At 34.9% G+C, this 72089-nt stretch overlaps 2 protein-coding genes across 2 annotated transcripts; one reads left to right on the top strand and one right to left on the bottom strand.

Moving 5' to 3' along the window:
• Positions 1-36836: 36836 nt before the first annotated feature.
• On the bottom strand, positions 36837-39824 carry LOC123317678. Its single transcript, XM_044904286.1, has 9 exons — positions 39534-39824; positions 39081-39280; positions 38898-39023; positions 38762-38836; positions 38323-38457; positions 37662-37888; positions 37412-37571; positions 37135-37251; positions 36837-36871 (listed from the first exon to the last, which is right to left on the bottom strand). The coding sequence occupies exons 2-9, from the start codon at positions 39277-39279 to the stop codon at positions 36837-36839; spliced, it is 1074 nt and encodes a 357-aa protein (XP_044760221.1). The 5' UTR covers position 39280; positions 39534-39824.
• An 8362-nt stretch (positions 39825-48186) lies between these two features.
• On the top strand, positions 48187-49826 carry LOC123316373. The gene is made up of 2 exons (XM_044902415.1): positions 48187-48262; positions 48336-49826. Exon 2 carries the CDS (start codon positions 48459-48461, stop codon positions 49629-49631), a length of 1173 nt encoding a protein of 390 aa, XP_044758350.1. The 5' UTR covers positions 48187-48262; positions 48336-48458; the 3' UTR covers positions 49632-49826.
• Positions 49827-72089: the final 22263 nt, after the last annotated feature.

The following is a 72089-nucleotide window of genomic DNA, read 5'->3' as shown; positions in this document are numbered from 1 at the left end:
TTAGTGAACCTGTTCTTCGGTATTCACAGAAAAACTCGCCTGATATCGGTTCAGTTGACGGGGAGTGTACATCAGGTGAGGCTCCTCCACGAAACCTGGTTTTGAGGGTGGCCGGGTGTACTGGCTCATCTGCCACTGGACCAGTTCAAAAACTTTTCCCTTACGGAGAAGTTCATCATACGTCTTGGTCTCCTGGAAGGCCAAGGCCTGTTGTAAGGGCGGGATCAACCTCTGTCGGATAAGTCGGATCTGTTCCACTTCGGATGGTTTTGAATAGGTGAGTTTCTGGAATAAGTTCTGCATCCGGGTAACATATAGGAGCAACTTTTCTTCAGGTCCTTGTGTTCGTCTTTTTATTTCTTCCAATAGATTCTCCTCATAATTGACAGGCAGAAATGCTTCTTTCAGCTGGTTGCTAAAATCCTCCCAGTCCTCGAAATTACCTCTCCTGGGAATAAACCAATCCCTTGCATCTTTTCGTAGTAATTCATAGACTGATTCAAAAACTTGTTCCAGGGACACTTTACGGGATTCGGCCAGCCTCTCCACTTCTTCAAGAAATCCGGTCACACTTCCAGTGTCATCAAAAGAAATGTTCCACTTGTGTACCGGGATACTGTTGATCGGGACTCCGGTTCTGATCTGGCAGGTGTTGTGATGACTGGTCGGTCAGAACTTATCCAAGGTGCCGGTAAGTGTGGAAAAGACACCCTTCGTGTAGAATTAATCCATCTACCCTGTGTTGGACCGTCAGGTGTTGTTGTCCCACAGTCCTGTGACTGTGTGAGAGGTATCGCTGGTAACTGTCGCAGTAATGCTCTACATGTCTGTCTTGTCTCATTCATGACCTGTTCTAATGTTGGATTCCTTACAGGTGTACCAGTACGTGAGACATCCACTGCTACAGGAGGATCAACACCATCTCCCAAGTCGATCAGTGATGTTTCGACTCTTGACATCCTCTCCGGTTGGATCGGTGACACTCCAGGTGAACTGGGCACCTCCACATCTAAGAGAGACTTCTGATGTCGGTTAGATGTCTGCAGCTGTTCACGATTGCTCTTTTTACGTAGCTCCTCCAGTGTTTCCAATACCTTAGCAGTAGTTGCCTTCATTTGTCCAACTAGTTGTAACTGTGTTGTGTCTGCAGTAGCAATAAAGTCCAGCCTTCCTTGAATGTGTATTAATCTGGTATAAATCCGCGAAAATTCGTTAGCCGCATTCTCATGATTGAAGTTTTGAAGGAATTCCACCAAATCGGTGAGTTTATTTTGGCAAATCTCAATCTCCGAGGCGGGATTCAATGATGCTGGGGGTAATAGAGGTTCATTAGACTGAAGTACCTGTCGTAGTAGACTCCGTTTAGTCATCACAGTACCCGGTATCGATTGTCCGCTCAGTTGTAATTCGTATGTAAGTTCATCACTGAGTAACCGGTTCACATCCATGTTTGACATATTATTTTCAACTAAGTCCGATTCAGAACGCACCAATATTTCACACTCGGTATGTCTTTCACAGTCCGTTTAAGTTCCAAGTCCAACCCGGTAAGTCAATCGTTGGCTAACCTACTCACTCAAGTTCGAAGTGGGTATCGGTGTACCAAAAAAAAAAAAAAATGAAGTCTAAGTCCCGGCGCACCAAAAGCAATCTAAGTCTCGATGTATCACACTAAAAATTTTACAAGTCCAACGTTACCCGAAAAAAATTTCAATCAGTCCCACTAAAGTCCGAAAATTATTCGAGAAATACCGCACACACTCGCAAGTCGTTTCCTATAGTCCGGAAAATGTCCCGAAAATCGAATAGCACCATGACGCCCAGGTTAAATTCCAAACAGTTTTTCAAGTTCAATAGTCAGAAAATAAATCACAATAATCGAATTTCGGTTTTCAGAAAAATCAGAAATAATTGGTAAGTTTCAACAGTACTGGTCAAAAGAAAACATAAAACAGGTAGACAAGTTATCAACAGGGTAATAGGTGATAAAACCTATTAAATTTTACCAATTGTGACAATAAATTTTCAATGTCCGGAAATTCACTCACCTTCAATACGAAATTAAAACAGTTCAATTCAATAAATCGGAAATAATAAGAAATCGGAAATAATTTTCACTGATATAACGGCGCAATAACAGTTCAGTTTTCAATAGAATAATCACAAATTATTTTCAATAGGTTTCAACAATAGGAAAATTTTCTAAATATAGTCCAATTCAATTCACAGTATAACAGTTCAATACAGAGTGGCAGGTAATGAAACACAAATCAAGTTTATTTTTCACAGTTTTCCGTTCAAGAAATAGTTACTCACTGTTCGGAGGTTTTACTCACTGTTTCGGGAATTCACTCACTGTCCGGTTAAAGTTTCTCACCTCTGTTGTTTCCTACTAGATTTTGCACGGTCCCTGCTCGGGCGCTATTTTGTAACGTGGTTAACTCGGAGAAACCTAATCTCGAGCGCCAGACGAAGAAGTCAAAATCGGATTATGTAAAAGTTTATTCACACCTTCGGAAACTAATTAGATGTACAAGTGAGATATGTGTAGGTATGACCTATGAGTGATTCTATAAGCGAACATACATTCGGGAAATCCCATCCGGTCACGAGCACTTTATGAAATTTATACCGGGTGTAGTGAAAAATTAAAGGTTCAATAAAAATGCGCCAACCAGAACTGACGGAATGAATGTTAAGGACTCGCCATACGGTATCGGTATGTAGTTGTATTTCTCCGGAAATGAAACACAATAAGGGCGGATCTGTTCGAGACTTTTATTCGCTACCCCAAGGGCTATAACGCACCATGACTGATAGCGAAGAAAAGGTCTATTTTTAGCGCAACTACGGGATTTCACTGATTACGAGCGGTATCTCTTATTCTCTGCCCCAAGGGCTATAACGCGCCATGACTGACAGAAAAGAAGAGATTTCGGGTTCAACACTTATGACGCGGAACGCGGACAGGGGAGTTGACGGGACCTTCCCTTCAGTACCCCAAGGGCTTACGCGCCATGACTGATAGCGAAGGGAAAAGTCAGACTCGCGAAACAGGGTAAAGAACGATGAAATACAACAGAAAACGATACAGTACAGCAGTGTCAAAGTTAAAGGAGTAACGGCGTAGGTCTAACAAAGAAACTGAACGGTACAGACGGGGACCTACCTCCTTTGTTTCAAGCACTCGGAAACTCAAAGGATTTAAAAGAAAAAAACTAAAAAAATTAACTCTAAGTAGCACTGATGCAAACACAAAATGATTATTCTTCAACGGCGAAAGAAATACGGAAAATTAACTGAATTTAAAACAGAAGTCACCACGTTAGATAGCGAAAGATCGAAATACTGAAGCAAAGTGGAAGAACTGAAGTAAAAGTCAAAAAAGTGACCGTCGCGGGGGGAAAATTTGCTTTTATAGGCATATCCCCTCTCACGGTAAAAATCTGAAAATTTCAGAATGCGACAAGAATGAAAAACGTCGTCAGCTCCGGTTTATCGCATATCAACAGATGAAAAACGTCGAAATCTTCAGCGGCATGTAAGAAAAACAACGTGAAATACAGATGAGCGGTTTTTTACATTTACTCTGCCTATCGGAATGAACGTACGGAATATTCGAGAATTAAAATATTTTTAAAGACGGAAATTTAAAACGAAAGAAATGCACTAAGATGAACTCCAATTTTCCTCAGAAAACTGGACTTCATCACAAGCCAATTCAATAGGGAAAACGGATTAAAGCATTATTCTGAGATTCACAAGACCGTGTTCATTCTAAATTGAAAATTTTTGATACTCAATGGTGCATGAAACATTGATAAGAGGTTTGTCAGTAGTAAAAGACTTTTTCGAAAGGATATTCATGGTAATCTCAACTTCTAAGACGAAAAAGTCATGAGAACTTTTTGAAATCGTCAAAATCTAATTTTCTGCTAATAAATCGAAAACGAAGAATCGTAGGAGGCTACGGTTTTTACCATTCTTCGTTTCTCTGAAAAAGGGATAGGAAAAGTGTCACCAGTTTTTTCTAGCTTTTATAGTTCTTGAGATACCCTCAGTAGACAACGAATTTTGCCCACCCTGTACAGAGTGTTTTATTATGTGGAATACAAACTATAATTTTGACAGTCCGGAGCTGCAATATCCATAAGTCATTATAAAAAAGCATCAGTCATTGTCCAATAGGTACTCATTTCTTGAAAATTTCAATGCAATCCATGAAGACGTTCATAAGTTATGCCGATTGAAAGTTTTTGATGAAAAACCTTAAACATTCTGCATATTTTGAACGAACATAGTTAGGACATACTTTGAACATTGATGCAGGCAAAAAGTTCCACATCTGCACTAAAAGCCTGTACAATCATTGATGAAACACCCCGTATATATTCATCAGAATGAGATTGATCGTGTATTTTCTGATTTTTGTTGATGTGTTGTTGATCGTTTCATAATCTCCATTATCGACTTGTTCTTACATTTCTGTATTATTTTTCGCCTGTTTCAGCTCATTGAAGGAGAGAAAGATAGTTCCTACGATCAGTACATCGACATAAGTCACCTAATTTCCTTCAGGAAGAATATTCAGGCCAAAACTTGGTGTTGGCTGTCTTCATTGTCCTATAGGAAAAACTGATCTGCAATAACGATCGCAAAGGCAAAACCATTTCAGGGTCAGTTTTATTTCAGTCATATTCCATTCATGAAATAGAATTTTAATTTATTCCCAATTCCAATATATGATTCATTCTGACAAATCTGAAACTGTGGATGTAAACAGGAGAGGACGCGCATAAATACCAATCAAACATTTTCACAAACAATTCATTAATACTATGATATTGCGTTATAATTTTTCCGACGTTGTCATTCAACTGGAATGATCATCATCAATTCTCCTTCTATTTGTATGTTAATCTGCGAATTAAAACAAATTATGTTATGGATGGGTATTTCTCTTTGGAAATCAGAATTATGATTCAGTAAATGGAATCATTGCTGATTCTGAAGCTTAACTAGGCTAAAACTAAAATAACATATATTTCAGTTTTATTGCTGCTCAACCATTGGTGAATTTGTTATTTGTCACTTGATACGATTGAAAGAATGTTTTCGAAATCCTCAACTCGAAGCATTCTTATCAATCTTGTCAGAATTCCAAAATCAAATATGGTGACGCATTTCGTAATACCGATTTTCTAAAACATTGTCTTCTGGATGTATCCGGGATCAGAAAATTCTCATTTTGAGAATTATTGAATTCAGATAGCCGCCTACTATTACTTTTACATCATTTTACTATAGTAATTTGCGATCTCAACTACAATGATATAAAATGGATTTGATGAATCTATAAAAGATAAGAATGGTATTTCTTGGATTAGTTTAATGAAAGAATCCTATAAGAATCTGTCTGATCAGCTTGAATTCAAAACACAGCGTTACTTGTGCAAAAGTATATAAGACGAGATTTTGTAAAGTACAATAAATAAAGATTTGAAAACTGACTATGATAAAGCCCATTAACTCAACTCCTTTTTAGATAATCATTATATATGTTTGTAACGGGTAGAAAGCTAGCTTGCAGGTCGGATTGAACGTTTGTACTACTCTGTTGATGTACGAATTTTTAACAGTTTATAAAGCAAGTAAAATACGATTTTCACAATTATTTATTTTCCTGCCTTCTTTTGACAATCAATCAAAAAAATTACAACTATTTTCCCAGACTACTTTTTAAATACATAAAAATATCATTAATATCAAGTGATCAAATGAACGATGAAAATGCGTCATCGAAATGGCTTCAACATTCTCCACCAACCGGAATGAATGATTGTCTTAACCATCAGAATTTTCTTTGGTGGTCAGGACACAAAGCTTGCTTACTGGCCTAGTGAACTCCCCATTCTTTGTCAAAATGGAGACGACTCTTATTATGCCATCTCTACCATGATGCAACCTCAAAACTTTTCCTAACATCCAATCGTTTCTTGGTGCCTTTTCATTCACCACCAAAACGATATCTCCAACTTTGATGGGTTCAGGTTCGAAAAACCATTTCTCAATGAGCCATTCCAAAAATTTTCAGAACAGAATCAAGAAAAAAAATGCTACGAATTTTACAATATCACAGAAATGAACAACGTCGGCTATACCGAATGTTGGACATTGTTGTGTTATTTCAAATGGAACGCTCTATATATTTTTCTTAAATCGGATTGCTAAATGATTTTGAGGAATCCTTTGCACAGAAGCATCTATTTTATTATCGATTATGTTTAATTATTGGATTTTCCCGAAAATTTAAAGAGCTTGTACCATCTCCCTGGTTTAAATTTTTTAGTGATGTATCATAAAGAAAATTACCAATTATATCGAAAAAAGTAAGATTTAATGAAGAATTATTCAAAACAGATTTGCATTTTTCGATAGATCATACAGGATGTAAGGGAAAAATTAAACAAAATTGAAGTCTTTAGAAGGCCTCGAGTCAACATATTTTGAAATTGCAACCATGTTTTTGTCAAGACATGATGAATCTACAAAATGAAGTTAATAATATAGATACATACTCGGATACATATGATTGATATACAGATGATTGGTTGGTAAATTCCCGAAAGCTATGATGAACAGCGGACACTATGATGGACGCATGATGAAAGGAGAAAGACAAAAGTAATTTAAGTATTTTCGCATGCTGTTTTATTATTCAAAATAAATGATTCTTATAATCAACAAATCAGGTGCAATTGACATTTTTGTTTTGGTCTTCGAAATTAAACTTCTACTATCCAAAATAAATAGGTACATGGATAAAATATATCTATATACAGGATATCTGTAAACAAATGCGAAGGACTAAGGGAGATGATCCTTAACGAAAATAAGCGAGGGTAGTTCCTATGAATTTTTTTCCAAATCGACAGCCCTTCCAAAATACAGCCCTTGGAAGGCGATGAAGAGTTTACAGTTTTTAATTTTTTTTACAGGTTCTAAAAAACACTGAGTCATAAAACTATACATATTATGAAGCACTGAGTAGATTTTTACCAGTTTCAACTTCGGCAAGCTCGTAGTTTAGGCGGTAAATTGCTATCGATTTTTTCAATGTGTCTCTCCCTTGAATTCAAAAATTGCTGTGAAAATGTTGAAATTTGAGTTATTATGCTATTGTCATAGAAGTATACGAAACTAGCAGGTCGGGGGATCCAAGATTTCGGGCCGATTCACCTTAAAAAAACATAATAAAATGAATTTCGTGAATACCTACCGAGGCTGGAGACCACTATTCTCCGCTATAAAAAATTAGTATTATTCCAATAATATACCGACTTAATGAATGCTACGTTGCTATTACTATAAGGCCCGGTTGTTCAGTTCAGGATGAGGCCGAGATTTAAGATGATCCTAGATTGATCTGACAGAACTGAACTGAAATGTCAAAATCAATCTAGGATAAACTTTAATCCCGAACTATACAACTGCTATACATGTAGAGTTTCGGATTTTGCGAGAATCTACTACTTTTTCTTCAAATTAACAACTACGCTGAAGGAAATGTGATTGACTGTTAGCGACACGGAATATCAACCATCTAAATTCTGTAGTCCATACACATTTTTTTGAACTCTCATCATACTATATAGCAGTCTGATACTGAAATCCGTCATTTGACAAGATGAGTTGTCAGTTCATAGACTGACCAACATTTTCGAAAGTTATTGATCTATTAATTAAATCGTTCTATAATTGGTCCTAAATTGACAGTCGTATTGTGAACAACGATATGCAGCGGATTATCTAAACACGAAATAAATTCTGAAATGTTTCGGATCATGAGGTTAATAGAATAAATATCTTGTTCGTATCATTTGTTGAACTTCATAATTCTAAATATTCTTCAATGAATGAAAATATAATACCAACACACATAATTTTTTGATTTATTCGTCACCAAATCATTAAATGAATTGTTTCTCGAAAAGTTTCGAGTCTTGGGGCAAATAGAATATTGAATTATTTACATCATTATTTGCCGAACTTCAAAGTTCTGAATGAATTAAAATCTAAACTTGACAATATACGAGACAGTTTTCGCAAGAGTTTCAATGAAATCTGAAAATTTTCATCATTCTGGAGCATTCTGGACATCAATAATTCTCGAATCATCTATGGCATAAATTCAATTTTATCCAATATAACACGCAAAACTAAATGTTACTCGAACTCATCTTGAGCAATTCGTTCCTAAAAAGCTCGAAACAGGTAGAAAAGTTTGAACCCTTCGTATCAGCATTAACACGTGTTTTGCAGTAAACAGATGCCGATTTCATTTTCAACGGGCAATGAAACCAGGGTCGGGGGGATGAACCAGAGTCTCTGGATGAACGTTTCTCACAACAAGAAGAATTTGAATTTTCATATGAGGGTGAGGGCATTTGTTTCAAAATTTTCAGAGTACAAGGAGTATACAGGGTGTTTCACGAGTAAACAGACAAATGAAAACCGTGAATAGAGGGCATTGCGCTGAGTTCAAAATCACCCCATATACAGGGTGTCCCAAAACAAGTGAATCAAACGTCACACCACGATAGAGTAAACCAAATATTATCGAATGACACCAATACTAGTTCAACGAAAACGTACCGTTTCCAAAATAATCAGAATTTTATTAAAATACCTAAAGTTTCCGATTTTCGAACTATTTTTCTTAATAACAGGGCCAGTTTGTGAAGAAGGATATCGATTTTAAATCATATTGAACTAAGACTACTGTTTTATCTCCCCTCATTGAAATTATTTTAAGTAGTTAATCGATAACCATAACCTAGGTCTCGACCTGTTGATGTTAATTGAAACAATTGTTTTTTCTACATGATTTTTAATACTCAGATTGAACAGGGGTGATAATATGGGAGAAAAACGCTATCCTTAATCACAAATTTGCCTTGTGATTGAAAAAATAGTTCGAAGATCGGCAACATTAGGTTAGGTTTTCTCAGAAACCGTACATTTTCGCTCAACTAATGTTGGTGTCATTCGATAGTATTTGATCTACTCTATCGTAGTGTGACGTTTGTTTCAATAGTTTTGGGGCACCCTATATATTGGTTTCTTCAGTGTTTTTTGAAATTTCTCGAATTTCCGTTCGGCTATAAAAAAATTCTCTATCAAGTCGACTGAAAATTTATATTTAGCCTTGAGTTGTTAATTTCATTGAAACAGAGCATTTAAATTCGAAAAAAATCAGGACCGGGCTCAGTGGGTCTTTACTTAACTTCAAACTCATAAAAACACCGTGTATGTAGTTTTTTAATCATAATTTAAACTTTTTTGTTATTTGCATTATTACTGTCTCAAAATGAATTGATTTTTGGGTTGCCCCACCTGTTGATCATGTTCTAGAAGTAATTGTTTTGGTCAGACGCCTCTAAGGAATAGAGCACTTCATGAAAAATAGAAATTCTTGATTGATTTTTTTTTCAAAGAAATGAAATGAATGTGTTCAACAATTATACCATATTCGGTCTTCAAAATAGTCATTCACAATGATAAAATGTTTCAAAATTGATAATGCACAAATATGGATGAAAAAACTACGCTATTTTGAAACTAAATATTAAAACTTGATCTTCAGAATTAATCTATTTTTCTATCGACAACTAGTTGTATGAATAAAAACAAAGAAAGAAATCGGATGTCAGTTGTAATAAGACCAATCATTAGATTTCCATAGATCCAATAATGACTATAACGGAATCAGTGAAGAATTCGCAAGTGCATTTATCATACCTATTCGAAGTGCCAATCATTACCTTCACTAAAAGACCAAATGAGGTAAAAATCAATTCGGAAAATTACTTCAGGTCCACGTTGTCCATAAAAAGCGATTCATTCGGAAGATATCAAGTTATAATTATCATTTTCATGATAGCGTAGTTTTTTATTGCTATTTTTGTTCATTATCAATAATAAAGCCTATTATCACTGTGAATGATTTATCTGAATAACCAGATATGCTAAAATATCAAAAACGAAAAAATTCAGTTGAACATTTCCAATTCCATTTTTAGATTTCCACATCTGATTGGCGATCATATTCATACCATTAATTATTGTGAAGTAAAAACCAATATGAAGCGCTGTTTTTTCTAGAGGCATCTCACCACCAAACAATTATTCATTAAAAATTATCCACTGATAAAGCATACCAAAATTTCATTGATTTTGAGAAAATCTATGCAGATACCTGAAAAATTCAAAATTATGACGAAAAAAACTACAAACAGAGTGTTTTGCATGAGTTTAAGTTTGAATATAGCCTCAATGAGTCCGGTCCTGTGTTCGTCAACTTTTAATGTTCTGTTTTATTGAGGATATTGAGGATTTAAGCGGATAATGAGTTTTTAGCCGAATACAACTTCATTATTTGGAGTTATAGCTAAACGAACTCAGCTCAATGCCCTCTATTCACGGTTTTCGTTTGTCCGTTTACTTGTGAAACACCCTGTGTACTGAAAAATCGCAAAAGACTCCCCGAGCATTTAAGAAATGCCATTAAATCAAGGAGTTTCTTTTGATCCGCTATGATGAAAAATGTCAATATCCAGTTATTATTATTATTTATATAATAATATCTCGAAAACCAAGGGACTTTTACCAAACGTAAAATATATTTATCTGAACCGCCATAGAGTCCTCTACCCGCAGGATCCATATTATCCATTCATTACGCCACACCCTGTACAATTATTATCATTATATCAATGTATTGAAAATAAACAGACATGAATACGAGCCAGTTGTTTTGTGAGGTGAAGCTCCTCTTGCTTCAAACTTCTTTTAATTATTTTGACTACCATTCACGCAAGGTGATTTTTGTTGAAGAATTCAACATTCTTGTAATTATCCGTTCATTTTTTCAAGAGATACCCATTCCCTACCACCTTTGATTATTCAACTCAATGCTAACACTGCATCAAATGCATTTCATCTTCGGGTTGATTTTTTTGCATTCTACAAGTGATGTAACGTCTTCAACCTCCAGCCAAAGAAGATAAACAACAGAAACTCTCCTCAAGCTACTGATCACTTGTATTTTCCATATAAATAAATAGATTTGGAATGTCTTCAATCAGTTTGTATAAATGTCAATTATGTTCGTTACATATTTTCGACTTAATATTTTCCGAAGTGATTTGACATTGTGATGAAATACGTAATTACTGAGTCTCACGTAGAACGGACTACGTAGCACTGAATTAAAACTCAAGAATGTTTTGACAAGCGTCTTAACCCAATATTTTTGTACCATACAGAGTGAAAAGTATCCAATTTCCATGGCCAATCCAGTGCTAAAACGAAAGTGAATGAAATATAGAAGCTGAAAGTAAAACGTATATCTTTACTGATTCATTCGGGAAAAACATTTATATGGAGTTCCTAATGTCGTGAATATAATGCCCAAAAATTAGACTACTATTTCATACCAGAACAAATTCGGTAAAATTGTCTTTTAAATTAATCTTATATGTTACGAAAAATTTCATTTTCGTGCATCATTCATTTTGGGACCTATATGGTATTAAACTCCCCTATCGGACGAAGTATCGTAGACATAAGCATATTTATTCAAAACTGTCCAAATTCATTTACACCGAGATCACGAACCTTATCAATCAATTATCAGCGTATGAAGTTTATTAATATTAGTATCGTTCTCGAACTATTTACAGGTTTCAATATGTGTGAATGAATCGGAAGAGCAGCTGTATTCTATATATGAGTAGAATTCGAGCTATCTTACTTTCTGTCCTCCTAAAATCTGGCAACGTTGCGGGAGGTGAGAGCGCACTACTAATAAGAAATATATGCGGAGGTAGTAAGGTCTGATTCGTTTGAAGAAAAATTTTTCGATAAAAATCTTTTCCCCTCTTTAGGTACCCCTGTTATTTACCTTCCCCTCTACATATATAAGCAAAAATTATTCCAATTATATAACTCCTTCACCCGGAGGTAACAACGCACTACGGGTTCATATATATATATATATATATATATATATATATATATATATATATATATATATATATATATATATATATATATATATATATATATATATATATATATATATATATATATATATATATATATATATATATATATATATATATATATATATATATATATATATATATATATATATATATATATATATATATATATATATATATATATATATATATATATATATATATATATATATATATATATATATATATATATATATATATATATATATATATATATATATATATATATATATATATATATATATATATATATCTTCTTCTTCCACATATCATAGGCCTTAGGCCTGTGTTTTCCAACTCTCAGTTCTCTTGAGACATTGATGACCACGAATCCATCCATCTCTTTGGGGGTCTTCCTAAGGGGCGTCGTGTCCGTGGTGTACCATCCCTAGCGATTTTTGCTAGTCTTCCCGTAGTCATCCTGTCCACGTGATCATTCCAAATATATATATATATATATATATTTGAATTTAAATTATAAGAGTCTTTTAAATTATAATTGTAGAATTTTAAGGGTAAAACGACTCGTTTTTTTGGGAGGGATCTTAAGTGAAACTCTTCATTCTTCGCCAAGCTTTCGAATTCAATTTAATTCTTCTTAAGATCCCTCCCAAAAAAACGAGTCGTTTTACCCTTAAAATTCTACAATTATATATATATATATATAGTTATAAAGTGTTAATACCACCTCCGAAATAGTAACTCGTTTAACGCTCTCACCTCATATATATCGCTGTCACCTCCGAAATCGGAGGTGACAACGTTTTGCCTTGTTTTTTAGCTTGTTAGATTCAGGAGGCTTCAGGGATCAACATATCAAAAAATCGTTTTGAGGTCACAACGCACCCCCTTTATGTACTGAACAATCTTTTAGTTCGAGTGTATATCACTGGCGCTAGTGTGCTGAGCTGTATATCGAAGAATTGCTGTGGGGGACTCTTTGCTCGTTAGCACCTCCGAAAATGGCAACGTTGTATTTTAAAAGCAGATGTAGACAGGCGGAATATAAGTATACGGATGAATTAACTGTAGAGAGGCGCAGCGCGCTATCTCCTCCATAATTGCAATCCAGGCGGCATATCTCAACGATTTATTATCGCATTTATCTGTAGGGGAAAGAATCACGTGAAAGAAAACCAATCTTGGCTCTCTCGAATGGAATTATGACTGTTTATATTCCATCGTGTGTATCTATGCATCCGTTGAACTTCTTTCATCTCAAGCTAAATATTCAGATGTAAATGGTGATGAATATTCAAGGACAATGAGCCATTCCGAAAATTTTCATTTCAGAATCAAGAGAAAAAATGCTACAAATTTTACAATATCACAGAAATGAACAACGTCGGCTAAACCGAATGTTGGACATTGTTGTGTTATTTCAAATGAAACGCTCTATATATTTTTTTTAAATCGGATTGCTCAATGATTTTGAGGAATCCTTTGCTCAGAAACATCTGTTTTATTATCGATTATGTTTAATTATTGGATTTTCCCGAAAATTTGAATAGCCTGTACCATCTCTTTGGTTTAAAATACTGGAACTAACAATCTGCACTCAACTAGTAGAATACCTTCTAAAAGAAAAGATCCTTTTACCCACACAACATGGTTATGTAAGAGGTAGATCAACTCAGACAGCAGTGTTTGAGTTCATTTCAGGAATCCTTAATGCCTTGGAGGATTCTAATATAACAGTGGGTCTAATGCTGGATCTATCAAAGGCATTCGATACTCTGTCCCACGACCTTATTCTCCATAAACTTTCTGCATATGGCATAAACAAGCTTGACTGGTTTCAATCATATTTAGCAAACCGCAGGCAGAGAGTGGTGATCTCTCAGAACGGAAAAACAACAGTTTCGGAAGAAGAACTCACAGAGTTCCGCAGGGTAGCATATTGGGCCCTATCATTTTTATCATTTTTCTAAATGACCTAAGTACCATATTCGATGAAACCATGGTTAGGACAGTGAATTATGCAGATGACACAAACTGAGTTTACCATTTTACACTCAACTCTAACTCTAAATCGTGCTAGCCAGTGGTTTGAAACAAACGGTTTGTGCATGAATTCTGAAAAAACAAGTGCCATCCTATTCAGGACAGCTCATTCCGGTCCCCAAGTGCCTACCAGCATTTCACTGTCTAACTCCACATTAGAACTGACTAAATCTTGTCGCTTCCTAGGCCTCACTATTGAGGTAACCCTTGATTGGGGAGAGCACATTTCCAACCTTTGCAATCAACTGGGTACCATCTGCTACACTTTGGGAGTCCTCAATAAATATCTGGACATAACCTCACTAAGAACAATATACCAGGCAGTGTTTAGGTATGGCATCATGTTCTATGGTAGTTCATACAACCTACATAGAGTGCTGAAAATGAAGAAGAGAGCCTTCAGAATGATCTGGAGGATGAGGAGGACGGAATCATGCAGGGGAGTCTTCAGAAGGAATGGTCTTTTGACTGCTCCTGCTGTACACATCCAAGAAAGCCTGATATTTACATTCAAGAACTAGCACTACTTCGAAGAGAAAACAGTAAGTAATTACAATACGAGGACAACTGCACTAAAATATCCAAGACACAGATTAAGCCTCACTGAAAAGGGACCTGAATATAGATATATTCGTTATTACAATAAGATAGCTCACAAACTAAGAGTAGAATGGACTCTACAACAGTTCAAGAAATTCATCTTCAAACTCCTACTTGAAATCGAACCCTACAGTGAGGAAGAATTTATGGAACACAGACTATAAAGCAGAAAATGACCCTGTTTCACTTCAAGTGTTTAATGTCATGTGTACACTTTACCTGATATAAAGCACAATATTTATTTTTTTATTTATTTATTTATTCAAATTTTTTAGTGATGTATCATAAAGAAAACTACAAATTATATCGAAACAAGTAAGAATTTATGAAGAATTATCCAAAACAGATTTGCATTTTTCGATAGATCATACAGGATGTAAGGGAAAAAATAAACAAAATTGAAGTCTTTTGAAGGCCTCGAGTCAACATATTTTGAAATTGCAACCATATTTTTGTCAAGACATGATGAATCTACAAAATGAAGGTAATAATATAGATACATACTCGGATACATATGATTGATTGGTAATTTCCAAAAGCTATGATGAACAGCGGACACTATGATGGACGCATGATGATAGGAGAAAGACAAAATTTAATTTAAGTATTTTCGCATGAAGTTTTATTATTCAAAATAAATGATGATTCTTATAATGAACAAATCAGGTGCAATTAAAATTTTTGTTTTGGTCCTCGAAAATAACACATATTGATTAAACTTCTACTATCCAAAATGAATAGGTACATAGATAAAATGTATCTATATACAGGATATCTGTAAACAAATGCGAAGGACTAAGGGAGATGATTCCTTAATGAAAATAAGCGGGGCTAGTTCCTATAAATTTTTTTCCAAATAGACAGCTCTTCCAAGATGCAGCCTTGGAAGGCGATGACGAGTCTACAGTTTTTAATTTTTTTTTACAGGTTCTGAAAAACACTGAGTCATAAAACTATACATATTATGAAGCACTGAGTAGATTGGTACCAGTTTCAACTTCGGCAAGCTCGCAGTTTAGGCGGTAACTTGCTATCGATTTTTTTAATGTGTCTCTCCCTTAAATTCAAAAATTTCTGTGAAAATGTTGAAATTTGAGTTATTATGCTATTGTCATAGAAGTATACGAAACTATCAGGTCGGGGGATCCAAGATTTCGGGCCGATTCACATGAAAAAAAAAAAACATAATAAAATGAATTTCGTGAATACCGAGGCTGAAAACCACTATTCTCCGCTATGAAAATTTAATATTATTCCAATAATATACCGAGTTAATTAATGCTACGTTGCTATTACTATAAGGCCCGGTTGTTCAGTTCAGGATAAGGCCGAGATTTAAGATGATCCTAGATTAACCTGACAGAACTGAACTGAAGTGTCAAAATCAATTTAGGATAAACTTTAATCCCGAACTGAACAACTGGGCCTATTCATGTAGAGTTTCGGATTTTGCGAGAATCTACTGCTTTTTCTTCAAAACAACAACTGCGCTGAAGGAAATGTGATTGACTGTTATCTATATCATTTACATCATTATTTGGCGAACTTCAAAGTTCTGAATGAATTAAAATCTAAACTTGAAAATATACGAGATAATTTTCGCAAGAATTTCAATGAAATCTGAAAATTTTCATCATTCTGGAGCATTCTGGACATCAATAATTCTCGAATCATCCATGCAATAAATTCAATTTTATCCAATATAACACGCAAAACGAAATGTTATTCGAACTCGGCATCTTGAGCAATTCGTTCCTAAAATGCCCGAATCAGGTAGAAAATTTTGAACCCTTATATCAGCGTTAACACGTGTTTTGCAGTAAACAGATATCGATTTCGTTTTCAACGGGCCATGTAACTAGGGTCGGCGTTGGGTGAAAGGATGAACGGTTCTTACAACAAGAAGAATTTGTATTTTCATATGACGGTGAGGGCATTCGTTTTAAAATTTTCAGAGTACAAGAAGTATACAGGGTGTTTCACGAGTAAACAGACAAATGAAAACCGTGAATAGAGGGCATTGAGCTGAGTTCAGAATCATACCATATACAAGGTGTTCCAAAACTAGTGAATCAAACGTCACACCACGATAAAGTAAACCAAATATTATCGAATGACACCAACATTAGTTCGACGAAAATGTACCGTTTCCAAAATAATCAGAATTTTATTAAAATACATAAAGTTGCCGATTTTCGAACTATTTTTCTTAATAACAGGGCAAGTTTGTGAAAAAGGATATCGATTTTAAATTATATTGAAGTAATATTGTTGTTTCATCTCCCCTAATTGAAATTATTTTAAGTAGTTAATCGATAACCATAACCTAAGTAAATGTAAATCAAAACAATTGTTTTTTCTACATGATTTTTAATACTCAGAATAAACAGGGGTGATAATATGGGAGAAAAACGCTATCCTTAATAACAAATTGGCCTTGTGACTGAAAAAATAGTTCGAAAATCGGCAACATTAGGTTAGGTTTTTTTAGGAACGGTACATTTTCGCTCAACTAATGTTGGTGTCATTCGATAGTATTTGATCTACTCTATCGTGGTGTGACGTTTGATTCAATAGTTTTGGGGCACCCTATATATAGGTTTCTTCGGGGTTTTTTGAAATTTCTCGAATTTCCGTTTGGCTATAACTCCTGAAATTCTGATCAAGTCGACTGAAAATTTATAATTAGCCTTGAGTTGTTAATTTCATTGAAACAGAGCATAAAAATTCGACAAAAATCTGGACCGGGCTCAGTGAGGCTTTACTTAACTTCAAACTCATAAAAACACTGTGTATGTAGTTTTTTAATCATAATTTCAACTTTTTTGTTATCTGCATTATTATTGTCTCAAAATGAATTGATTTTTGGGTTGCCCCACCTGTTGATCATGTTCTAGAAATAATTGTTTTGGTCAGACGCCTCTAAGGAATAGAGCACTTCATGAAAATGTATTTAGAAATCCTTAATTGATTTTTTTTCGAAGAATATTCTGTTGAATGTGTTCAACAATTATACCATATTCGGTCTTCAAAATACTCTTTCACAAGGATAAAATGTTTCAAAATTGATAATATCCAAATATGGATGGAAAAACTACGCTATCTTGAAACTAAATATTAAAACTTGATCTTCAGAATTAATCTATTTTTCTATGGACAACTAGTTGTGTGAATGAAAACAAAGAAAGAAATCGCGGGGTGTCAGATCTGGAGATCTAGCAGTCCAATGTTGGGGTCCTACCCTTCAAATGAAATGACCTGAAATACTGATAAATACTTTTGCTGGTGCATGAATATCATCAATGTTTCAATAACAAATTGTAATAAGACCAGAACAATCCATAGATTTCCATAGATCCAATAATGACTATAACGGAATCAGTGAAGAATTCGAAAGTGCATTTATCATACTTATCCGAAGTGCCAATCATTACCTTCACTAAAAGACCAAATGAGGTGAAAACCAGTTCGGAAAATTACTTCAGTTCCACGTTGTCCATAAAAAGCGATTCATTCATAAGACATCGAATTATAATTATTATTTTCATGATCATGATAGCGTAGTTTTTTATTTCTATTTTTGTTCATTATCAATTATCAATAACAAAGCTTATTATCACTGTTAATGACTTATCTGAATGACCAGATATGCTATAAATATCAAAAACAAATGCAAGACATATATTGAGAACGAAAAAATTCAGTTGAACATTTCCAATTCCATTTTTAGATTTCCTCAGTTGATTGGCGATCATATTCATCCCATTAATTAATGTGAAGTAAAAGTCAATATGCAGCGCTGTTTTTTCCAGACTTTTCACGATCAAACAATTATTCATTAAAAATAATCTGAAAAGGCATACCAAAGTTTCATTGATTTTGAGAAAATCAATGGAGATACCTGAAAAATTCAAAATTATCACGAGAAAAACTACAAATAGAGTGTTTTGCATGAGTTTAAATTTGAATATATCCTCAATGAGTTCGGTCCTGTTTTCGTCAACTTTTAATGTTCTGTTTTATTGAAACTTAGAAGTTTAAGCGGATAATGAATTTTTAGCCGAATCCAACTAAAATATTTCGAGTTATAGCCGAACAAAAATTAGGGAAATTTGAATAAACTCCTCTCTATATCGGAAACGGAATGCCTAAGACACACATATGAGGTGTTTTTGAACTAAGCTCAATGCCCTCTATTCACGGTTTTCGTTTGTCCGTTTACTTGTGAAACACCCTGTGTACTGAAAAATTTCAAAAGACTCCTCGAGCAATTAAGAAATGCCATTAAATCAAGGAGTTTCTTTTGAACCGCTATGATGAAAAATGTCAATATCCAGTTATTATTATTATTTGGGGTGATTCATCGAAAATCCCCAATATCTCGAAAACCAAGGCACTTTTGCCAAACGTAAGATATATTTATTTGAACCGCCATACCGTCTGTTCCGATATTCCTGAACAGTACTGTCAGTATTTCAGAAACGATGCCTATTGGCCCAGTCGTTCGAGTTCTATTGTTATTCGATTACGGGCCAGTACTAGCAGCAATATCGGAACAGGCCCATAGAGTACTCTACCCGCAGGCTCCATATTATCCACTCATTACGCCACACCCTGTATAATTATTATTATTATATCAATGTATTGAAAATAAATAGACATGAATACTAGGCAGTTGTTTTGTTTGAAGGTTGCTGTTGCTTCAAACTTCTTTTAATTATTTTGACGCAAGATGATTTTTGTTGAGGAATTCAACATTCTCGTAATTATCCGTTCATTTCTTCAAGAGATACCCATTCCCTACCACCTATGAGTATTCAATTCAATGCTAACACTGCATCAAATGCATTTCATCTTCGGGTTGATTTTTTTGAATTCTACAACTGATGTAACGTCTTCAGCCAAAGAAAATAAACAACAGTAACTCTCCTCAAGCTACTGATTACTTCTATTTTCCATGTAAATAAATAGATTTGGTATGTCTTCAATCAGTTTGTATAAATGTCAATTATGTTCGTTACATATTTTCGACGCAATATTTTCCGAAGTGATTTGACATTGTGATGAAATACGTAATTACTGAGAGTCTCACGTAGAACGGACTACGTAGCACTGATTTAAAACTCAAAAATGTTTTGACAAGCGTCTTAACCCAACATTTTCGTACCATACAGAGTGAAAGGTATTCAATTTCCATGGCCAATCCTGTGCTAAAATGAAAGTGAATGAAGTATAGAAGCTGAAAGTAAAACGTATATCTTTGTTGATTCATTCGGGAAAAACATTTCAATGGAGTTCCTCATGTCGTGAATATAATGTCCAAAATTTCATACCAGAACAAATTCGGTAAAATTGTCTTTGGAATTAATCTTATATGTAACGAAAAATTTCATTGTCATGTATCATTCATTTTAGGACCTATACGGTATTAAACTCCCCTATCGGACGAAGTATCGTAGACATAGCATACTTATTCAAAACTGTTGATATTCATGAAGAAAAGATAATAATTTCTGTCCAAATTCATTTACTCCGAATCCTTATCAATCAATTATTAGCGTATGAAGTTTATTAATATCAGTATCGTTCTCGAACTCTTTACAGGTTTCAGTATGTGTGAATGAATCGGAAGAGCAGCTGTATTCTGTATATGAGTAGAATTCAAGCTGCCCTACTTTCTGTCCTCCTGAAATCTGGCAACGTTGCGGGAGGTGAGAGCGCACTACTAATAAGAAATATATGCGGAGGTAGTAAGGTCTGATTCGTTTAAAGAAAAATTTTTCAATGAAAATCTTTTCCCCTCTTTAGGTACCACTGTTATTTACCTTCCCCTCTACATATATAAGCAAAAATTATTCCAATTAAAAAACTCCTTCACCTGGAGGTCAGGTCGCCCAATGAACTTAACGGAGGTAACAACGAACTACGGGTTCATATATATATATATATATATATATATATATATATATATATATATATATATATATATATATATATATATATATATATATATATATATATATGAAAAGAAAATGTAAAGATAGCTGTATATAACCAGAAAACAGTAGGAAATTTGTACAAGAGACTAAAAGACCCAATACCAAATTTATTGAAAAGCAATGTTGTTTATGAAATTGAGTGTGAAAACTGTGAAGGAAAATATATCGGACAAACATCTCAGTGGTTGAAAAGCAGGCTAGCGTTACATAAATCAGATATAACAAAACATCATGAGAGATGTGCGTTAGCAACACATGCTTTCAATTCAAATCACGAAATTAATTTCCAGGATGTGAAAGTATTGAGGATAGAAAAAAATTACCAAAAAAGAATTATATTAGAAATGATAGAGATAAATAAACAAGGAAATGCCATCAATAAAAAAACAAACACAAACAAATTAAGTATCATATATAAGTACCTGTTAGAACAATCAGAAAGAAACTCCATATTTTTCGATGGTCCAGTCGATGGTTAGATGTCAGGTGTCATATAGAAATACTAAATTGACACAATAAGTAAATAATCAGAAAATATTTGTTCGGTAACTCGGTGATGTCCAGTAAAATTGTTTGAAGCTTTGGAGAACTCCTATATTATTTAACCTCATATTCAGTGAGTTTGGAAAGGAAACAAAAATGAATTGTGAAATTTATGTATATGTTTGTATTTCAGAAGCCCTGATGAAGAATAAAATAAATATTCGAAAGCTTGGCATAGAATGAAGAGTTTGACTTAAAAATTCTCCCATCAAATTAGTCGTTATACCCTTAACTAATAAACTGTATATATATATATATATATATATATATATATATATATATATATATATATATATATATATATATATATATATATATATATATATATATATATATATAGTTATAAAGTGTTAATACCACCTCCAAAATAGTAACTCGTTTAACGCTCTCACCTCATATATATCGCTGTCACCTCCGAAATCGGAGGTGACAACGTTTTGCCTTGTTTTTTAGCTTGTTAGATTCAGGAGGCTTCAGGGACCAACATATCAAAAAATCGTTTTGAGGTCACAACGCACCCCCTTTATGTACTGAACAATCTTTTAGTTCGAGTGTATATCACTGGCGCTAGTGTGCTGAGCTGTATATCGGAGAATTACTCTGAAAGACTCTTTGCTCGTTTGCACCTCCGAAAATGGCAACGTTGTACTGTGCAAGCAGATGTAGACAGGCGGAATATCAGTATACGGAGGAATTAAGTAATGAGAGGCGCAGGGCGTTTTCTCCTCCATTATTGCAAGCCAGGCGGCATATCTCAACGATTTTTTATCGCATTCCTTTGTAGGGGAAAGAATCACGTGAAAGAGAACCAATCTTGGCTCTCTCGAATGGGATTATGACTGTTTATATTTCATCGTGCGTATATCTATGCATCCGTTGAACTTCTTTCATCTCAAGCTTACACTATAATTCTGAATTTGGCGAACTATTTCATTACCTATCTGAAAACGAATCGATTTGAGTCTTGTCCATAATGATATTTCTTCTCTCTATGGAAATGATCCAAATAGATAATACTACCTATTAGTATAACGAATAATCAGTATTGTATCATTGCATATAATAAAATAACCTATTCAGAGAGAAACATTTTTTGGATAAGAAAATTCAGATGTTAATGGTGATGAATATTCAAGGACAATGAGCCAATCCGAAAATTTTTATTTCAGAATCAGGAGAAAAAAATGCTACAAATTTAACAATATCACAGAAATGAACAACGTCGGCTAAACCGAATGTTTGACATTGTGTTATTTCAAATGGAACGCTCTTTATATTTTTCTTGAATCAGATTTCTCAAAGATTTTGAGGAATCCTTTGCTCAGAAACATCTCTTTTATTATCGATTATGTTTAAATATTGGATTTTCCCAAAAATTTTAAGAGCTTGTAGCATCTCTCTGGTTTAAATATTTCAGTGATGTATCATAAAGAAAATTACCAATTATATCGAAACAAGTAAGATTTTATGAAGAATTCGCCAAAACAGATTTGCATTTTTCGATAGATCATACAGGGTGTAAGGGAAAAAATAAACAATATTGAAGTCTTTGGAAGGCCTCGAGTCAACATATTTGGAAATTTCAACCATATTTTTGTCAAGATATAATGAATCTTCAAAATGAAGTTAATAATATAGATACATACTCGGATACATATGATTGAGATACAGATGATTGATTAACTTCTACTATCTAAAATAAAAAGGTACAAAGATAAAATATAGCTATATACAGGATATCTGTAAACAAATGCGAAGGAATAAGGGAGATGATTCCTTAATGAAAATAAGCGGGGGTATTTCCTGTGAATTTTCCAAATCGACAGACCTTCCAAGATACAGCCTTTGGAAGGCGATGACGAGTTTACAGTTTTTAATTTTTTTAACAGGTTCTAAAAAACACTGAGTCATAAAACTATACATATTATGAAGCACTGAGTAGATTGTTACCAGTTTCAACTTCGGCAAGCTCGTAGTTTAGGCGGTAAATTGCTATCGATTTTTTCAATGTGTCTCTCCCTTAAATTCAAAAATTTCTGTGAAAATGTTGAAATTTGAGTTATTATGCTATTGTCATAGAAGTATACGAAACTAGCAGGTCGGGGGATCCAAGATTTCGGGCCGATTCACCTTAAAAAAACATAATAAAATGAATTTCGTGAATACCTACCGAGGCTGAAAACCACTATTCTCCGCTATAAAAAATTAGTATTATTCCAATAATATACCGACTTAATGAATGCTACGTTGCTATTACTATAAGGCCCGGTTGTTCAGTTCAGGATGAGGCAGAGATTTAAGATGATCCTAGATAATCTGACAGAACTGAACTGAAATGTCAAAATCAATCTAGGATAAACTTTAATCCCGAACTGAACAACTGCTATACATGTAGAGTTTCGGATTTTGCGAGAATCTACTGCTTTTTCTTCAAAACAACAACTGCGCTGAAGGAAATGTGATTGACTGTTATCTATATCATTTACATCATTATTTGCCGAAATTCAAAGTTCTGAATGAATTAAAATCTAAACTTGAAAATATACGAGATAATTTTCGCAAGAATTTCAATGAAATCTGAAAATTTTCATCATTCTGGAGCATTCTGGACATCAATAATTCTCGAATCATCCATGCAATAAATTCAATTTTATCCAATATAACACGCAAAACGAAATGTTATTCGAACTCGGCATTTTGAGCAATTCGTTCCTAAAAAGCCCGAATCAGGTAGAAAATTTTGAACCCTTCATATCAGCGAACACGTGTTTTGCAGTAAACAGATGCCGATTTCGTTTTCAACGGGCCATGTAACTAGGGTCGGCGTTGGGTGAAAGGATGAACGGTTCTTACAACAAGAAGAATTTGAATTTTCATATGACGGTGAGGGCATTCGTTTTAAAATTTTCAGAGTACAAGGAGTATACAGGGTGTTTCACGAGTAAACAGACAAATGAAAACCGTGAATAGAGGGCATTGAGCTGAGTTCAGAATCATACCATATACAAGGTGTTCCAAAACTAGTGAATCAAACGTCACACCACGATAGAGTAAACCAAATATTATCGAATGACACCAACATTAGTTCGACGAAAATGTACCGTTTCCAAAATAATCAGAATTTTATTAAAATACATGAAGTTGCCGATTTTCGAACTATTTTTCTTAATAACAGGGCCAGTTTGTGAAAAAGGATATCGATTTTAAATTATATTGAAGTAATATTATTGTTTCATCTCCCCTAATTGAAATTATTTTAAGTAGTTAATCGATAACCATAACCTAAGTAAATGTAAATTAAAACAATTGTTTTTTCTACATGATTTTTAATACTCAGAATAAACAGGGGTGATAATATGGGAGAAAAACGCTATCCTTAATAACAAATTGGCCTTGTGACTGAAAAAATAGTTCGAAAAACGGGAACTTTAGGTTAGGTTTTTTTAGAAACGGTACATTTTCGCTCAACTAATGTTGGTGTCATTCGATAGTATTTGATCTACTCTATCGTGGTGTGACGTTTGATTCAATAGTTTTGGGGCACCCTATATATAGGTTTCTTCGGGGTTTTTTGAAATTTCTCGAATTTCCGTTTGGCTATAACTCCTGAAATTCTGATCAAGTCGACTGAAAATTTATAATTAGCTTTGAGTTGTTATTTTCATTGAAACAGAGCATTAAAATTCGACAAAAATCTGGACCGGGCTCAGTGAGGCTTTACTTAACTTCAAACTCATAAAAACACCGTGTATGTAGTTTTTTAATCATAATTTCAACTTTTTTGTTATCTGCATTATTATTGTCTCAAATTGAATTGATTTTTGGGTTGCCCCACCTGTTGATCATGTTCTAGAAATAATTGTTTTGGTCAGACGCCTCTAAGGAATAGAGCACTTCATGAAAATGTATTTAGAAATCCTTAATTGATTTTTTTTCGAAGAATATTCTGTTGAATGTGTTCAACAATTATACCATATTCGGTCTTCAAAATACTCTTTCACAAGGATAAAATGTTTCAAAATTGATGATACCCAAATATGGATCGAAAAACTACGCTATCTTGAAACTAAAAATTAAAACTTGATCTTCAGAATGAATCTATTTTTCTATGGACAACTAGTTGTGTGAATAAAAACAAAGAAAGAAATCGCGGGGTGTCAGATCTGGAGATCTAGCAGTCCAATATTGTGGTCCTACCCTTCTAATAAAATGACCTGAAATACTGATAAATACTTTTGCTGGTGCATGAATATCATCAATGTTTCAATAACAAATTGTAATAAGACCAGAACAATCCATAGATTTCCATAGATCCAATAATGACTATAACGGAATCAGTAAAGAATTCGAAAGTGCATTTATCACACTTATTCGAAGTGCCAATCATTACCTTCACTAAAAGACCAAATGAGGTGAAAATCAGTTCGGAAAATTACTTCAGTTCCACGTTGTCCATAAAAAGCGATTCATTCGGAAGATATCGAATTATAATTATTATTTTCATGATCATGATAGGGTAGTTTTTTCTATTTTTGTTTATTATCAATAATAAAGCTTATTATCACTGTTAATCACTTATCTGAATAACCAGATATGCTATAAATATCAAAAACAAATGCAAGACATATATTGAGAACGAAAAAATTCAGTTGAACATTTCCAATTCCATTTTTAGATTTCCTCAGTTGATTGGCGATCATATTCATCCCATTAATTAATGTGAAGTAAAAGTCAATATGCAGCGCTGTTTTTTCCAGACATTTCACGATCAAACAATTATTCATTAGAAATAATCTGAAAAGGCATACCAAAGTTTCATTGATTTTGAGAAAATCAATGAAGATACCTGAAAAATTCAAAATTATGACGAGAAAAACTACAAACAGAGTGTTTTGCATGAGTTTAAATTTGAATATATCCTCAATGAGTCCGGTCCTGTGTTCGTCAACTTTTAATGTTCTGTTTTATTGAAACTTAGAAGTTTAAGCGGATAATGAATTTTTAGCCGAATCCAACTAAAATATTTGGAGTTATGGCCGAACAAAAATTAGGGAAATTTGAATAAACTCCTCTCTATATCGGAAACGGAATGCCTAAGACACACATATGAGGTGTTTTTGAACTGAGCTCAATGCCCTCTATTCACGGTTTTCGTTTGTCCGTTTACTTGTGAAACACCCTGTGTACTGAAAAATTTCAAAAGACTCCTCGAGCAATTAAGAAATGCCATTAAATCAAGGAGTTTCTTTTGAACCGCTATGATGAAAAATGTCAATATCCAGTTATTATTATTATTTGGAGTGATTCATCGAAAATCCCCAATATCTCGAAAACCAAGGCACTTTTGCCAAACGTAAAATATATTTATTTGAACCCTCATAGAGTACTCTACCCGCAGGCTCCATATTATCCATTCATTACGCCACACCCTGTATAATTATTATTATTATATCAATGTACTGAAAATAAACAGACATGAATACTAGGCAGTTGTTTTGTTTGAAGGTGAAGCTCCTGTTGCTTCAAACTTCTTTCAATTATTTTGACTACCATTCACGCAAGATGATTTTTGTTGAGGAATTCAACATTCTCGTAATTATCCGTTCATTTCTTCAAGAGATACCCATTCCCTACCACCTATGAGTATTCAATTCAATGCTAACACTGCATCAAATGCATTTCATCCTCGGGTTGATTTTTTTGAATTCTACAACTGATGTAAAATCTTCAGCCTTCAGCCAAAGAAAATAAACAACAGTAACTCTCCTCAAGCTACTGATTACTTCTATTTTCCATGTAAATAAATAGATTTGGTATGTCTTCAATCAGTTTGTATAAATGTCAATTATGTTCGTTACATATTTTCGACGCAATATTTTCCGAAGTGATTTGACATTGTGATGAAATACGTAATTACTGAGAGTCTCACGTAGAACGGACTACGTAGCATTTATTTAAAACTCAAAAATGTTTTGACAAGCGTCTTAACCCAACATTTTCGTACCATACAGAGTGAAAGGTATTCAATTTCCATGGCCAATCCTGTGCTAAAATGAAAGTGAATGAAGTATAGAAGCTTAAAGTAAAACGTATATCTTTGTTGATTCATTCGGGAAAAACATTTCAATGGAGTTCCTCATGTCGTGAATTTAATGCCCAAAATTTAGATAACTATTTCATACCAGAACAAATTCGGTAAAATTGTCTTTGGAATTAATCTCATATGTAACGAAAAATTTCATTGTCATGTATCATTCATTTTAGGACCTATACGGTATTAAACTCCCCTATCGGACGAAGTATCGTAGACATAGCATACTTATTCAAAACTGTTGATATTCATGAAGAAAAGATAATAATTTCTGTCCAAATTCATTTACTCCGAATCCTTATCAATCAATTATTAGCGTATGAAGTTTATTAATATCAGTATCGTTCTCGAACTATTTACAGGTTTCAGTATGTGTGAATGAATCGGAAGAGCAGCTGTATATGAGTAGAATTCAAGCTGCCCTACTTTCTGTCCTCCTGAAATCTGACAACGTTGCGGGAGGTGAGAGCGCACTACTAATAAGAAATATATGCGGAGGTAGTAAGGTCTGATTCGTTTAAAGAAAAATTTTTCAATGAAAATCTTTTCCCCTCCTTAGGTACCCCTGTTATTTACCTTCCCCTCTACATATATAAGCAAAAATTATTCCAATTAAAAATTTCCTTCACCCGGAGGTCAGGTCGCCCAATGAACTTAACGGAGGTAACGAAATGAAATCGGCATATGTTTACTGCAAAACACTCGTTAATGCTGATACGAAGGGTTCAAACTTTTCTACCTGATTCGATCTTTTTAGGAACGAATTGCTCAAGATGCCTAGTTTGAGTAACATTTCGTTTTGCGTGTTGTATTGGATAAAATTGAATTTATTTCATGGATGATTCGAGAATTATTGATGTCCAGAATGATGAAAATTTTCAGAGTTCATTGAAACTCTTGCGAAAATTATCTCGTATATTGTCAAGTTTAGATTTTAATTCATTCAGAACATTGAAGTTCGGCAAATAATGATCTAAATAATTCAATTTTCTATTTGCCTCAAGACTCATAACTTTTCGGGAAACGATTTATTTAATGATTTGATGACGAATAAATCAAAAAATTATGTGTGTTTATATTATATTTTCATTCATTGAAGAATATTTAGAATAAGAACAAGTTCAACAAATGATACGAACAAGATACTTATTCAATTAGCCTCATGATCCGAAACATTTCAGAATTTATTTCGTGTTTGGATAATTCGCTGCATATCGTTGTTCACAATACGACATACGACTGTCAATTTAGGACCAACTATAGAACGATTTAAATAGATCAATAGCTTTCGAAAATGTTGGTCAGTCTATAAACTGACAACTCATTTTGTCAAATGACGGATTTCAGTATCAGACTGCTACATAGTATAATGAGAGTTCAAAAAAATTTTTATACACTACAGAATTTAGATGGTTGATATTTTGTGTCGCTAACAGTCAATCACATTTCCTTCAGCGCAGTTGTTGTTTTGAAGAAAAAGTAGTAGATTCTCGCAAAATCCGAAACTCTACATGAATAAGCCCAGTTGTTCAGTTCGGGATTAAAGTTTATCCTAGATTGATTTTGACATTTCAGTTCATTTCTTTCAGGTTAATCTAGGATCATCTTGAATCTTGGCCTAATCCTAAACTGAACAACCGAGCCTTATAGTAATAGCAACGTAGCATTAATTAAGTCGGTATATTATTGGAATAATACTAATTTTTTATAGCGGAGAATAGTGGTTTTTAGCCTCGGTATTCACGAAATTCATTTCATTATGTTTTTTTAAGGTGAATCGGCCCGAAATCTTGGATCCCCCGACCTGATAGTTTCGTAAACTTCTATGACAATAGCATAATAACTGAAATTTCAACATTTTAACAGAAATTTTTGAATTTAAGGGAGAGACATTAAAAAAATCGATAGCAAGTTACCGCCTAAACTTATACGAGCTTGCCGAAGTTGAAACTGGTACCAATCTACTCAGTGCTTCATAATATGTATAGTTTTATGACTCAGTGTTTTTTAGAACCTGAATCTCCCTTTTTGTGCTCTATTCATAATATAAACATAAGAAATTTCAGTCTACCCGCTGGGCTAAATAAAAAATTGATATTTAACTACAAGTATGGAATTGATATAGAACGAAATACCTTCTGATGATCTCTTTGAACAAAAAAAAACTATTGTTGAAGGTTGATTTTTGGACTCAAAGAAATATAGGTACCATTATGGAGGCTCGAAAATGATACATCCAGTTGTCGTACAGAAAAGTACAATTTCTAGAGGCAGATATTTAGATCCAGATCGGAACATCCAAAAGATGTACAATTATGCATAATTCACGATGATCCAAAAATGTACGTTGAATGGACGTACACTAATGTACAATTTCTGATAGTATAAGATTCAGAAGATGTCCAATAAGGGAAGTACATATATGGATGTTTGTCCAACATCCCTTATTCAAAGTAAAATGGACATCCATAAAACGTCCATTTTTGAATGAATAGTAAATGTCCAGAAATGTACATCCTACGAATGTTGAGAAATGAATAATTATGGATACTCGAAAATGATACATCCAGTTGTCGTACAGAGAAGTACAACTTCTTGAAGCAGATATTTAGATCTCTAGATCCGAACATCCAGAAGATGTACAATCATGGATAATTCACGTCGACCCAAAAATGTACGTACAATGTCTGATAGTACTCACAATTAAGATCCAGATTTATATATCCAGAAGATGTCCAATAGGGGTAAATGGATGTTTGTCCAACATCCCTTATTAAAAAATGGACATCCATAAAACGTCCATTTATGAACGTAAAGTAAATATCCAGAAATGTACATCCATTGGACTTCCATATAAGGTCCGTGGACGTTTGTACTTCATTTGGATATAAAATGGACTTCCATTGGATGTCATGTGCTGTATGGGCACATCTACATAGACTAAGAAAGAATTGCACAAGGACTTGTCCCACTATATTGGTTATTTCGTTGATTATTTGAAATTTTGCAAAATGTGGTATCCTTCAGATAGAAATTAATTTGACAGTGACTCATTCACCATATAATCAAATTTAGTCGAAGGTGAAAGTACCGGAATTTAGGAAAATAAGAGTCCATCTTTTTTCCTAATATCTCCAAATGTTTCACTATCAAAGTCTGCAATTTTTTCTAGGGATCGGCAAGCATGACATACAGTATTTTGTTCCTATTTTGTTGATATTTTGCCTTTTTTTTTTTTTTTTGGTGTAGCAGGGGGAAAATCTGCAAACAGACGAACACACCCTCTCCTGAGGGGGAACAGTGTGGGGATTCTCACTCTCTGAGCTCGAGACCCACTAAAAACCCTTAACTGCTTCTTCATAGGTTCCGGGCATTTTGCCTATTAACAAGTTGACTCTTATGGTTTCTGGACTCTCACACGATCATAGTCGTGTTGATATTTGTATGCTGCCTATAGCTTTTATAGGTTAAGCTCTTCTTTGGTTGCATTTAAATCCTTAACTGATCTCTGGGTCTTCGGTGGTAGGTTCTTGACCTTCTAGCTTCTTCCGTTGGATCGTAGTCGACTAATCTTCGTAGTTCCTCATTTGTATGTTGTTTGGCTTTGTCGAATATCCTTTCCGCCTTTCTCTTCATAAATTCTGTAACAGGTTACCATTCCAAGTCCTTGTAGATTTGTTTGTTCCTAACAAACCAGGGTACGTCCATCGCCATTCTAAGGAGTTTATTCTCAGTGGCCTGTATTTTCTTTATGTGGGTCTTGGCTGCGAAGCCCCATGCCGCCGATCCATATGTGAGTTGTGGTCGCGCAATTGTTTTAATCATCGTCAACTTGATGTTCTTATTCATATGACTTCTTCTGCCTATGAGTGGATAAAGTTTACTCATTGCGGCTTTTGTTTTATCAACTGCACATTTGATGTGGTTTTTCCATGTAAGTCCTCTGTCAAGCGTCACTCCTAGGTATGTTGCTTCATTTTTCCATTCAACCTTTTCTCCATCAACTTCAAGGTTTTCTTCCATCCTCAATCTTCTCTTTTGCAGTAATATTGCTTGAGTCTTTCTTCCATTGATTTGTATTTTCCATTTGATGCACCATTTGAGTAATTCATCTATGGCTTCCTGCAGTCTCCGGTGTATGATCTCTGGGCGTCGATGTCTGAACGCTATTCCTGTGTCATCTGCGTACAAGGTGAGCATATTTCTAGCATTCTTCGGGATATCATAGACGTATATTACGTAAAGCAGAGGTCCAAGTACCGATCCTTGAGGCACTCCCGCTTCCAATTGTCTGGTTTGAGAGGTTGCTCCATCTATTTTCACATAAAAGTTTCTATTCCTCAGATAGTTCCTTGTAATCTTGCATAGCTTGGTCGAATATCCTGCTTTTTTCATCTTTTAGATTAGGCCTTCGTGCCATACTCTATCAAAAGCTCTCTCGATATCCATCAGAACCAATCCTGTGGCCTGTTTGGTCTGCATTCCTTCGGTGACGTATTCTATGAGCCGTAGTAATTGGAGTTCAGTCGAATGTTCTCGTCGAAATCCAAATTGTTCGGGTGGAATTATCTTCAACATTTCTGTTTCCTCATTCAGCCTTTTAGCGATAACCCTCTCGACGATTTTTCCTCGTGCTGATAGTAGGCTGATTGTTCTATAATTTTGAGGCAATTTCCGTTTCTTTCCAGGCTTGTTGAAAATCATTTGTGCAGTTTTCCATCTCTTTGGGTAGTATTCGGTCCTCATCACTCCGTTTGTTATATTCGTCAAGGCTGCTATTCCTTTTCTAGGCAATTTCTTCAACATATAATTCGTTATTCTATCTTCTCCCGGCGCTTTCCTGTTTTTCAATTTCATTATGATCTCTTTGATTTCTGTTGGTGAAGCCGGTTTTGGAATGATTTCGGTTTCCGGTGGTTCCATCATCAGTTCTTCGTTTGCCTCCACTTCTTCTTCTAGATCTTCATTGTCATCATCATTTCTGTAATTTATTCTGGCTTCTCTCTCAATTGAGTCGGCCGATGCTTCGGCTTTCTCAAGTCTCGTATATACCATTCCGTTTGCTCCATGCAGTGGAGGTATAACTGTCCGTTCTCGTCGTAAGCGTTTTTGCATTTTCCAAGCCGAGTGATCTATTGTATTCAGTTCCCTTAATCTCTGGTGCCATCTGTTATTACGCAGTTCTGTTAAAGCATTTTTCAATATCTGGCTATGCTTATTCAGTTTCTTCTTGTCTTCTTCTCTTTTTGTTGTTCTGTAGATTTTTCTGAGTCTTCTGTTCTTTTTTATAAGTTCCTTTATATCCCTTGGCGTATCTCCGTGTGAATGTTTCGGAATTGGTTTCCTTATTCTCTTGGTGCTTTCTTCATAGGCTTCTTTTATTTGATTTTCCAATTTTTCAACTGCTTCATCTAATTCATCCCGGGTGTTTATTTGGGGAATTTCCGTGATTTTCTCCTGAAGTAAATTCTTATATTTTTCCCAGTCTGTGCGATCCTTGGTTTGTGTCTCTTCTTCGTTTCTTGGGCCATGTCCCACTATGAATTCTATGGGATTGTGGTCTGAAGTTCCGTCTTCTATTGTATCAATGCTGATTTCTTCAGTGATGTCTTTCATCACGACAATGTCCAGTACATCGGGTAGTCCATTTACTCTTGGTATGTAGGTCGGTATATCAGGTCCTATTACAACTGCATTAAGTTTTTCAGCATAAATATTCAGTCTTCTCCCGTTGGTATTTCCCACTCTACTATTCCATTCCTGCGATTTGCAGTTAAGATCACCAATTATGATTTTAGGGTGTCTTCCTTCTAGTAGCATTCTTAGATCCTCTTCCAGCATGTCCTTATCCGGTGATTTATAAGTTGAAATAATCTTCACTTGTCCTCGATTAGTATTCACAATAATCGATATTGCTTCTACTTCTTGTCCATTGAATATTTGGTCGAAATGGTGATCCATATTCCTTCTAGCCAGTATAGCAACGCCACCTGTGCTGTTAGGTCTATCATTTCTGTAAATATCGTAATTGGGAAATGCTATCCGAACGTTGGGGTTAAGTCTCGTGTCTTGGAGAGCTATGACATCCGGTCTCTTCTCTTGAATCAGTTCTTCGAATTCTGATCTGCGGGCTCTCAATCCTTCGACGTTCCAAGAGACGATTATGAGATTGTTCTTTATCGTCGTGTCAGCCATTAAATATTCTTAATAATTTGCTGCATCTTCTTCTCAATCTCTTTCTCCAGATTCTGCATCATCGTGCTGAGGAGGTTTTTCGTGAACTTATCCAGTTCCTCAGTGATTCCAGAAATTCCTTTTCTGGTTTCGGCTTTTTTGACGGTTTTTGCCTTTTCCGTCTTTTTCTCTGGTTTCTTCGTCTCTTTGACTGGTTTGGTTGCAGTTTTCTGGGGTTTCTTCACTTCCGAAGAGTTTTGGGATGGCCTCGGTGTATTTTGTGTTGGCCTCGAGCTGGTCTGGTTCGATCTTGGCGATCTCTTGGTCTTTTTAGTGACCAATTTCCATTCGCTACATCCCTTGTAGCTGGCTGGATGTCCTTGCTCTCCACAGAGAACACAAGAGGCATTTCGCTCCTCGTTCTCCCTGGTAAGCGTACACTCCTTGGAGCTGTGATTACCGGAGCATTTTACGCACCTCCATGGAAAAGTGCACTTACTTTGGGCATGTTCATATCGCTGACAGCGATAACATTGTCCAGGCCCAGTCGTCCTTCTCTTAGGTTCAACAACACAGTTCATGTTGTAAAGCCTTCTCACCTCGAAGATACCCTTAGTCTGGGTTTTAACCAGCAATAAGGTCATCAGCTTTTTTGTTTTATTTGAGGTCATCCTTATGACCTCAGCATCGACGATCCCTTGATCCTTGAGGTCGTCAAGGATCGTCGGGATATCTGCATCCAGCGGTAGGTATCTCACTACCGCGTAGATTTTCTTTTCTTCCTCCCGTTGAAGAGTGTAAAACTCCTTATTTATTTTATGAAGGAAGTCCATCATCCTTCTATGATCATCGGCGGTTTGTGGGACGATTCTTATACCGTCCTTTACTGTCGTCGCTCTTTGGTATTTAATACCGTTTCGCATTAACGCGTTGGAAATTGACGTCCATTCGGACGTACCTCTCAGGGTGACAGGGGGGATTTTTTCTTTCCTCTCCTCCACTGGAGTGTTTTTCTGTGGAGCTGAGGCTGTACCTATCGTGGCGATGGGTGGAATTTTACCTTTTTTAGTTATCTCCGTTGCTTTTTTTGCGGTCTCTTCGTCTGAAGATGCACTTTCTTTACGCGCGCGTTTTGTGGGTGGCGCGTTTTTGCAACTTGAGTTGCAAAATTTTTCTTCTTTTCCGGTTCTGGAGCTACTTCCTGTTTGGAGGAATTTTTGGGGACTGCTACCGGCTTTGCAATTTCTGCAAATGTGGGAGATTTCTGTGCCGAAATGTGTTTTGCAATTTCCGCAAAACTAGGTGATTGAGGCGCTTTATTCTTATTAACTTCCTCTCTCAAGAGGCGTATCTCCCCGACCAACTGAGCTACGGTTTCAGTTAATTTATTTATTTGAGCCTTCAATTGCTCATTCTCTTCTTTGAGCCTTACAAGCTCCTCTGCTTCTCTATCGCTGAATTCTTCGGTGTCCGTAGCTTCCATGTAGGAGCTCTCATTGTCTGAGACCTCCGACATGGCTTTTTGTCCGTATTGAACTATATAAGGTATTTCTGTGTAATAATGAATATTGGAAATACTCACTAATATGTTACTTCTAAGCTATGTGGCTAAGTTATATATTTTCTATACTATGAGAAAAATAAATCGACTCACCAGTGATATCCGTGGAACCAGCGATCTTGGGGGTGATCTGGACTCGACACTGAACACACTGAATTTGAACGAATTTCCGCTCTATAACACATACACTAATAGAACTTACGAAAAACTTCGGAAGTTTCGTAGACGGAATCAAAAATTCCGTAGCTTCGCTAGTGTACACTTTCACTTCGACTTTCTCTTTTACAACACGAGAGATGACGTATCGCACTGCTTCGCTAGTGTACACTTTCACTTCGACTTTCTCTTTTACAACACGAAAGATGACGTATCGCACTGGTGTCATTCAACACATCTACCTGCTTCAACGTCTCGAGGTGAACTGTTTTTTTTTTGATATTTTGCCGACTTCCGACCGATCAAGTTACAGGCTGACAGCTTCTTCCAACCCGCTATCTGACAGGCGACCATTTTGGGGGTCACCGAGAAAGAGAAAGAAAGACACAACATTATACCTGTACCAGCCACCGTACCGATTTCCGCCGAGAGAGGGAGGTACTTGCCAGGCCTTCAGGTTTTTTATTTTGATTTAACCGTATTTACGGTTTGTTTCAACCGTATTTTCCTGGAGTATTTATCAACCACCCCACGGTGACCAGTCTGCTACCCAGTCAACCAGTTTCAGTCACAGGGAAGTTGTTGGGAATTACCACTTTGGAAATGCGACTTCACAATGTGGATTTAAAAAAGGTCCACCAGTACTTATTGGAGAGTGCTTAATGTTCGCAACATCGCATATCGCGGGTAATTACCCAGTACATCACATAGTAGATGTAAAAAAAGCGCCATAGACAGCAACATTGCGACTTCTCACGTTGGCAGTTTTTGGAACGAATATTCAACGGAATAAACTACCGAAGTGTATCCTCTATTGAAGTTATATTCATGTTCAATTCGTTACTTACCATTGTGGCAATTAATTTGCACTCTATATTTGTCTTCCATGCGACTCAAAATAATGTTGAATTTGCAATTTCTATGGAATTATTATACGAGATGCATATAGAATATCCTTTGACATCTTACAAACATTACAAATGTATTTTTTTCATTACCTATTCAGGTGAAAGGAATGTGAAAATAGGAAAATTCTGTGTGTATTTTGATTTTATAAGGTATCTTGACTGAAGTTGTAAAAGTATATGGTATTTTCAAGGTTTTCCTCAATGTAGAATATTCATCCTAAGGTGAAAATTTTAAATTGGAAAAAACTTCAAGAATACCATATATACTTTTTGAATGTCAATCTAGATACCTTTAAAGCCCATTCGCAACAGCCGAGAATTCTCTAGAAAATTTACTCGAGATTTCATGCGCCGTGAATTATGTACCGTTACATACGCACTTTCGGTAGAATTCTCTGTTTAGTTGCGTACAAAATAATCCCTGCCGTTCTCTTGCGAGAATTTTGTAGAGAATTCTCGGCTGTTGCAAACGGGCTTAAATCAACAAAATACAGAATGTTTCTATTTCTACATACCTTTCACCTGGTAAGGTAATGAAAATAAAATAAAATTTATGTTGTACTAACAACAATTCCACATACGAAATATATAAAATAAAATATAAAAAAACTCAAATTATGAGGATATATAAAATAAAATATAAAAAAACTCAAATAAAAACAAAACAAACACGAAAAAATCACACAAAATCTCAAGTCATATTCCACTTCCGGAGTGGGAGGATGGTCCAGCTGAAAGAGAAAAATCAGGGCATCAATGATCAAACAATATATATTATAGTGAATGTACGACTTTTAGCAGAGATTAGTTTACAGGGTACCATAAAATTTGGCGTATGATTCAAAGCTTAGGGAGAAACCTCAGTAAAAAACCCTCGTGAGTTATTATCATTAAAACTGTTTCCGTATACTTCCTTTATATTTTTAATTTCTGCCAATATGAAATCAATATCCAATTTACCCCCTTTTGAAAAAAATATGTAAGAATAACATACTTAAAATATTTTTCTTCGTATACTCCCTTTCTCTTCTCTGCCTAGCATGCCTCAACCAATCTTTTACATGCATTTCGAATTCTTTTCTGGTTATTGGAAAATGTTTTATCACTGAAGCTGAAACATTTAAACATCATTTTAACAGTGCTGAATAATCTTTCAAAAAAGAATAATGTCACCTCACTTAACTTTGTGTCAGTTTTCTGGTTTCTAAGAAAAACATTGGAAAATTGTTTTTGCCCTATTGAATTAAACGAATAAATAAATATTTACTCACTATATGCACATTCAAAAATCTTTAATTTCTGAAGTTCAAAATTGTGCTTGGCCCCTGTCCAACTACACAGCTCTGCAACCTCATTAGTTAATAATTTCTTCAACACTCTCTGAGTGAAGTCTCTTCCTGTTGTTCCTCCCATGGAGGTCATGATATATATCTGAAAAATGGTAAAAATTGTTTAAATTTTGTTAGACAGAGGGGAATTTCACCAAAAAAGATTTGAATCTATAATAATGCTTATGCTCACCAATGATTCGTTATGTTTTTTCTCCGCATAGACTAATGATTCCAAGTACTCCAACTCTTCTATATTTTTGCAAGGCAATTTACTCGTTATGAAGTTAACTGCCTCACTATTGAGTGAAATTTGGCCGTTTGCTCCTATTGTTTCTTTGAGTTCGTCGACTTTTAATGTCAACTCCGTTAAGAGCTTGATTATTACATCAGAATTATGGCAACAGTTGTGACAGTTTTCTGAAATTCATCATGATTTTTAACGATTATTATTTGTTTCATTCCATTTTGACAACTTTATTTATTTTGTTTTATAGACTATCAACAGATAGCTGCTTAATGAAATCCCTAAATTTAAAGTAACTTCAGAATGTAATCAGTAATCACCATATTCAACAAGATTGGAAAACTATTGATAATTCCCTCTCCATACCAACAAATATCATGGAATTTCCGAATCGACAGTCTTTCTAATTATTGCATTCTCAATTCTTATAAGAATTCAGTGAAATTTCTGTTTAAAAACCGTTAAAATCATCGAAATCTACAAAATGAAAATATTTCGATGCGCACTGCGTTGTTACGATCATTTTTAAACTCCTTGTATAATATTTGATGAATACAGGCCAAAAAGAATACACAGTTTTATAGAAAGTATATAAATTAAAACTCACCAACATTTTGTCTCCTACATTTCTCAGACATTTTTGATTCAGGAATCGCCCCAGAGGAATCAACATAATTGAGCCTGTAATCTGATATGTCAAGAACAGTGGGCTCTGTGTTGACAGTAGAAGATGACCGAGTATCTGGAACAAAGATACTCAAGTACTCAGTAGAGGAAAGATAAGATATAAGGTCCTTTCGTTTGCATAAAAAGTGTAGCACTTTTCTACACTCGATTTGATTTACACCAGTGTAGAGGAAGTGTAGTTTATCTACACATAGTCAAAAGGAGATGTAGATAAACTACACCTCCTCTACACTGATGTAAATTCAATCAGCAAACGAATACTAAAATCGAGAGTAGAAAAGTGCTACACTTTTTATGCAAACGAAAGGACCAATTTCGAATCTAATCAACAAACATAAATCAGTTTTCATTCAATTTACCTTCACTTATCTCCTCTATTGGGTTAAGTGACATTGGGGCAATAGGTAAAAACTGGGCACTGTTGTTATTGTTAGCTAGAATGAAATCAGAAAAAAAATAATTTATAATGATATATCATATATATCAAGAGCTCACCTTCATCACTATAATTCAAAACATATTGTGAAGGATTATACCTTCTATTAGGTTTCAGAGTTCGAACAGTTTCTTCATCACTCGAAGTTATAGCCAGAGCTTTTTTTTTGGCTTCCTGATAGGTTTCTGAAAATCATAAATTGTATGAGCAAAATAAAAAATTTAATCATGGTACAGCCATACCACAATAACATTCCACCTTGATTGGATAAAGTTTCCATGTTTCTGGGTTTGGTTTCTTTTGCCGTGCAATATAAATTGTAGTATTACTCGGAGGCCACCAACACTGCTTTTGCTCAGTAGAAATCCACGATGTAGGAACTCCACTGACCGACACATTGTCGCTTGTGGATTCCGTAATGAATTGCACCACAGCAAACATTCTGAAAATTTATTTGAAGACTTATGTGTTTGAAACCAATATTTATTAGTTTTTTCTTATGAACTGATGAGAATTTTTAAATTATGAGATGCATGGTGGTGATTTCTTCATAGTTAGCAGGAAATCGGGTACATGAAATATGAAATGAAAGTTTATATGTAGTTAACAGATTACAGATTGCTGGGTGTGTTAAATTATAGTTAGATTCCATTGAAGTGTGTAGGTTTCAAGCGAATGATATGAATTATATTTACCAAATTATGCTAGATTGTAGAAGTGTCATCAGAAGTATATGACAAGTTTTCGGGCCCACTGGTAAAATGAATGTTTATAGCTGTATAGATTTCGTAGGATATTTATGATTTTTTTTTATCCATTTTACATTTTGCTGATGACCATGAATCAGTTCTATGTTTATCCTCCGAGACTCTGAATTTTTCAGAAGCATACATTTGCTCAGGATTTCTTCCATTTCTATTTCCCTAAACTCAAGATCGTTTTCAGAAATTTCTTCTATTCCTACGAGCTTGGATTGTTAGGGAACATTAAATATATATACTGTCTCGTAAATTTTACCAAAAATACGAACACCATTGGCATGCAATATCCTACTGATAATCATAATTTGTCCTGACTTCAATTAAATGACATTATTTGGTTCCTTTTCAGTTATTTTGCAATCTTTGAAAGATGTTTTCAGCATAGATCGGGTTACTGAAGTGCTCTCTTTCGTTAAACTCTCAATATAACTTTCTTCACTCAGTCTGTTATAAATTTGTTCCAATGGCCTAGAAGTGGTTTCAAGTTTCTTTTTTATTGCATACATACAATTTTCATATTTAAATGCACTAAAATCGTCCAGTGAGCCATCCCAGTCAACCAGAAATGTAACAGTAAGTCGCAGGGAGTACCCAAAAATATCGCATTGAAGCGCTTCTTTGAGAAGTTTCATGGATGTACTTAAGATTTCACATTGTGGACATTAACGTCCGCATATTGTTAAGTTTGCGAATTCCTCAACTTTAGATCCCTAGTGGTTGCATGTAACATCATATAGAGATGTTCCGATGAAGTGAACATAGCTACTATTATGCGACTTCTCCCTGTTGACATTTTTGAAATATTGAATCTGTGATATTTTTAGAACATGAAATGATGTGTTGTGAATAAATTTCGATGAAATCTACCCAGCGACTTCTCTAAGAAAAACTTTCAGTAACTGTCTGAAATGTTCTATTTATCAGCACGTGGTCTCGAGGTTAACTCATAACCTAAATCCCGCTATGCTAAACGTGGTGTGACGTGTTTCGTTCTGTGACTGCGTTGTGTTGAGAGAATGAACAAACAAAATCTTTATGAATGAATTTTAAGAATAATTTTTTTAACCGAGCTGTTCTATTATTAAATTTCGTTTTAGTTAAGTGTTACTTGACGTTGATTGATTAATTAACGTGCAGTAAAAGGTGAGTAGTTATATATATATATATATATATATATATATATATTCTTTTGAATGTCAGCAATACATTTTTAGTTATCAAACAATATAGCATATGTAGTTATATAACCTATTGAAATAATGACTACATCATGATCACTTCTTGGCCCTCTTATCCTCCCCATTTTTGCACCTTTGTAACGTTCAACTTTCAACATACCTCATATGAATTTAGGTGATGAGTAACATTCACAACCTTCAAAATCAAACTTGGAATTGATTTGAATCATCGAGAGAACTCCAAATTATTATTTTAGATACTGTGCTGGAAAAAATCACCTTCTACTGTTGTTAGATTTTTCATGACACTCAATTTATTACTATCAATACAGCTCTGATTTTTTCTTCTTCAGCTGGACCATGCCGTTCCTGAAGTGGAATTAAGATTTATAACAAGATATATGGTCTTTATTTTATATATTTGGATTTGTATGAAACATATTAATCTTGAATAAAAAGATATTAGTAATTCATATAGTTGTTCAATTTCCCTTTTGAGGATGAGAGCAGAATGCGAAATATATGTAGGTAAGAGTAAAGAGTAAACACAGGGTACAAATGAGGCGTTCAGAGCTGAAGAGGCCCAAGCTACATTTTTTCTGAAATTGAGTTTACGAGTATATAAAATTTTGATTCATTTTCAGGCAGTTCTTACTGTTAATTCAATTTCAGAAAAATTGTAGCTTGGGTCACTTTTCCTCAGAACGCCTCGAATATAGAGTGCAAATTGATTGCCACGATGGTAATTATCAAATTGAACATGAATATAACTTCAATAGAGGATACACTTTGGTAGTTTATTCTGTCAAAATAATCGTTCCAAAAACCTCCAAAATGAGAAGTCGCAAAGTTGCTGTCTAGGGTGCTTTTTTTACACCTACTATGTGATGTACTGGGTAATTACCCGCGATATGCGATGTTGCGGACATTAAGCACTCTCCAGTAAGTACTGGTGGCCTTTTTTTAAATCAACATTGTGAAGTCGCATTTCCACAGTGGTAATTCCCAACAACTTCCCTGTGACTGAAACTGGTTGACTGGGATGTAACTTTACATCATCTGCAAGATGTATCAAATTATGAACATTGTATGACATGTTCTTCGCACCATATATTGCAGAATAATTTTGAACAAAATATAGCAACAATTCCTTTGCATACTTATTGTGCTCCTCTGGTAAGTTCTTTCTGCATAGAATTCTGATTGCAGTAGACAATGTGAGGAAATAAATGTATTTGTCTGGAGGTAAAATTCCTGACAAGATACATGGTCCAGTATACAAAAGAAATTGCCGAAATTCTGTTGCCTTCCATCTTTCCAATTCCTGAAATATTCGAGGACCACGAGCAAACTCCACTGGAATACAGGATTTTAACGATAAGAACCCTTGTTCTAGTTCTTCTAAGTTCGACCTACTGATTCTGAGATCAGCCTTTCCTTTGATCCAAAATTGAAGAAGTTTCTTCATCACACCCAAACAGACCAAGTGCATGTAGTCTAGAGGAATTTGCGAAACCATGCCAATATTCAGCTCTGTCAAAATAGATACACCTTTATGATGTTCTTCTTCAAGCTGAAGTCTAAAAGATTCATCTGTCCTCAGAGCATTATTTGTTTCTGGAAACGTCACATGGTCTTCTACATAATCTCCTTCTTGTATACACTTGCTACAGCCGAAATAACCAGAGTGGCTCTTTGTGAGAGTGACAAATGCTTTTGCAGGGGCATCACAAATTATGCAACCCAGGAATATTTCAATTTTCTTCCCATTATACATTATACCCTGTCCAAGCAATTCCTTAGCTTCATTAACAAATTGTTTCAAAAATTTGTTGGGGTCTTCAGGTTTTGTATTACCATGAAAAATTCCAATTGTGAATGGTTCTGTATAAAATGAATCCCTTACTGAACCTAAAATAGTCCAAAATTGACTGCCAGAAGATTCACTCACAGGCAAACCATCTATATTGACATCAAAGGTGATTTTATGTGGGATAACGTTGGGATAGTATTTCTTCAAAGATATTTTCAATCCAACTTCAATGCCTATATGATAGTATGATCCGGAATCAATTTTTTCGATTGGAACTTTTCTTGGAGTATGTAATAATGTACGGGCATCACTCATACTTAATTCTGGTAGAGTCTCTTTCAGAATTTGCAGGATATTGGAGATAGCAGTATGGGTGATATTATGAGTTACAGACCAAACACGTAATTTATGTAAGAGATCCGAGTACTTTTTATCTGGAGCCACATCCAATTGATCAGGAATTTTGAAAGAACACCGTGGATCTCTTGATGACGACTGGATAAACGTTGCTGATTCTTGATATCTTGGACTGACTATGGGGGCATCAACTCTATCTTCATTATAATCAATATTTGATTCAATTACATTTGGTGTTTCAATGACTATGTGATTAGAATTTTCATTATTTATATATGCACTGTTTGACCCTGTGTCGCTTGTACTCGGTAAAATAATAACCTCCTGGGTTATTAGTTCACTGTTTGTACTATTAGATGAATCTTCTTCATATCTAAAACGCTTTGATAATTCTGATTCTTGAATCCTTCTAATTCGTCTTTTATGTCTGTCAGAAACATCTTTCAACAATTTGTGCCTTCTTTCCATCTTAGAAAATATTGAGTTTTTCTAGCACGGACAAAATTATAATATGATCCAATATCTAAAATAACATTACAAATTTGAGTTGAATCATCGATGATTGACCTCAAATCATTCGAGTTTGAAGTAACGAAGGGTGTGAAAGTTGTAGAATAATAATAAATAATACTACAAGTTTATAAAGGGAGTATATATTTATATAACTCACCTTGCTCTGCACGTTATATTTAATCAATAATAACGTTATCACGCTGCTGAATATTCACGAAATTCATTCACTGAACCCAACAAATAAAACTTATAGTCACTAGTCACACAGCCTAAAACACGAATGACGAATATTCACTTCACGTTCACATGCAGTTATAGGGTTTTTTGATTTAACCTTTGAACTCGAGACCATAGAGTGCAGAGATATATTTTATAAAATTCAATGAAAGCATAATTTTCAAATTTTCTCATTTTACGATCATATCTCGATGTATGATGATTTGTAGTCTTAATCATATAAATAAAGAAATAAATTTCCCAGAATTTGAACGAATGAATTGATGAATTATTCGCCCCCTAAATTATAATACACATCAAAGAGTATATTAAGTAGTGTTCTGTGATACACATTTTACCAAAAAGATGAACTCTTCGATATTATCTGATATTATTTTACAGATATCTTAATTTCACTGATTATTAGACAATGAGTTTTTCACTCAAATAAGAGGTTCTCCAATATTCACCTTGATTTCTACGTAAAAAAAATGCCTGAACAAGGTTCAAGTTTCAGATCTGCAACTTGAAAACAAAAAAGTTTTGAGAACTTTTCGAAATCGTCAAAATTTCTTTTTTTGCTAATAAACTCAAAAACGAAGAATCGTAGGAGGCTATACGGTTTCACCATTCTTTGTTTCTCTGAAAAAGAACTCGGAAATGTATCATCCGTTTTCTTCTAAGTGCTATAATTCTCGAGATCCCCTCAGTAGACAACGAATTTTACGAATTTATAGATGTACAATGATTGATATTGAAATATATTATTGAAAACAGGCAAAATTATAATAAAAGTAATGCAAAAGGTATATTGCTGCGTAGTTGCGACGTTTTTTGATGATTAATAAAATATTTCAAAAAGGTACTGAAAAGTTTTCTTCGAGAAGTCGCCGTGTTAGGGTTTATGTAAATCCATTCATAATACATCATTCCATGTTCTAAAAAGATCACCGATAAAATATTTAAGAAATATCAACACACATAAGTCGCATAGTAGTAGCTATGTTCACTTCATGAGAACATCTCGATATAATGTTACATGCAACCACTAAGGAAGTTATTTTAGGAAATTCGCAAACTTAACAATATGTGGATGTTTATGCCCACAATGTGAAATCCTAAGTATCCATGGTAATTCTCAAAGAAGTTCTTCAATGCGATATTTTTGGTACTCCCTGCGACTTACTGTTACATTTCTGGTTGACTGGGTAGTTGGCATCAACAATTATTTTTCTTGTACAATTTTATCCTGTATACAGGGTGTTTCCTAATTGAATGTCAATATTTATGCATGGTGATATTGTCATATGTATGCATCTATTGGGGATATTGTTGATCATGCAGAGAAATGGTTTCTATTTTTTTAAGCGGAAACCGTGAATCGGATTGAAAGAAGTCAGGTGATCAACTTTGGTAATAAATCATCGAAAATTTCAAAAATAATTTTTATTTCAGGAAAAATCTGTGGCGTATTATCAATGTCTGCCAAAATAGGTAGGTCAAATTACGTAAGAACGACACTGGTATAAATTAAGAAAAAAGTGATAAATTAAAAATGCCTATCGATTCATAGTAAACAAGATTCTTTAAATATTTGAAGTGGTATTGTAGATATTGATAATGAATTTCTGAAAACCTTACTACCCTGTATCTCAAAAGGTGAGACGTTCAAGGACATATGTTCATATAAAGTTTTTTTCTCAAAATGGGCCCAAAAATCACCCCCATAAGTATTGACATTCAATTAGGAAACACCCTGTATAATAATAACTCGAAATAAAAAACTATATTTTTTTTTGCAGCCAATCATTATGGCCAGTGAGTGTTTGTTCTTAAATCAGTTACATCTAGGTTTTTTTTATAAGAGGAAGGTACTCTTTTGAACGATTAAAAACCGTTGGAAAGCAGAGACTTAGAAGACGCTACCACCCTAGTCTTCGCTGATACACTTCTCTTCTTATAATTTTAAGTCTACCCCGGCTCTTTAATTTTTGGAGATTCTGTGACAGCCGTGGGGTTTCACTGATTGCCCCACTGGCGCCTAAGCAAAGACAAGGAGCGGCCAGAGTGCGAAAAATTCTATCACAGGTTCGTGTTGTATAAATAAATAAATGAGTACTACCTACAACCGCATTTATCAGATCAATCAGTGCAGATATCATTCATCGCTATTGTAAATGAAAATAAACAGGTGTCCAATACGAAAAGAGGCATCTATTAAACTTCATAGCACAATTATTATCTTCCTTTAACTGGGGATATTTGTATAATATTGGTGATACTGAAAAATATGAGAAGTCGGATTTCTTTTTCTTACCTTCTTCTACCATAAAGACAGATTAGAATGGTCAATGCTCTCAAAACCTTGAATTTAGATGTTACAATAGTCCAGAAATAATTGCTCTGAGAAATAATCTTGACATATTACATGTGATATCGCGATATCCGCTACTGTGGCGAGATAAGCGTACCTATGCATACATATATCTAACAAAAAGTTCTTCGACGGAAAACTCGATCCTGTGAAATCAATATATTCAAGTGTTTCCTAGGATCATCTATGGCTTGTTTTTACGTTTAGAATCGTAGGTACACTTTGAATGAAATCCGAAATAGTAACGATGTATGTTAGGTTATGTTATTTTGCTTTTGATGTTTTTATTTTCATGACTATTTTGAATTGACGTGGCCGATACTCGATGAAAACGCATAATTTAATTGACAACAGAATTATATGATTTCCACTAACATGAGTTGTTCAAAAACTCGTGAGGATTAAATAATTCTGTCAGGGATATTTTCATTGTCAGTATTTTTTAACAATTTTCATTTGCAAATAATTGTACATTCCATTCTATTCTTTATCGTTTAGGGAAATACTCAAAGTGCTCAAAGCTAATATGAAGTCTGTTATTCTTTCTCAGGATCATATCACGTATAATCATCAGAATTAGCCTCTATACACAAGAGAATTTTTTGCATTACCTACATCATTCCACATGACATACATGAAATAGGAAACGGCATCCTTTACGCTTTTGTCCAGCAAAAGGCTCCTCAGTTTTACCAACAAAGGAGTCCTTAGGATACTAATTAAGCGGAGCTCATCAACTTCAAGCACAAAATCAAATATCCCTGTCAGACAGCTGAATAGTCTGTTGAGATTCCGTCAGGAGCAGATTTTTTCTCATTCACTGCCAGCGAACAAATTAGCGGACTTGAAAGAAAAAGGAGGCACTCGAGTATTGAACTCTTTGAACGAGAACCATAAAAATTATTTGTTTGGTCAAGGATCGATTTACAGGTTTTTCCGTCGATTTCTCATATTGTGAAGACGAGACATTTTTTTAATCTTCCAGGCTCGAGGAAGTGTGACGTCTGATGCGAGCACGAATTATTACTATCGAAACGTTGGAGAGTGGAGAGTTATTTTGCAGAATTCAGAATTCTTTCGTTAATAGCACAACGGATTTTATCAAATATAAATTTTTTTGTTATTGATAAGGGCTTCGAAGTCAACCAGTGATTTCTGTGTCCACGGTTATATAACATATACACTACATTCACTTTCATAAAAATAGTCGATTGGATATGGAATTATTTCCTCAAGTTTCTCAAAAAATTTTTAAAATATCAGCATACTTTATGCCTCACTTCGAATATTTTAATACCCAGTCAACCAGAAATGTAACAGTAAGTCGCAGGGAGTACCCAAAAATATCGCATTGAAGCGTTTCTCTGAGAATTTTCATGGACGTACTCAAGATTTCACACTGTGGACATTGAAGTCCGCATATTGTCAAGTTTGTGAATTCCTCAACTTTAGATCCCTAGTGGTTGCATGTAACATCATATCGAGATGTTCCGATGAAGTGAACATAGCTACTACTATGCGACTTCTCTCTGTTGATATTTTTGAAAAATTTAATCTGTGATATTTTTCAGAACATGAAATGATGTGTTGTGAATAAATTTCGATGAACTCTACCCAGCGACTTCTCTAAGAAAAACTTTCAGTAACTGTCTGAAATGTTCTATTTATCAACACGTGGTCTCGAGGTTAACTCATAACCTAAATCCCGCTGTATCCATTCAATAAGATGAACACATAAATATTTGTGTTGCTGGTTTTTATTAGGGAACGAAGAATTGAACAATACTGTAGGTCGGTCCTGGTCACTCAAAGAATATTCTTTTTAGAATTGATTATTTTAGGATAGAAAATTGAAAAGCTTCTGATGAATTGACTGATGTATTTTCGACTGTCTTTTTATATTAACGAATCACCCTAGTAACTAATATAACATGAACACGCACGCTATTTTAATGAAAATTAAACATACTCCCCGGGCTGAACAGTTGAGGTTAAGAATTGAAAATAAAGAGTTCTAAAATTACGATATATTTGTAAAAATGAACAGTGTCATTTTCTTTACAAGACAACTTTCTATTTTCCTTTCTATGTTTTATTTAATTTCAACTTAGAGAATGCCTTGATTTGTCAATTATCAATTCATGTCAATTCATATTTCAAATATTGTTCATTGAAAACCTAAAGGAATAGCATTGTTTTTGATTTCTTTCAGGTTAGTAAGTTATTCTTAAGAGTTATCAGAGTTTATTTGTTATATTTCCAACTAAAGATAATAAATCTTTCAGATTGAAGACATCAAATCGTCTATTTCTTGAAGTGAGAAATTGAATTGATTTCCATTCTTATAAATCAAAAACTTAAGCTATCTGGTTGATATTCGAAGGACTGCACTGGGATTTCGAGCTATAATGACCACATCCATGAAAATTTGCATAGCTTTTGAAACATCAAATACTAAAGCGAAGAAAAATATATTCAAGTTCAAATGGATTCAGACTACAGGAACGGAAACATATTATGAGATTCCAGAAGACAAACAGAATCCACATGACCATCATGAACTTTTTGCTCTACCGAAGGTGAAAAATATCTTGAAATCAATGAAAACAAGAGGTTCATTTCGTACGTGTGTTATTTCATTGACTCCGGAATTGAAAGGAATATATTTTGATGCCGAAGAAGATGTGATGTTTAGGGATGAGTATTTACAAATGACTTATTCACCTGCATACGTGAAAACAGAATTTGGAGGAGAACTAGCAGAATCACGAAATACAACAGAACTGTCCTCAGGCAAGACCAAGGAGAATAAAAAGGATTTCAAGAAGATAAAGGACAATTTTGTGCTGAATAATTTTGATGGGAAGAATGTTTCCGTGACTTTATGGTTGAAGAAATTTGAGTCGGAATGCATGCGTTGTGGAGTGGAAGAAGATATGGACAAAATTTTGATTTTACGTTTGTTTCTGGATGGGATAGCGAAAGAATGGTTTGATTCTAAATTAATTATATTAGGTTTGGAAACTGATTTTCAAATATGGAAAAATAACTGCTTAGATAGTTTTTGTGAAACAAGTTGGCATAAGCATAGAGAGGCATATTCATTTAGGTACATAGGAGGAAGTTTAGTTGACTACGCTTTCAGGAAAGAAAATTTGTTGTTGAATCTCCGAAATAATTTTCCAACTGACATATTAATTGACTTAATTGTGACAAGTTTGCCAAATTTTTTACAAGATAGAATTGATCGATCAAATGTAACAACTTTTGAGAAATTATTAGGTGAGTTACGAAAGTTAGAAGGTTCAACAAAATATGAAAATGCTCGAAATACCAAAAATGGCAAAATGAACAAATCGGCCGAACAACTTCCTTCACTAACAAAAGCAGATAAGAAGGAACCATGTTCAATTTGTGATAAAAATGGTTTCCCAGGGAGATTCCATCCAGAAGCTCTATGTCGGCTAAAGAATAGGAGATTTAATTTTAAACAAGAGAACGTATCCGGTAGCATAAGAACGGTGAACAATGTTGGGGTACAGGATGAATTAAATGAGGCCATTTCCGATCAAAAAAACTAGTTTTGTTGCCATTGATCAAATTGAAAGTGTTCGTAAATGAAAATGAATTATGTGGAATTTATGATTCAGGCTCAAATGTCACTCTTCTGAATTCGAAAGTGGCAGATGAGTTATGTCTACACATTCGAGAGGATAGGAACACATTCAAAACAGTCAATGGCAGGGCAAATTTTTCAGGAAAAATAACTACAAAAATGAGAATCAATGATATTGAAAGAGAAGTTGAGTTTTTTGTAATTAATGATAAAAATTTCGAGTATGATATTCTACTCGGATTAGATTCTATTTTCAATTTTCAATTGAAACAAGATTTTGATTTGAAAATTTATCAAAGATTAGAGATGAATGAAGAGAGAAAGATCGATTCTTTCTATAATAATAATGATAATAACAATTATTACAATATCAACTTCAATGAAGGTATACCTACAGAACTTTTCGAAGCGAAATTAGAACATTTGACAACAAATCAGAGGAATAAAATTGAAATGTTAATAAATAAATATGATAATATTTTTGCAAAACACAAATTTGATATTGGTTTGGTGCAGAATAATGAAGCACATATAAAACTTTTAGAACACAAATTTGTAGCTAAAAAGCCATACAGATGTTCAATGGAGGATCAAAAAGAGATAGAATTTCAAATAGGAAAATTGTTGAAGGCGAATCTGATTGAAGAATCTTCCTCACCTTTTGCAGCACCAGTCACGTTGGCATATAAAAGAGATGAGGGATCTAAGACAAGATTGTGTGTCGATTTCCGTGAACTCAATAAATTGATTGTTCCCGAACCACAGCCTTTCCCATTGATCGATGAAATTTTAGTGAAAACCCGTAATGCAAAGTTTTTTACTACATTAGATGTAAATTCTGCCTTTTGGTCGATTCCTGTTCGTATCAAAGATAGATATAAGACTGCTTTTGTGACGCAAAATGGTCACTGGCAATGGAAATGTTTACCTTTTGGACTTAAAACATCCCCAGCGATATTTCAACGTATTTTGAATAATATTATCAGGAAATATAACTTGAATTCATTCTGCCAAAATTATATAGATGATATTCTGATATTTTCTTCAACATTTGAACAACATATAGAACATTTGGAGGAACTCTTGAAAGCAATATGTGAAGAAGGATTCAGACTTAAATTTATCAAATGCAATTTTGCTAAAGAAGAAGTCAAATATTTAGGACATATTGTTGGAAATAACACAGTACGACCCATAAATGACAATTTGATTTCCATAAGAAATTTTTCTCCACCAGATAATCGGAAGAAGATAAGGCAATTCTTGGGCAAAGTTAATTTTTATCACAAATATATAAAAGATTCCGCTAGATTATTAGAACCGTTGCATAATTTACTGAGGAAAGATGTAAAATTCAATTGGTCATTGGATTGTCAGAAAGCTTTCATTAAGGTTAAGGACATCCTTTGTTCTGAACCAGTTCTTGCAATTTTCGACCCAAATGCCTATACGACTATATATACTGATGCCAGTATTCAAGGAGTAGGAGCTGTTCTTAAACAAAAACAGATTAATGGTGAAATGAAACCCGTAGCCTATTTTTCCAAAAAATTGAATAAATATCAGAAGAATAAAAAAGCAATATTTCTAGAATGTCTGGCAATTAAGGAGGCAATAAAATTTTGGAAATATTGGCTAATGGGAAAAAAATTCGTTGTTATTACTGATCATAAGCCATTAGAAGGAAAAGAATTTCGCACAAGACCAGATGAAGAGTTGGGTGACATGATGAATTATTTATCACAATTTGATTTTGAAATTAGATATGAACCAGGAAAACAAAATGTAGAAGCAGATTGTCTTTCTAGAAACCCAGTTCTGGAGGAAACGGAGAATATGGACGAATGTTTAATAACAGTTAATTTGGTGGCATTAAATGAAATAAAAAACGATCAACAGAATAATCTCTCAATGATAAATAATATGAAAAGAACTATTGTACAGAAAGAAATATTTTACAAATTGCAGAAAAATAGCAAAAAAATAATTTTATCGAATGATTTTGGAAAAGATTTAATCAGAAAATTGCACAATCATTATGGCCACGTTTGTGCTAGTAAGATAAATACAAAAATTAGAAAGTTTTATTACATTCAAAATATGGATTCGCTGGCGAGAGAAATTTGTGGATCATGTGACATCTGTTGTAAAAATAAAACGAGAGTAGGTCAAAAGTATGGACTTCTTTCACAGCTGGGCCCAGCAAAAGAACCCTTTGAGATAATGTCACTGGACACAATTGGAGGCTTTGCTGGAAATCGCTCTTCAAAAAGATACCTTCATCTCCTAGTTGACCATTTTACTCGATATGCATTTGCGAGTACTTCCAAACACCAAACAACCGAAGACTTTATCACATTAATTAATAAAATTCAAGATAAACGACCAATCAAAACATTATTAACAGATCAATACCCAGGAATAAATTCGGAAAAATTCAGACAGCACATGAAAAATTTGAATATACAGTTGATTTTTACAGCAGTAGATTGTCCTTTTTCAAATGGTTTGAATGAACGGCTAAATCAGACATTAGTGAACAGAATAAGATGCAAACAAAATGAGAAGAAAACTAGAGCTTGGACGAAAATAGCAGATGAATGTATTGAAGAATACAATAGGACGGACCATTCTGTAACTGGATATAGCCCAGAATATTTACTTTATGGAAAAACTGATCCCATTGCTCCTGAAGAACTTATAGAAAAGAGTAATTTACCAAAAGATAAGGAAATAGCATTTAAAAATTCTTTACGTTATCATGAATACAATAAAAAACTTGTCGACAAGAACAGGAAAGATTATGATTTTAAAATTGGAGATTATGTTTATGTTGAAAATAAATCTAAATTGAATAGAAAAAAACTTGAGGAAATAAGAATAGGACCTTTTCCAATAGTGAAGAAAATTTCCGGCACTATCTACGAGATAGACATTGGAAATAGAAAAAAGGACAATAATTATTTTCATGTAACAAAGTTGCTCCCATATGACAACGCCAACATATAGTGGTTGTTGCATACTTTGTGTGGGGGGATGTAAAAATGAACAGTGTCATTTTCTTTAAAAGACAACTTTCTATTTTCCTTTCTATGTTTTATTTAATTTCAACTTAGAGAATGCCTTGATTTGTCAATTATTAATTCATGTCAATTCATATTTCAAATATTGTTCATTGAAAACCTAAAGGAATAGCATTGTTTTTGATTTCTTTCAGGTTAGTAAGTTATTCTTAAGAGTTATCAGAGTTTATTTGTTATATTTCCAACTAAAGATAATAAATCTTTCAGATTGAAGACATCAAATCGTCTATTTCTTGAAGTGAGAAATTGAATTGATTTCCATTCTTATATATTTTAACACTTCATATTAAAATTCAATATTGTTATCGCAATATGGAAGAGGGCATATTTTAGTGATTGATCTAGTGAATGTTCCTCCTTGAGTTTTAACTTTGACAATACGAACGCGTGAGTCTTTGCCCTTAATCAATTCAATAACACGTGCTAGTGGCCATTTGAGTGGAGGTGTTGCTTCATCCTTCAATAATACAATATCATTTACATGAATATTATTATAAGGAATGAACCATTTAGGTCTATTTTGTAATCTATTCAAGTAGTCGGTTTTCCAACGTGCCCAGAAATGCTGTTGAATTTGGCCGCATTTCTGCCAAAGCGATAATCTATTCATTGGAGAACAAGTGATATCTTTTTCTGGATAAGTTGTCAAACTAGTCCCTATCAAAAAATGTCCTGGTGTTAAAACGTTAAAATCTGAAGGGTCATTGGAAATGCCACAGATGGGGCGTGAATTAAGTACTGCCTCAATTTGGGCTAGTACAGTACTAAATTCCTCGAAAGTGAAAATATAATTTTTCATAATTCTTATGAGATGATATTTTGCGCTCTTAATGGCTGCCTCCCACAGGCCACCATGATGAGGTGAACGAGGGGGAATAAATTTCCACTGAATATTGTTTTGAACAGCATACCTTTGCAATATTTCAGAGGTTCCAGGTTTTTTGAAGAATTCATTTAATTCCTTCAACTGGTTTTTTGCGCCCAGGAAATTAGTGGCATTGTCAGAGAATATTATAGAAGGATTTCCACGTCTAGCTATGAATCTTTTTAGAGTGAGTAGAAATGACTCTGTACTTAACCCTGAAACCAATTCGATGTGAACTGCACGAGTTGTCATACAAACAAACACTGCCATATAGCATTTCATAAGTGGAGACCTTCTCAGCGGAGAAGATTTTATTAAATAAGGACCATCAAGTCAACAGAGGTGTTTGTGAAAGGGCGTGATACTTGAAGCCTTTCCTTCGGAAGATCTCCCATTAATTGTGAACACAATTGTGGTTTGAATTTATAACAAGTATGACATTTATTAATGATACGCTTTATTTCTCTCAGTCCATCTAGTGGCCAATATTTAAGTCTGATACTCGAAAGCGTGTTTTGAGGGCCTGCATGCAATAGTCTCAAATGTTCTGATTTCAACAAAAGTGTTGAAATATGATTTTTAGAAGGAAGTAATATGGGAAATCTTTGATTGAAGGGAAGAATAGCATTTGAGAGTCTACCTCCAACTCTCAGAATACCTGTGGAATCGATAAATGGATTGAGTTTTTGAATAACTTTGTTTTTCAATATCTTTTCGTTCTTTATATTTCCTATTTCACAGGAAAAATACCGTCGTTGAGTAACTTCAACAATTTTGATCTCTGCTGAGTTGAGTTCAGTAACAGATAACGAATCAATCAATTTTTTGAATGGTCTTCTGCAATTTTGAATGAATCTGATGCAATAGGCCATTACCCTTTTTAAGTGAAATAAATCAGAATACTGTGTGAAAACATCATAAATATCCAAAGTGTTTTGAACGAAATGAACAGTTTTCTTTTGCTCTGGAAGATTACCAAAGAATTCCTTGACATTGAATAGGGTTAAATCAAGGTCTGGTTGAAAAAAGAAACTGGGACCGTGCCACCACAAATCTGAGACTATCAATTGTGCTGGCAATGTACCTCTGGAGAGTAAATCAGCAGGATTGAGTTTGGAACTTATATGTCTCCATGTGGCACCTTTTGAATTTTCTTGGATTTGAACTACCCTATTAGAAACAAACACAGACCAACGGGATGGATGAGATCGGATCCATGCTAACACTATTTCTGAATCAGACCATAGATTAATGGAATCAATATTTTGTAAGTGGGATGACAATGAATTAGAGATTTTTGAAATTAGTTTTGATAAGAGTACAACTCCCATCAATTCTAGTTTAGGTATAGATAAGATTTTCAATGGTGCAACACGACTTTTAGCTAATATCAGCTTTGAAGAGACAGATTTATTCAAATAGACTGTCCTTAAATAAATACAGGCTCCATATGCCTGAGAGCTGGCATCGGCAAATCCGTGAATTTCATGTCGTAAAATTTTTGATTCAAATTGAAGAATAGTTCTTGGAATTTTTAATTGGGAAAGCATTGAAAGACCTTTTAAGGCAGTCTTCCAATCAAAAAGAAGTTCTGAACTTATGTTTTCATCCCATCCAATTTTTGAAATCCAAATTTTTTGCAAGAGAATTTTCAAACTAACAACAAAAGGATTTATGATTCCTAGAGGATCATAAATGGATGCTATGGTGGAGAGAACTTCTCGTTTACTATAAGATTCTTTCATTGAAAATTTTGGCAATGCAATTCTAAATTTATCAGAACGCGAATCCCATAGCATACCTAAAATTTTGTTTGAAGATTTTCCTGAATCTAAAGTATAATTTTCCTTGTGAGAATTTTTTGAAATAGAATTTAAGAATTCCTGAGAATTTGAACCCCACTTGTGGAGTGATATGCAAGCTGATTGTAAGCAATTAGTGAGTTGATGGTGAGCCTCAATCAAAGTTGATACATCATGACAGCCAAAAAGAAAATCATCCACATAACAGGAGTTCAGAATTGCTTCGCTTGCGAGAGGAAATTTCTCCCTATTTTGCATTGCTAGTTCTTTTAAGCATCTTGTACTTAAGAAGGGGGCTGAATTTGTGCCATAAGTAACTGTTTTCAATTCTATACACTTCAGTTTATCTTGAGGATTTTCACGCCACAAGATGTTCAATAAATATGTGTGATTAGGATTTATTTGAATTTGCCTAAACATTTTTTCAATGTCAGCAATAAGAACGTACCTGAATGTACGAAAACGTATTAATATATCGAATAAGTCTGGTTGTACAGTATAACCTTTAAGCATAATATCATTAAGAGAAAAACCAGTTGAGGTTTTCATAGAACCATCAAATACTACACGAAGCTTAGTTGTGATACTTTGATCACGAATGACACAATGATGAGGTACGAAATATTTGTTAAGGGACAATTCATTGGTTAGAGTTAAAGGTACAATTGCTGCATGTCCTAAGGATAAATATTCATTGATGAATTCTGAATATTGGGCCTTTCGTTCAGGGAAACTTTCAAGTCTCTTTTCTAAATTTAAAAATCTCTTTTTTGCTTGAGAGAATGAATCACCTAGTTTGGAAGGTTCATTTGGACCTTTGAATGGTAGGCCAACCTGAAATCTACCAGACGGCAACCGAATGGTTGTGTCTTTGAATATTTGTTCAGCTTGTTGCTCTGCTTGAGTCAATATAGATTCAGATTGAATTTGTACTTCTTCAATTTCCCAAAATTTGGTTAAAGTATCATTCAACATATCATCTGGATTGGCAGTAGGTTCTGTACATTCGAATAAATATTGTGATGCAGTTAAATGAGTTGCACGAGACATGCATCCTGACTGAGGAATATTTCCAGCAATTAAATATCCTAGATGTGAATTTTGAAGAACAGGCAATCCAGGACCTAATTTAATTATACCATCAGTAATGATGTCAAAGTATATGTCTGCACCCAAAAGTATATCAACATTAGATGGAGTGTTGAAATGGATATCTGCTAATTGAATGTTCATTGGAATAGGAATAGAACTCAAACTAATTGGTAACTGTGGTTGTTTACAAGTTATAGTTTTAAGAACAGCACAAGAAACACTAAATTTTCGGTCGGTGTGTACTAATGAGTGAATTTTTAGATCAATCATTTTATTTGACATAGAACATCTTTGAGAAATACCGGAAATTTGAATTTTCTGGTCATAAGTTTTGAGATTGAGTTTTCTAACTAAATCTTCAGTTACAAATGATGTTTGACTTGCTGAGTCTGTCAAACAACGAGCTATAATTGTCTGGTTGTGAGAATTATACAATTTGACACATGCCGTAGCTAGAAGCACTTCATTATTAGAGGACTGTACTGAAAGACAAGACAAATTTTGAGCAGAAGAATCAACCTCTTCTCGCACTGGAATGTATGGTTGAGCACTAGTGGATAAATGGGAAGATGCTTGCATCGAACTAGTTGATCTGGATGGTTCATCATGAGATCTGGAATGGGAAAATGAATTTCGAGATGAATTCTTATTGAAATGCAATAAACTATGATGAGACCTTTGACAATTGGAACATTTGCGTTGACTAGAACATGACTGAACAGTATGGCCTAATGAAAGACAATTCAAACAGGCATTTTTTGCTTTAGCAGCAGCATGACGATCGTTTGGAGATAAATTCAGGAACCTTTTACAGGAATATATTCTGTGCTCATCGGTACCACAGATGAAACATTTGAAGAATTTAGTTTTATCTGAAGTATCAACATGATAAGAACTACGAGAAGTATTATTATTTTTGTGCGAAGAATTTAATTTTGAATTTTGAGTTGACTCACTCAAATTTTCGAGAACCTTATATTTTCTTTCTGAAAATTGTATAAATTCTGGGAGCGTTGGAAAATCGCGAACATTTCTTTCCCCTTCAAATTCTTTTCTTAAACCAAAATCTAGCTTCTGTGTGAAAATTTGAATAAGGATCAAGTCAGTAAGTTTTTCTGATAAATTATAGGTGTTTAAAGCTGCCAAATTTGTTTTAATTTGTGAAATAAAGTTTCTCGGATTGTTATCATTACCTTTTGTTAAGGATGGAACATTCAGTAAATTTCTTATATATGCGTTAACAATTAGGTATTTATTATCGAATCTATCCCTCAACGTATTAATAGCTATGGGAAAGTTCAACCCGATCACTTCCAAATTTTCTATGAGTTGTAATGTCTCCCCTGTTAGAGCAGATTTCAGATACATTAATTTTTGAACATTAGATAATTTTTGATTATTTGTTATCAGTGCAGTAAATAGTTCGAAGAAGCTTGGCCAGTGTTTGATATCGCCCGAGAAATTTGGAATAGAAATTTCAGGTAACTTTATACTTGAATGAGATATTGTAGACCGATTATCAGTTGAAGAATTGGATTGTTGAGTGTCCTCAGACTGATTAACAATTTTAGTTACAAAAGAAATCAAATCAAAATATTTATCTTCCATAATTTCTCTGTCTTGATGATGTGATTCATAATCCATAACCTCTAATTCAGTTTGAAAATTGTCATAGTCTTTGAAAATTTGCATTAGTTGTTCCAAACGTAATTTACATTGAACAATATCAAGAGGTTTATCTTGTTTGAACCAATTTTCCATTCTAGTCATCTTGGCTTTAACTATACCTCTGTTTTTAATCAGAGTTCTCACTTCATCATCGACTTCACTCGATTTTGAATTATCTTCAGACATTGTAATTGTTATAAGCACAGTAGAAAACAAAGCTCAATAAAAATGAGACGAAATTTGCACGATGATAGTGCTACTTATCGAAAATCCAGCTATGAACTCGCTCAGTAGAAGTATTAAACAACCCAGATTCCTCTGTCTTCTGGGGGTGATTAAAATCCAACCATGAAACAGCAAACCTCTTCACTACTCCTCGGGATAGGAATTGAAATCAACCTTCACTCTCAAATACGGCTCGATTGGACCAAATTTATGTATCCATTCAATAAGATGAACACATAAATATTTGTGTTGCTGGTTTTTATTAGGGAACGAAGAATTGAACAATACTGTAGGTCGGTCCTGGTCACTCAACGAATATTCTTTTTAGAATTGATTATTTTAGGATAGAAAATTGAAAAGCTTCTGATGAATTGACTGATGTATTTTCGACTGTCTTTTTATATTAACGAATCACCCTAGTAACTAATATAACATGAACACGCACGCTATTTTAATGAAAATTAAACACCCGCTATATAAAACGTGGTGTGACTATTCGTGTTTCGTGCTGTGACTGCGTTGTGTTGAGAGAATGAAAAAACAAAATCTTTATGAATGAATTTTGAGAATAATTTTTTTAACCGAGCTGTTCTATTATTAAATTTCGTTTTAGTTAAGTGAAACATAACGTTGATTGATTAATTAACGTGCAGTAAAAGGTGAGTAGTTATATAACCTATTGAAATAATGACTATATCATGATCACTTGGCCCTCTTATCCTCCCCATTTTTGCACCTTTTAACGTTCAACTTTCAACATACTTCATATGAATTTAGGTGATAATTAAGTCATAAGTAACATTTACAACGTTCAAAATCAAACTTGGAATTGATTTGAATCATCGAGAGAACTTAAAATTATTTTTTTAGATACTGTGCTGGAAAAAACCACCTTTTACTGTTGTTAGATTTTTCATGACACTCAATTTAATACTATCAATACAGCTCTGATTTTTTCTTCTTCAGCTGGACCATGCCGTTGCTGAAGTAGAATGAAGATTTATAACAGGATATATGTTCTTTTTTTATATATTTGGATTTGTATGAAACATATTAATGTTTCCATGAATATGTTCCACTGGACAGGAATACGCCGCCAGGCAATAACGAGGGATAGTCATCATCTGAACGAAGTCTTTGCCACACCAATGTTCGACGACACTTAATACATCAGGCTTCCGTTCATCTAGTAGTACCTAGAGTTGGAGGAGTTTGTTAGGAAGTGACTATACATTCAATTGCAGTATAAAAAAATCATTTTCCAAATTACCAGGATCATCAATGCCATCAGTCCACAGAGAGTCAGTTAGGGTCTCGGTATAGGTTGAGGTGCCTTTTTTGGTAGATGTCTCCCCTGATGAAAATTTCTCAAGCAAGCTCTACTTGGCCAAATAGAAGACACCATTGCTTTTTCATATTCCGATTTAGGTATCGTTACTTTGAAGGATGAATAGTGATCTGGATAGCGGGACTGCAGTGCCTCACAGTTGACCGTCGTAAAACTCTGATATAGAAACTTCGAAAACTCGTCAACAGTAGTTTTGGGGTGAAAATTGATAACATGAAATGCTACATGTCTTTCAACGCCACATACAGTAGATTCACCTGCATAATCTCCAACAATAACAGGTCGATTCGCTTTTTAGGTTCAGTATGAGTAATAGTTTTCCACGAGTATCGAGAGTCACCCTGTATAGAAGATCTCTTCTTATCAGAATAATCATTGTCAGATTTTGGCGTATTATCGACGAACACTTCATCAATAGAATCCGTCACCTGGGTCTGGTGAGTGACCTCAATTTTTTTATTTCCTTGATTTTTATTGTTACGTGCGAGTGCCAGCCTGCTCATTCACCAATATAATTTTCATATTCAGTTCAGAAATAATAATTTCCTTCGGTTTGATGACATTTTTTGAATATATTTAAGTCAACTTTATTTTCCGTCTGCGAAACGAGACCTCCAATTGCATCAAAAAATGCAGCATCCAACTCATCCTAAAACGTAATAGGCTTGTCAGCGTCTTTTTCACATTTTACGTATTGTTTGTAGATTGTTTCCAGTTTTAGATGCTTTGCACAACTAGCATGGAAACAACTATTACAGATTATACACTTTACAAAAGTAACTACTTTTGTTTTACATCTCCTGCACTGAACCTCACTCTCCGCGAGAGCCCGATCCATACGTCCGGCATGTGCCATGTTCTGATATCTACTTATTACAGGGAATTGGATTTTTCTGAAACAACTGGTTACTGTAGATTCTGTGTAAACCCCAAACATCCCTTATTGTCTCAGAAAGAATCAAAGTGGCCGCTATTGATTATTGATACTTTCTTTCTTCAATACCCGATATTTTAGTACTATGTCATTTATTTGGAAAAATTACAATCTACTCATAATGGTATTAAGTAATTTTGATGTAAGTTTCAACATGAAAGTGAAATGTCCAGTGACATTTCTACTTATTCTGCACTAGTCTAGTGGTGCTGTGGGAGATCTTCAGGCCATGATTTTTTGAGTCTTCTGATGTTTGGTTCTCCTGCGTACAGATTCTGGATAAGATCGTTAGAGTGCCCCTGTAGTCGTTCTTGGTATTTAGCAGAGGCGGTTTCGATGACATCAGTTACGTATGGGATTTCGAGATCTTCATGCAATCTTTGGTTTCTAACGTACCATGGTGCGTTAGCTATTGTTCGAAGAGTTTTTGATTGGAATCTCTGAATTATTTTAATTCTCGTTGGTTTCGCACAACCCCATAATTGTACGCCGTATGACCATATCGGTTTTAAAATTGCTTTGTACACTGTCATTTTGTTTTGGATGGATAGTTTTGATTTTTTTCCGATTAACCAGTACATTTTTTTGAGTTTGATGTCAAGATGTTTTCTTTTTGCTGATATATGTTTTTCCCATGTGAGCCGTTGATCTAGGTGCATGCCTAGGTATTTTACTTCCTTTTTGGTAGGTATTGCTTTTCCATTTAAAGTTACTTTGGGGCAAGTGCTGGTTCTTGTGGTGAATATGACTTGGACTGATTTGGTCTGATTTATGGTCATCCTCCATGTTTTGTACCAGTTGTCAAGTTTGTTTAGGTGATCTTGAATGTTTTTGGAGGTGGCCAAGGGGTCGTCATCTGAGGACAGTATAGCTACATCGTCAGCAAATGCAGCAATGATTGTATTCGGAGTTTCGGGCAGGTCAGCTGTGTAAAGTAGGTACAGGAAAGGCCCTAGGACACTTCCTTGTGGTACGCCAGATTTGAGGGAAAAGTATCCTGATGTTTCATCATTGTATTTGACGGAGCACTTTCTATCGGAGAGGTAGGACTTCAGTAAAAGGTAATAGTTGTTATTAAGGTTTCTTTTTATTTTATAAAGCAAACCTGAATGCCAAACTTTGTCGAATGCCTGGGAGATATCCAGAAATACGCCGTTGCAATAGCATTTATTTTCAAGAGAGTTGGCTATTTCATTAACTATTCTGTGGGCTTGGTTAATTGTTGACATTTTTTGCCGAAATCCAAATTGGTAATCAGGAAGAAGGATGTTCGTTTCATGGTCCTCTTGAATTCTTTTTAGTAGCAGTCTCTCAAATATTTTTCCTGGTATTGACAGAAGGCTAATTGGTCTATATGACGCTGGTTCGTGTAGTGGTTTGCCATCTTTGTGTATCATAACCATGTGGGCATATTTCCATAATATGGGAAAGTAACTTAGATTTAGCATTCTATTGTAAATGGTGGTTAGGAACACTATTGCTTTTTTTGGTAGCCTTTTGAGGATCTGTGCAGTTATCAAATCATAACCAGGGGCTTTGTTGTTTTTTAGTTTGCGTATTTCAGCTTTCACTTCTTTGGGAGTTATTGATTTGATTGGTAACGATAATTGGCATGATGCTTCTAAAAACTCTTTGACATCGATTGTTAGCCCTGGTGTTCCTTCAGGTTCTACAAATATCTTAGACAGATGTGAAGCAAAGGCATCCGCCTTTTCTTTGCTTGATCGTGCCCAACCATTGTTTGTTCTTATCGGGCTGATATGTGGTGTTGGTCTTTTAAATTTTTTTGTGGCATTCTATAGGCTGTGATCTGCTGTAGTCAAGCTTTCTGTGTAGGCTTCGAACGACGCATTTTGGACATCTCTTTGTGCTGCCGAGAGAACCCGAGTTAATCTTCTATACTGATGGAGATCGTTGATGTTTCGTGACTGTTGCCAAATTCGCCTTGCCCTTCTTTTTTCAGATATAAGTTGTCGTATTTGGAGAGGAGTGCTTAAATAATTTGATACTTCTTGTGGGTTCAAGGGAGTAGCATGCCAAGCTGCTTGTTGAATCGTACTGGTGAAATGTTCCACTGCTTCATCTAATTGAGTTGGGTCTTTAATACTCATGTTGCTCAGGTTTTCAGTAATATAGGTGCTGAAGTGTTCCCATTTTGTATGTTTTGAGGCTAATTTGGGTGGAAGCTTTGTTTGTATGGGTATACTGTTTAGGCTAACAACAACAGGCGTGTGATCAGATGTTAAATCATAATGTGATTCCAATAGGCAATTTTGTGTTGGAATACCGTTCACTACAAAAAAATCAAGAAGGTCAGGTAGTTTTCTTGGGTCTGTTGGCCAGTATGTGGGCTCTCCGGTTGAAAGGTGTTCATAATGTTTGTCATTCATAGCCCGGTGTAGGTTACGCCCCTTGGTTGTTGTAAGTCTGGAGCCCCAATTTGTATTCTTGGCATTCCAGTCACCGCCCACAATGAATCGGCTTCCAAGAGTGCTGAAGAATTCCTTATACGTGTCTGTTGAGATTGTATGTCGTGGTGGACAGTATACTGATGTTACGCGTAGATTTCCGTTGTTGGTTTTGATCTTAACAGTCTTAGCCTGAATGGCGTCCGTTTGAAATTTTTCTAGTTCGTGATAGGATATGCATTTTTTTATTATTATAGCTGATCCTCCATGGGCAGTTCCATAAGGATGAATTGTGTGGTAGACTGTGTAGAATGGAATAGTAAATACTGTTCGACTGGTGAAATGTGTCTCAGAAATCAGTAGGATGTCTATCTTGTTGAGATCTAGGAATGTTTGGATCTCTTGTTTGCGATTCATCAGACCGTTGGCATTCCATGTTGCAATTCGGAGAATATTATTAGCCATTATGGGTTCATTTTGCTTGCAAGGGTAGTGAGTAGATTCAACATTATGGTGTTCTGGTTCAGTAGTTGTGTAAACAGGCTTTTGAATTCATCAAGAAATGCTGATAACTCCTGGTTAAGGTTGGAAGGTGTCTGTTCTTGATTTTTGTTAGTTGTCGCTTCAGCATAGGTTCGTGGAATTTGTGTTTGTGGTATTTGGTTGTTTGATGGTGTTTGGGTTTTTGGCGGAAGGCTTGAGGTATTAGTTTGTGGGCGAATGGTATTTCTGGGATGGCTTTTCTGTACAAGGTCTTTATATACTTGGCAACCCCTATAGTTGGCCGGATGATTACCGTTGCACAAGACGCATTTTGCTGGTGTATTTTTCTGTTTTTGGCAAATTTTTGTGTCGTGTTGTTCTCCGCATTTTACGCAGTTGTAAGGTCTATAACAGTATGCTTTGGAGTGGCCGTATCCCTGGCATCTCATACATTGTATCAATCCTCGCTTCTTTCTTGGTGGTTCTATGTTGACTCTGGTTCTATTTATAAATTGAATATCATAAACAGTTTTGTTGTTAGGTTGCGGCTCAAGATCAACGAAAAACATATGCAATGGTTCTCTTGTTGCTCTATGTTTCACATTTATTATGTTACGAACATTGTGTCCAGCTTCGTGAAGTTCGTTTTTGATTTCCTCAATCGGAACTGTGTGATGAAGGTTCCTAATGACCACTCTATATGCTCGTTCTTCGCGTATTTGGTAAGTGTGGTGGATTATTTCTTCCTTTCTCAGGTGTGCAGATAGTTTTCTGTAGGTGTCTACTGTGTGCGCGCTTATTTTAATTTTGTCGTTTGCTAGCATTCTTGTGTGAAATGAGTCTTCCTCTATTATCTGTGTGAAGCTATTCAACATTGCCTTATAGTCAGCAACGTCGTAGATAAAAATCGGTGGTGGAGTTGGCATTTTGTTTTCCTTGTTGGCTTGTTTCTTTTCATTTCCGTTGATATTATCGTTTTGGTCGTTAGTTGATGTTGTTGCTAGCGGTGAGAATCTGTTATTTGTTGGTGTTGTGGACGGACTAGGAGTTTGGGTGGCTGATCTCTTGCGTTTTTTCGCCACCTGCCAGGTATTTTTGCTGTTTGTTTCCATGCTTTCGTCAAGATGTGGATGTATTTGTTGCAGTGATAAATTCCTTGAATATCCTTGATTTATTTCGCTTGAAGGGAACCCTCGAAACGGGTCGCTTATTTGGACATCAGACATTTCTTGTAGGTGTGTGGAACACTTTATATTTATCTGTTATCGTCCGGCACGCGCCAGATCTGATAAAAACATCACAACAATATGTTCGCTTTTCAGATTAGAGTTTATTATCGGAATATTATTGTCTTTTCTCACTTTGTTTCGCGAAAACTTTGAACTGTTTTATTTTTCACTTAATTCAGAATTTTTGGCAAGCTAGCTCGATCAATCCGGGTTTTTAACGCCCGGAGTCGGTGGCTGATTGCTGTCGTATTCAAAATATTCGAAAACGAATGTTATAATAATCGACGCGTCCGCATGAGTTGAACACACGTTGATGAAACCCGATATTTTGAGTGAATCTAATTAATTTTAGTATTGTTTAATTCATTAATTTCACTTTTGAATCAGGTACTGACCGCCAAGCTAGTTCAATTGTTTTCCTCATTTGGAACTTGTCATCAACTGTATATAATATATTTCTTGACTTGGAGATCATTGTATGGTTCCCTGTAATTTACATTTATTGTAATGAATTCGGTTTTAAAATACTTGTTATCGCTACCATCAAAAGCCCGTTTGCAACAGCCGAGAATTCTCTAACAAATTTTGGTAAGAAAACGGCAGAGATTATTTTGTATGCAACTGAACTGAAGAGAATTCTACCGAAAGTGCGTATGTAACGGTAAAGAATTCACGGCGCATGAAATCTGGAGTAAATTTTCTAGAGAATTCTCGGCTGTTGCAAACAGGCTTAAGATAACCCCGAACTCTGTCTCACACAAGTAGATATCTGGGTGGGTTCGCTATTTTTCCCCTCTTGAAAGAATAGCTGGCGCTCGAGATTTAACCCTTGAAAACTAAACCCAGGATGAAAGTAGGTATATTCTACTATTTGAAAACTAGAATAAATGAGTCTATGACATGACTCGCCCAAGAAGGGGAAAAAGTGAAAGATGTTTGATTTTTCAGTAAAAATCATCATCTACAGGTTACTTTTGAGTTATCTTCAGAAGGTTCAAAATATGAAAGCTCTAATTTGAATGAAAGAAAAATTAGCCTCCATATTTGGTGAAACGGGATTTATGAAAGTATTTCTAATTGTATTATTTATCGTGACCATCAGACCGTCATTTCGATGAAAGTAAAAATTCCTAGCTGATAAACAAAAAAATGAGATAAGTCAGCTTTATACTTGACAATTAATGCATTAATGGATGGGGAAAAATTCCTCTCATTCAACAGACTTAAAATTTGGTTCCATTACACAATCCACAACAAGCACTTACTCATGACTTCCTTCTGCATAAAATATACCGAACAGAAACCAAGGCAGACGCGATAGACCACGTCTCTTGTTAAATCGGATAGAGTCGTCTGCACTCGTAGTTTTTCCTTTGCCAAATGTAATATGCATGTGTTTACTGTAGAATACGAGCGGTTAAAAGATTTACTGTATCAATAAAATCCTTATTAGTCGATAGTTTCCCTTTTTCGACCTGAATTTGCGTATCTATACAAGCAGACTAAAAAGCTATATGACGGTATACTCCTAAAGAATAAGAAGGATCATATAAAAAAGCGTATAAATAACTCTAATAACAAAAGCAGAACCGTTTGGCGGATTATTAATGAGATAACTGGCCGTGGAAATGTGAATGCAGGTAATTTAATCAACACAGATAATCCCCATGAATTGTCCAATGCTTTCAATAGACATTTTATTGATATTTCCTCTTCCACGGCAGTACATAATCCTGTTGACACATTGACATCTAATGTTCGCCCTGTCAGTCGAAACCCGAAATCATTTTTCCTTTTTGAAATTACAGCTGATGAGGTTATTCGTACGGTGAATAAAATGAAGAATAAGAGTTCATTCGGATATGATGGTATACCAATGACGGTTATCAAGAAATCTATTAAATTGTTTGCTGAACCATTGGCCTATATTATTTATACATCTTTCGAAGAAGGCATTTTTCCTAATTCTTTGAAAATTGCTGTAGTTAAACCTCTTTTTAAGAAGGGGAGTATAGAAGAGCTCGGTAATTATCGACCAATCAGTTTGTTGACATCTTTCTCTAAGATTTTTGAAAAGGTGATTGTTAATAGGCTCCTAAGTTTTTTCAACAAACATCGAATATTCTCTAAGTGTCAACACGGATACCTAAGATCTAAGAGTACTGAGACTGCAATCTATCAGATGATCCGCTCTGTTCTTCGGGCCCTGGAGGGTGGTGATGTTCCTGCCGGTCTTCTCATAGATTTCTCTAAGGCATTTGATTGCGTCGTGCATGAAGATCTACTAAGAAAACTGTTCCTTTATGGGATTAGAGATAAACAGTTGGATTTTATGAGGAGCTATTTGCTGAGGACAGTATATTTTTCTAATTTTCATTCGGTCATGTCCTATGGAATTTTGGCATGGGGTAATGGTTCGGATGTTTGGAAAATCTTTTTGGTCCAGAAAAAGGCTATCAGAGCTATGCTTGGTCTAACAGCGAGGACATCTTGTCGAGGACATTTTAAGAGTCAAGGTATACTCACAACTGCTGGGACATACATTTTTAGATGCTTGATTTTTTTGAAAAGCAATTATAATCTATTCAGGGAGTATGAGAACGGCAATAGAACAAGGCGCATTCATCCGTTTCTCTTTCCCAAGTGTTCGCTCACTTTGACACAAAAGAATGTGGAATATATGTGCCTAAAACTATTTGATAAACTTCCGAGGAATTATCAAATTCTCGATGCTAATAAGTTTAAGACTAGAATCAAGAAATTGTTGATAGAATTGGAACCGTACGATGTGAAGGAGTACCTAAATCATAAATTTCAAATCTGAGCGTTTTATATTTGTTCAGTTGCTTCTTATATTGACGTATTTTCTTTTCAATATTGTTTGATTATGGAAATAAATATTATTATTATTATTATCATTATTCGAAAAATAACTGAAAAACTGTTAATTAGTAATAGTTAAACTATCTCTTAAACATATTTTTACATAACTTGATTTCACTGTGTCCACACGGATTACTAGTATAGTAACAAGTTTTACCATTAGGTAAAAGGCAATGTCGTGAAAAACATTCGTAACTGTCACAGCAAGACGTTCAATTAATATTAATTTCCAATACAAAATGTTTAATAGAAGCACTTTTTTGGGTTTAAAAGAGTGTAAGGTTGGTAACTTGCCGTTGAAACGACGTTGCCACAACCTTTTATAAAGTTCCATGCTTTACGCTACAAAAATGCCGACAGTCTGAGTTCGGCTTGAAGTTCTAGAGATCGAACTGAGAGAGAGAGAGAGAGCACGGGGAATGTAATGTCATTATTAGATCGCCTTCTCGGTCATTTTTATACCCGAATGTACTGGGAGTTCTGTCGACATTACCTAGGAGTTTCCAATGGTTGTGAAGACAAGGTTAACATCTCATGCAAAGACTTGTATTAATAATATTCTGTCCAATATTGAATAAGAATCTCCAGGTACACTGCAGGAGCATCTATCAGACCACTCAGCAGTTTTTTGTACACTAAAAACTGAGGTGAAATATAAAATAAACAACAGATAGCAAACTCGGTCCTTCAATGATACATGTATGGATAGTTGCCTTGATACCTTGAAACAATGCGACTGGGAGGAAATCTTTGATACACAAGATAGGTATAAACTCTGGTTTTTTGTAAATACCTGAAAAGTCCTTTTCTATCACTCCTTTCCACTCAAATGGATAAATGTAAAGAGAGATATACACTACTAAAGAACTCACCAAAGTTAACAGAAATAAAAAAATTGCTCGATGTTACCTATGTCCTATCTATCAAAGACGAACAATACAGAGACCTTTATATATCCCTGAAAAGGCCTTATGATAAAGAACATGAGAAATCAAAACGAGAACACACTAGTAAGATAATAACTAATGCGCAAAAAAAAAATCATCAGCTCTATGGAAGGTAATACATAGTAAAACTAGCAAAACTTCGAAACCAGATCATATCCCTCTAAGAAACCCAACTGAAAATGCCACTAGTTTCAACAGAGTTTTTGTAAGAACTGCTCAGGGGGTAAATGCTAGGACGGGACACTACCCCAGTAGAACGTTGGGATCTTTTTGTATGATTGATGTCACAGAAGGTGAAATCTTGACTGCCATCAAGAAACTTAAGAACAAGAATGCAAGGGGATATGGAATACCTCTCCATGTGATGGAAAAATCTGCGGAACACATATTGCAACCTTTTTGTTATACCGGTCTTCCCGAAGATAAAGGCAACTATCGACCTATCAGTCTGCTAAGCTCTTTCGAAAAAATTTTTGAAAACTCGTAACTGACAGATTGTTGAAATTCCGCCACAAATGGTATAAGAGTAACCCAGCTGTAACTGTTCGAAAGCTACCTAGGGGAATGCAGGCAGCATGTATTTGTCAAACTAAATGGTCATTATGCACTGGTTGTACAGGGTGGGCAAATTTGGATGTTTTAACACTACAGCTTTTAAATAAGTGGAGATAGACAAAATCTGATACCCCCATTCTCGGTTTCTTTTTCTGAGAAACTAACAAGAGTAGTAGTCATTTTTGGCCACCTTCTTTTGTGTTCGAGTTATAAGCGAAAATTGGAAAAATGGCGATTTCGAAATAAATTTATATCTCCGCTAATACTGATGATTGAGCTCTGCAATTGAAACATTATACAGGCACTTTTTCAAGTAGAATCCAGTGGCGTGCTTGCCTTTTAAGCAGGATTTTTAATTACTCTAAGAGTTTGGGAACAGTGACAATGGCGCGATACAGGACTATTCAGGGGGCATGCGAGGGCTCTTAAGATGGTGAGGGATGCCAACGCATCCCTTATCAGAGGGGACCGCACGGACAACAGCTTCTACTTTGCCGAACCCTACAGGGTAATTGTCCCTGACAGAGACCTATGGTCTACACCAAAAAGGCTCCTTGAGCCTGAAGGTCCCACTTGGTTCACTGATGGCTCTGTTATACCCACAGGGACTGGAACTCCAGGGAATTGTGGGACCTCGTTTCAATCTGTCCATCCCTCTAGAAAGGATTGCTCCATAGTGCAGGCTGAACTGTATGCTGTTTTAGCCTGCACACTGAGAATATCCTCAAAGGGTACTCCGGAAAACTCATCTATATTTGTTGTGACAGTCAGGGAACCCTGAAATCTCTTTCTGAGGAAAGGGTTAACTCACACCTAGTAGAGGAATGCAGGGAGGCTCTGCGGGAGCTAGGCTCTGATAACATTGTGGAAGTTATCTGGTGTCCGGCTCACGAAGGACTTCCGGGGAACGAGAAGGCAGACATACTTGCAAAGCGGTGAGACCGCTCAGCTTTTGTTGGTCCGGGACCGGCACCGCCTATCTGTCGTACATCTGTCAAGAAATTTGCGTAAGGTCCATAAAGATGGTCTCAATTTGAGACCTATAGTCAATTGCGTCAAGTCTCCCACTTATAACATTGGTAAATATTTACATGATATCTTAGGTTCTACCTTGTCTACTTCCATTTTTAACTTGAAAGATTCATTTCATTGACTACAATTTTGTCAGATATAAATGTACCACTAGGATACGTGCTTATATCGTTAGATGTTATATCCTTGTTTACAAACATCCCAAGGGAACTTGTTGTTAGTGTCATTAAGAAAAGATGGAGATTTATCAGCTACTATACGGATCTTAGTAGGGAATAATTCTTGGAATTGGTTGATCTTTGTTTTGATGGTGGTTATTTCGTCTATGAAGGAAAATTTTATATACAATTGGATGGCACTGCTATGGGTGCACCGGCAAGCCCATCATTTGCTAACTTGATTATGGAAGAAATCTTTTGTTATGTTGTTGAAACACTTAAATTTTATATCCCGCTCATTAAATTCTTTGTAGATGATACATTATTGTTGGTACCATATGACAAAATACAATACATTTTAGATGTTTTCAACTCCATCAAAAGATACAATTCACGATTGGAGTGGAGAAAGATAACAGTTTACCTTTTTTGGATTTCTTGATGATTAGAGAAAACTCTAATATTATTACTGACTGGTACACTAAACCAATAAGCACTAACAGATGCATAAATTTTTACAGCAGTCATAGCATGCAACAAAAAACTAATATAATGGAGAATTTAATTGAAAGAGCTTTAAAACTAAGCAACAAAAAGTTTCATAAGAAGAACTTAGATAAAGTTGAAAATATTTCGAAGCAGAATAACTATCCTACATACTTAGTCAAAAGAATAATAAATAAACACACGTCCAACCGAAGTCATATATGTAGTTAATGTTCCTTCTAACTCGTCTATTTCTTCCTTTTTTAAGTTTCCGTTTTTACCTGGTCTTTCTCACATGTAAAAATTTTTGATAGAGAAGAGGTTGGTTATAGACGTAATATAAGCGAGATGATACACATAAAAAGAAATTATACCGTCAATCATAGAGAAGATGTGCAACACCTAAGCACGATTTATAATAATATACTTAGAAAGTAATAAGTAATAAGTAATGGCTGGCCTCGTCAATAGTGTTAAGACCATTCCTGATCAATATTTTGTAACCTTATGTTGATGTCATTGTCATAAATATAGAAACTGATAAGGTGATGGGATTGTATGTCTGCTCTCCAAAAGATTTTGATTTCTTTGATAAATCCTAATGTTTTCAAAAAGCGTACAATATTGTTCTCGTAACTAGGTAATTTATTTTCATGTTATGTCATATTGTATGTCTTGTAAGATACTTTTTGTATTTATTTACAGCCTTGAAAAAGAAACGATTTGTTTCGAAACGTCGGCATTGTTACGTAGTGAACAATAGATAATAAACAGTGTCCAACACTCCCAATATATTCTTTCTAATTCTAAAACAATGGATGATAACCAAGTTACTAACTCTGTCAAGAACTTTTTCAATAGATGGCTGGACAGGAAATTTTCCTCTGGATGGAGCATGAAAGGTGGTCTTAGACAGTCGAGGCTTCTCATTGAGAGACCATCCTCTGTGCCTGAGGTCAAAAAACTCTTAGCTCTTGAGAGGAAACAACTGTGTCTAGTGACTGGAGCAATGACTGGCCATTTGTTTAATAAACACTTTAATAGAATGGGACTGACTAGCTGTTCCCTGTGCCGCTGGTGCAGGAGCACGGATGAAACGGTTGAACACATTATGTTCTTCTGTTTCAACCTTGAAGACTGAAGGATGACACACCTAGGAAACACAACACCCACAACTCCTATGGTGAGAGGACACCTCTCTGTCGACTTGTGGCATTTTTGTCAG

The sequence above is a fragment of the Coccinella septempunctata genome, chromosome 7, assembly GCF_907165205.1.
Source record: "Coccinella septempunctata chromosome 7, icCocSept1.1, whole genome shotgun sequence".
Classification (NCBI taxonomy): domain Eukaryota; kingdom Metazoa; phylum Arthropoda; class Insecta; order Coleoptera; family Coccinellidae; genus Coccinella; species Coccinella septempunctata.
The sequence above is the reverse complement of the archived record's forward strand: the minus strand, read 5'-3'. Positions and strand labels throughout refer to the sequence as shown.

What these genes read in the sequence shown, in the direction of transcription:
- LOC123316373 (XM_044902415.1), top strand. Translation starts at nt 48,459, where the DNA reads ATGACCACATCCATGAAAATTTGCATAGCTTTTGAAACATCAAATACT.
- LOC123317678 (XM_044904286.1), bottom strand. Translation starts at nt 39,279, where the DNA reads ATGTTTGCTGTGGTGCAATTCATTACGGAATCCACAAGCGACAATGTG. An exon ending in AATAGAGGAGATAAGTGAAG is followed by an intron (nt 38,458 to 38,761) that starts GTAAATTGAATG and finishes TCTTTGTTCCAG; the next exon opens with ATACTCGGTCATCTTCTACT. An exon ending in GATTTTTGAATGTGCATATA is followed by an intron (nt 37,252 to 37,411) that starts GTGAGTAAATAT and finishes TAAATGTTTCAG; the next exon opens with CTTCAGTGATAAAACATTTT.